This window comes from Tachysurus fulvidraco, chromosome 14 (assembly GCF_022655615.1).
Source record: "Tachysurus fulvidraco isolate hzauxx_2018 chromosome 14, HZAU_PFXX_2.0, whole genome shotgun sequence".
Classification (NCBI taxonomy): domain Eukaryota; kingdom Metazoa; phylum Chordata; class Actinopteri; order Siluriformes; family Bagridae; genus Tachysurus; species Tachysurus fulvidraco.
In genome coordinates this window covers 9,280,134-9,352,222 of record NC_062531.1, presented here as the reverse complement: position 1 = coordinate 9,352,222, position 72,089 = coordinate 9,280,134, and the positions used below count along the sequence as shown (strand labels likewise).

The window sequence follows — 72,089 nt, the reverse complement described above, 5'->3', positions numbered from 1 at the left end:
AGGGGATGTGATTCATTGTACAGGATGAAATCATTTAGTCTCGTCCTGTCCACAACTAGCCAGAGGGCTTCTTGTCTTCTTTTCAGTTTGATAATCTTTCTTCTTTGGCTCTGTTCATCTGGCTGTGTTCATCTCCTTCCTGCACACAGCCTATGTGATAAAGTGAGTCATATCTGATCCAAGACCACCGCAGTCAGATATGAATGATTTAAGTATTGTATTTTTGCACATGAGTGATTAATGGATTTATACTGACTCATCTATTAACTAGATCACTATTTTTCTTATGTGTTTTTAGGATGCTAGGAATGTCTAATATGTGAATTGCAAAAAGAACAGATCTGTTTATTACGGTTAAAATGATGATTAATAAATAGTGATGACTTTCTGGCCACTAGATTTTAACCCAATACAATACAACCATTAAACAGTGCTCTCCACCACAATTATAAATGATCCAGTCTTATGTATTTTTTGCGAGTATGTTATTCATCCCTCCTGTACATTTCCAGAGATTTGTAAAATCTATGCCAAGATGCATTGAGGCTCATCTGGTGGCTGATTGTGACCCATCACCTTACTGAGGCACTTTATGTTGTTTTTTGTTTTTAATTGCTGGCAACCTAGAGCTGGGGTCAGGCAGCAGACAAAATGCTAAACCAACCATCTGCTCAAGCCACATTCTCAAATTCATGTGTATTTTTCAGAATACAATTCCTTCACGTACAGAAATATTACCCAGCTTTATTGAAAATCGTCCCACAGAACTAGCAACACTACAAATGACTACACTTGTAGACTTAGGAGTTTGGAATTAGGAGCGCCGAGTCAAGTTGACCTTGTTTGTTTTGACTGCTTGTAAAAAATGAAGTATATATGATAACCATTGTTTTTTTAGTCTAACTTATATATTATATACTTATATATAAAGGCACAAAAGTTGATGCACAATTACAGGCTGGTATATTTCAAAGCCAGGAGATTGTTTTGAAACCATTTTGACCATTTTTAATGTCAGCAAATAATAAAACCTGTTTTTTCCAGGCCAAATTGTCTTGAATGCTTATAAATAAAAATATACAATTATTACCATTCTGTGTGATCAGCCTTACATTTGTGAACATTTTACTGTGTGTGTGGCATCATTTCGGTAGATCGTATTTTGCCTAGCAGATGTGTGCATTATGTGTGCATTTTTGTGTCTGTAGGTATGTTCATTGCGCTGAAAAGGGTAAAAGTGTGACCTATTTCCCCACTAAATGTGGCGAGGTCAAATTGACCTCGTTGCACAGTGTTTATTGGTACAAATGCATGAATGAAAATAGACAAAATTAATTTTACTTGCAAAGTTCATAATTTTGAACAATCCTGGTAAATTTCAGAAAACCCAAGTTATGACACATTAAGTCTCCAGCAGAGGTCAAAATTGTCCTGAGGAAAACAGGAAGGTTAAGGAAAATTAATGGCTTTATTTACAGTATAGCAGAATAGAGTTGCGTTTCATTAGAGAGAAAATTCAAAGTATGATTTTAAGGTCAGACAATGTAATATTTATTTGTGTAACAGCAAATATAACCAAATCAGTGCAATTGTCATAAACACGGGATACAACAGACCCAAATGCAGAATGGCAAAACAAACAGGATTTAATAACAAATGGACATTTCCGTTTACACACGGTAAACAGTTACACACAGACTAAAGACAGGACAAAGACAACAGTAGATTCCGTGCTGCACAAGGCAACGCGGCACAGTTAAATAAACAGAGTAACGACAATGGGAAACCGGTGTGGAGACAGGGAGGAGCAGACGAAGGCAGGGCAGTCACGTGACGAGGAACGTAAACACATTCACATGGCCAAAGTCCGGGCTGAGTCCTGACAGGAATAGAGTAGACTCCTTTACCCCAATACAATAATTAAAAATTTAAATCATCATAGAGCTGGTGGCTACTTTCTTTCTTTTAATATGCAAACCAATGTTAAAAATGCAAACCAATATGCAAACCAATGTTAAAAATGACTCAAATAACTCTTTTTATCCAGAAAATAGAATTTCTGCCTGTTTTGTTGTGCCCATGTTCAGCACTGAATTTCTGTCTCATGTTACACTCCGTAGTGGTTGTTAATGGCTCAAATGAATTTAGACACTAAGGGCTTTGAAGTTGTAGCATTTTATAAGTATTTTGTTCATAACTAGCCTTGTAGGGGGAATATATTCATAGAAAAAAAGATGATAAATGTTTTTCTCTTCAAAGTAAATGGTGATATCAAACACATTTTAGATCTGCTCTCTGAGACGCCCCAAGTGCTTGTTCATAAAGCAGCTAAACTTTAAAGATGTTATCTTCTTGTATGATTATCTGAACAGATGGAAAAACATCTCAAACTGAAAGCCAACAATAACCTGACAATATTTTTTAGCACACTATTAGTCATTTAATTCTACTAATAATCTACTAAACAACGTTCTTTAAGCATTAAAGTGTGCCCTAAGAGCAAGGGTTTCCAGTCAGTTCCAGGTTCTCATTGCAACCAAGCAAGAATTTTCATCCAAGCTCTGAAAAAATAGCATGTAGAGCACAATGGGGCTCCTGTTAATGAAAATGTATGATTGAACTTACTGAGGCCAACAAAATAAATGTAGACACAGCAAATCTCTATTTCTGGAAATATAACAGAGCTTTATGAGATCCGGCATGTCAGCATGTTGGTTTTTTTTTGCTTGTTTTTTATTGATTTCACCTCATGGGGTCTTGATTCCTGGGGTACTCTTTATGTGTGTGGCTTTAACCTGTCACTATATGACTGTACAATAAATTGCCAGTTTCATTTAAGCACACCCTAAAAATAGAAAAATACTCTTCACACAAATAACAAGCGACAAACCACATGACTGCAGTATATGGGTATAAGTCAGTAAGCCAGACACTTACGATGCTGAAAGGAGTATCATATTTGGCCGAGGTGTCTTCATGGATAAGAACCCAGACCCAAACGCAGTGATAGCTAAAACATGCTTTATTAAATAAAACATTGGGGGAAAACTTGGGGGTAAGTAAAGGAACAAGACAGTGACACAAAACAGAGACCACAGAGACAACATGATGAGGATTCCATGCTGCCAAAGGCAACATGGCAGGGATAAATAGGGAGACAATTACAAACATGAGGAACAGGTGTGCAGAGGTGGGAAGGAATTAAAACTAGGGTGGGGCAGACACGTGAACACAAAACATAAACAAAAACACATGGCAAAGGCAGGAAAAATCCTGTCATCAATAAGTCATAAGCAATTCATTGATCAAAACACAGTCAACTTGAAAGGTACAAATCTAATTCATTATTCAATTACTGATCCTCTAAACATGAGTCATGTGCATTCTGGGAAACTCTGCCACAAGAGTTGACCTGACACACAAAGTGTCTTAGATTTTTCAAAAATACTGATAATTAAACATACAGTATAACTGCAATTTAACTAACACAACTGTGTAATAATCATGAAATCGGTTATGGATATTTAAAGAAATGTTGGGTTCTGCTTTGCACAGTGGCACATTTTGTGCTTTGTGATTGCAGAGCCTAAACAAAAGGAATAATTGAGTGTATCACAGCGACTGATTCTGATTCATTCATCATGGTGACTCCCTTAAAAGATTGAATCATTCCATTTAACATGTCTATTGAGTAGACCATTGGATACACAACACACTGCAAGGAGGTACCTATTAAAATGGCAGTGTCATGCATTTCATACATGTACGGGCTTGTGTATGCAATCTGTCAGCAAAAAAGGCAGTGTTTGCGTGTGTGTGTGTGTGTGTGTGTGTGTGTGTGTGTGTGTGTGTGTGTGTGTGTGTGTGTGTGTGTGTGTGTGTGTGTGTGTGTGTGTGTGTTTCTTTGTCTGTCAGTGTGATGGATACTGAAGTTATGATGGATGTCAGACCTGTCATACATTAAACAGGACTCAAGCAGCGTTGCCGACAGATCTTTTACTGACTGAGGCCTCATCTCTGTCTCTGTTCCCTTTCTTTCTCAGTTCAATGTTTCACATTGCAGAATCTTTCTGATGACAGGCTTTCCACTGCTATGTGTATGTACATAGAGTCTAACTGACTTCAAACCATGTAACTTCTACTGTAACTTCTAACCAGTTCCTTTATCCTCATACACAACATATATCTCCCACAAAACCTACAATCTGATCATCTTATCTGGGTTCCTTTCTGCTTGATTTCTTCAAATCTTCAAGTTTCTAAAAGCTTGATCCTATAAATGTAACATTCCATGCTTTGAAAGATTTACTGAATAGATGAGAGATGAGCTAATTCCACATTTGTTGTAAATAAAACTTCACAATAAAAAAATAAAAAAATCACAATTCAATATTATTGAGTTGTGGTTCTGTACCAAACTCTAGGCGTAAATTAAATTATTTAAATTTTTTGAAGAATTTTAGAAGCAAATTTGAAAGAATGTTGAAGGGGAATTTGTTACTACTACTATTACATTACAGCATTGTACTTTCGTAAAATGTTGTTGTCCATTTCTCTCTTTAGAATAGACTGGCTGAATAAAAGCTATAGTCCAGCCCTGTCTTCTTCTGAGCAAGCCTATAGTTCAGACAAATATTTAAATTTGAGACACTGAGATGTGGAGTTATATCACGTTATTAAATCTAAGGAGATTAAGTAAGGTGAGGTTTGTTACTGGGAATTAATGTTGATGTGATCATGATTTAGTTATTTATAAAAAGGATAAGACTCAGACTCCGCTAAAGTATTGGTTAATTGCTGTGTCATTAATAGTGAACTTAGTTAGTAATTAAGTAATAGAAATAATAGAATTTTACAGGAATATGGGAGGTATAGTGGCTTAAAGTTAAAATGTTTGCCTCAAGGCTGGGGTTAGGTTCCTACTTCCATTCTGTATAAGTGGAGTTTGCATGTTTTCCCAGTGCTTTGGGGTTTATTCAGGGTACTCCAGTTTCCTCCTCCAGTCTAAACACGTCTTGTCAGCTGATTGGTCCCATGTCGGATATGTGATACAGAAAATGGATGGCTGAATAGGTGTTCATTCACTCCTCCATAGTTACCCATGAGTTGTTGACTAGTGTTGTAAATTGTTACCCTCTAAAGTTGTAAACAGAACTTTAAACACTTTCTATACAAAACCCTCTGAACATCCAAAACAAGAACTTAACATTCAAAACTTTTTCCTCGTATACTTTGCTGAATTTATTTTCTATTTTTTCAAAGAGCCATCACTTTGACATGGACTGAATGGTTCGCTCTGTTTACAGACTTTTGATCCTGTGCAGGATGTAAACACCGGAAGAGAACGAATCATGCTTTTCGTCTATGCATACTGCTGATGTTTGTTTGATGCACAACAACCTGTTCACAAATAAAGTGACATAATGTCACTCCTACATGAGTATTCAGTCTGACTACAGCAAGGGAGAGAGAGTGAGGGAGAGAGAGCAAGATTTTGGCACAGTGAAATGCTACGATTAGCATATGAAAGCAGCAGCTGTGCCTTGTTTGTGTGTGTGTGTGTGTGTGTGTGTGTGTGTGTGTGTGTGTGTGTGTGTGTGTGTGTGTGTGTGTGTGTTCCCTGTGTTTAACACTTTAGATTTTCTCCATGTGCATATCTAAAAATTAAGAGAACATGTAAAACATTCAGTACTACTCACTTATGTATGATTACACTGATATATACATTAAATGCACAGAACCAGTAAAAAGTGAACCAGTACTTACACACAGCTATTCAAATAAATGCACATTACATATTTTTTTGTTTGCATGGATACAGGTGAGATTGCTGATGTTGCCAATTTATTTAGTTGTACTTGTAATTCTCACATTAATCACTGACAGTTTGATTTAAGGATAGCTGCATTCAAAATGATGTACTATACGCTATGCACTTGTACTATACACTATCTACTTTATCATCTAGTGTAATTTTGAAGTATAGTGTTGTCAAATAGAAAACACTAACATTTTGTATTTCACTAAGCGGAAATATTAACAATTTCCCTGTTGATGGCAAATGATGTCAAATGCATATAATGCAACACTGCTAGCTTTAGCAGAATAGAGTGCTTTTTAAATATTTAAATGTAATACATTTTTAAAATATAAACATTTTAAAGACATTTGTAGATGTCTCTGCATTTTTCTATCCAGTGACAGCACCTGGTAACCCCTGTCCACTTCTGTTTTATTTATACTTTAAATGCTGTATAAAGATAAGGCATGAAATGCTTTGGTGAAAGCTCACACATGCTCACTCTCAGACACATGTAGTCAGCAAACACTTACTTCACCAGACGATTTGGCATGCAGTTTTCTGTCATGCCTCTCTGGAGCCCCAAAATAATCTTAGCTTTATGCAGCTTTTAAAATTGACTGATTTCATAATGTAAGAAATCATACACAATATTTTAATGGTCCTTATGTTAGAAACTCCTAGTTCTGCCAGTGAAAGCTTTGTTTTTTCTAGAATATTCTAAACTATTTGTGCCATAAAATATAGATGATTTTCTATGTAATGGCTGTTTAGTTAAATAAAATATTAATTATATCGTAGAACTAATTCTGTACAGAGCTTTATGTTGTTCTTATAATCCAAGAAAGAAAAGAGCTGTCCAGTATTAGTGGTGCTGAAATCCACAAGGCTTCCGACATGTTTCAATCTGGGCTTCAATGATTTTTTTTTCCCTGTGACAGATGTCTATGGTAAAAAAGAACATTTTGCAGATCTGAGAACAGAATATTTGATCACAACTCTCTCTCTCCCTATCTATCTATCTATCTATCTATCTATCTATCTATCTATCTATCTATCTATCTATCTATCTATCTATCTATCTATCTATCTATCTATCTATCTATCTATCTATCTATCCTCTTTCTGAATAGAACTACACCATTCACAATCTCATTTTCTACACCAGCTTTTTCAATTTACCCAAGCACAGAGAACGCCTTTTGTTCATTCATCTAGTATTCTCTCTCTCTCTCTCTCTCTCTCTCTCTCTCTCTCTCTCTCTCTCTCTCTCTCTCTCTCTCTCTCTCTCTCTCTCTCTCTCCCTTTTTTTTTCTCTGTCACTTTCTGTTTCTTACACCCACACATGAACATGCTGAGGATAGATCATTGGATCATTGGGGTTCTTGTAGATGAAAAGAAGAAGAAAAGTGGGCTCTGTGTTAGCAAAATGCAGCATTTAAAGATTTTCTCTGTATATAACTAAATCTCCTCTTATTACTTTATGCAGTGAAGCTGTTATAGCAACATCAGACAGGGTAAAAAAAAGTACAAAATTTAATAGTTCCCTATTCTCTAAGCTTTCTCTCTTTTTTGTCTGCACCAGTAGAGCTGATCCTCACACAGACTGCAGAAAAGAGGCTTGGGTATGACGCCTCCCCAAAGAAACAAGCACACGGACACACGGACACACACACACACAAACACACACACACTCACTGCAGAAGAACAGATCAGGAAGCAATGCTCTACAGCTGTGAGTGGAAAGCTGTATGAATGATTGTGATTTCACAATAGATGATGTTACATTTTAACAAACAAAAGTGTTAATATTGCAATCTGATACTTACATAAGAGAACCAGAAGCAAGAACTAATGACTAATTTGCTACTATAGTTGAGTCTATCTGTGCTTGATTCCAAGAAGAAAATGTCTCATTCTCTCACATCTGCTATATATAGCTTTTAACAACTCTGTAGTGTCAGTAGAAACATAAGGCTCCTTTTATTTATGGATCTGGGAAAATTCATAACTGTGTCATCATGGTGTCATGGTGTTGTCATAGATATTATTAAAAATCTGTGGTAATATGAAACTATTTTGACCAAAGATAATATACATTGTTGACATGTAGGTAAACTACACAGTCAGTTGTCATCACATTTTAACATTCAGTTCAAAAACTGTCATAACACAACCAGTAAATATCACTTGATTGGATGTTATATCAAAACATGACAAAGGTGTCTTTATGGCTGCTGGAGCTGTTTGGATTAAACCTCTCAGTGTATATCATTGTAACAGCAGGTCGTAACACTCTCTGTTTAATAAAGTGATCTCTGTATGAAATAGTGATGTCTGTGAATTAGAATAGAGAGAAGCTCACAAAGGCAACTACAACATATGTACACAAGAGTTCCCAAATCTATATCTATATCTGTATAAAGGGCTGTAGATAAAGAGGGATGGAATTGGGACCTTCTCCTTCCCTACGTCCTCTTCGCAGGCCTCTTGAGGACTGTTGAACATGGCCCATGAAGCATGCGAGGAACAGCCCTCCCCCTTCCGGTCCATTATAGGCATTATCCAGGAAATGCAGATGCAATCAATTGTGCGGGCCAATTGTGAAGGAACATACAGCGGAGTCCCAACATGCCCAAAAGTGGGCCTACGATCACCCAGCCCAGCCCTGGGAGTTCCAGCCTGGAGATCAATTGATGCTACTGGCGAATTGGCAGGGCCCGTACCCAGTCCTTGAGCAAAGAAGCCCAGTCAACTACAAGCAGCAGCAGGAGAGTGAGCATGCAGACACGCAACTGTATCATGTCAATATATTGAAGAAATGGATCCCCCCTGTGTCTGTGTTGTCTGCTTATGCCACCATGGACACAGATCCCCAAGAGTGTGCCCTGGTGAGGAGGATAGAAGATCTCACACTGGCCCTACAACAGGACATTACGGAGCTCCTTGACCAATTCTCGGATGTCTTTTCCTCACTGTCCTCACATCATGAAATCATAACCCCTCCTGGGATGATGGTTCGACAGCAGCCGTATCAGGTCCCAGAAACCCACCATCATGCTATAGAGGGACAGTATCATCAAACAATCCAGCAGCCCATGGTCCAGCTACACTGTGGTGGTGCTGTGTGGTGGTGGATGGGAGCACCCACCTCTATGATGACTTTTAGAAGCTTAACCAGATCTCAGAGTTTGACAGCTATTCCCTTCCCCTGAGTGGACCACCTCATGGAGCGCCTGGGGAAGGCCCGGTTCATCACCAGCTCAATCTCACCAAGGGCTATTGGCAAGTTGCTCTTGTTCCGGATGCCAAGCACAAAACGGCCTTTCGTACCGCCAATAGCCACATGCAGCACCAGGTTCTTTCTTTTGGCCTGCATGGGGTGCCGGCTACCTTCCAGCACCTCATGGACTTCGTCCTCATCCCCCACTGATCCTTTGCTGTGGCCTACTTGGACACTGTCATCATCCACTCCTTCACGTGGGTCGATCACTTGTTCCATCTGGGGGAGGTCCTGGGGCCCTCCGGAAGGCTGGGCTGATGACCTACCCCCTCAAATGCCATCTGGGGCTGTCCGAGACCTCAGCTACTGCATTGGTCAGGGTCTACTAAATCCACAGGAGAAAAAAATCGAGGCCATCAAGGACTACCCCCAGCTGACAACAGAAATGCAGGTACGTGTTGTTCACAGAAAATTCATTGCTAACTTCTCCTCTGTAGCTTTCTCCCTCTCAGATCTAACACAGAAGGTGCAATGGATTGACAAAACTGAGCGGGCAGTCCTCCAACTCACGGAAACTCTTATCTCCCGTCCTGTCCTGAGGAACCCCAACTTCGTCCTCCCCATCACCCTGGTCACCGCCAATGCCCCCTGCTATGGATGCCGAAAACAAAAAACAACAATGCCTGAGTAACTTGATGGTTTCTTTCTTCTTAGGACTTTTCGTTCCAGGTCCAGCACAAAGCCAAGAAACAGCATGGAAACGCATACGGTCTCTCTCTGAGCCACACCCTCTGGGGTCAACTGCTGCTAGGCAGCGGCTCAGAGATAAGGGGGTGGGACTGTGACGGCGGAGTATGCACAGCCACCCGAAACAGAGTATAGGACACAGACAAGCCAGAGGCAACGGTGGCAAAGAAAAACTCCCTGAGATGATATGAGGAAGAAACCTTGAGTGGTTCAGAGGTATAAATATAGATTTATTATTAGAGATATATAACTAAATTAAATTACATTTTTTTATTCTGTTTATTTCTAAACTTCTGTAAAACTGCTTTGAGTCTATTTGATTTCTTAAAAGTGCAATACAATTAAACTGAATCGATTTGATTAGTATGTAATGTTTAGCACTGTTTATAACACAATTGTTTCAATTAAAGTATATATAATTGACTAGTGTTTTTACTGTACTTAGCCATGTTTTTGGGATTCAGCAAAAACATATGACTATTTTTTACTGGTAATAAATATCACATGAAGAATAGAAACATTCAGGTTTTCTCAAGGCTTAGTGTTGCTCTTTTAGTTTTATGTAGAGCCCTCAGAGGGACAAACTGAGGAAACCTTTTTATGCACTGCATTCTTGTGAGCGTAGAAGCATAGTGAAAGTATTAATATTAATGAGATGCATACAGAATGTATGCTGCTTTCTAAAACAAATCAGCCCTCCTGTAGTGTTAGCTGAAGTGTTACTATTTATGTATTGAATGAAAGAGTACATCACTACACAGATCCTTGGATAGGATGTTCCTAAAAGTATACAGTCACACTATTTTATTTATTATTTTTTTTAACAAATAGTAATTCCTTTATCTGCAAGATTAAAGCAAATATAGCACAAAATAGGAGGAGGGTGTTTTTCTTTTCCGGTGACATATGGATATTTATATGAACACATCACCACTGGGCTGAATTGATTTTATCACTTCAAAGGTTTAGGTAAAAAACAAAAGCTGCCCAAATTGTAGAGAGGTGGTTATGTCATACTTGTGTATCCTGTTGTCATTATTTCATATTTTTTGATTAAGGAATAGTCCTTTCAAAACCTTCTTTCGAAACAATATTTAGTACCAACTTTAGCAGTCCAACTGTGTAATAAATTCCCCTGCACTTTCATGATCCATCAGTGTGTGCAGTTTACATTTCTCACTCTCGGAACTCTAGAGCCTTACATAAGTACGTTTAAACTTTTAAACACTAAAATAACTTTTACATTTTTGATTTCTAGCTTTTGATTTCAATAAAATGTCATAGCATAGGCTACAACAGAAGACTAGGCACTCCTTTCAGCCAAGAAAAGAAATCTAAGACTATAGTGAATACAGGCTCAATGTAACTAGACAGCTGAAGGAAAAAATAAAAAAAAAATCATCCAGTGTAGCTTTACAGTATGCTGAGGTTCATTTTTCTGTTGCAAGTTAAGACTTAGCCCCAGTCTTGTCTCCGGTAGACAGGAAAATGTTTTTTCAAGGATTATCAAAGGACTTCAAGGACTTTATCTCTATTAGCACAATGCCATTACAATATGTACTCGGGTCATCGCTATATTTTATGCCCCTGTCCTGTAGCATATTGTATTGTTTGCACTGTCTGTCTTGGAGTGTTTGCAGTAGATTGCACAATATGCACTTTACTTTTTAGTCCATAGCTTTGTGTTGTTTTATGTAGCCCCATGGTCCTGAAGGAACGTTGTTTCATTTCACTATGTACTGCCTCAGCTATATGTGGTTGAAATGACAGTAAAAGCTTCTTGGCTTGTCTTTATCGTACTAAAAATACTATAATAAAAAAACTTTATGCCTGTACAGAATTTTATTTGTTTTCATCTTGGTCTTTATCATGCTGTTTAAGTATATTCTCTAACAAACTTTGGTGCCAGAACCAACTTCTGCAAAAGCAACAAGAAACTCAGTGACAAAGCATCAAGCGACATTTAAAATAAGATTTAATTAACTGCATGCAAACTGGCTATGACACAGTTAAGTGACAAATCCAAATGACTCAAATTCCTTGAACCAGTCCTCAAGCTGTCCTCTGAAACCTCTACTCACTTTATTTCGTACTCAACATTTGTCGGTTCCAATATTACAAGCCACAGGACCATGTTTTTCTGGGTTTAACAATTGTAAATTGAAACCGTGACATTTAAATACAGGGGTAGGCAATGTGTATAAAATGCGTATACATTTTATAGTGGATGATACACACAAATTAGGCATAACATTAAAAACATCACTGACAGGTGAAGTGAATAACACTGGTTACCTTGTTACAATGGCACCTGTCAAGGTGTGAGTTTTATTAGGCAGCTAGCAGACAATCGTTCCTCTAAATTGATGTAATGGAGTGAGAAAAATGAGCGAGTATGAGAATCAGACTGACTTTGAGTGACTTTTCATAAATTCATTTCCTACAGATTCATTTTTTTTTTCTTTTAAAATAGGAGGACGATCCACAGAACCCTGCTTTTTAGTTTAGCAATAGAAAATACATTTTAAAGAAAGGTAGTCAATGTGTGTCAATTTTATAGTACACCTTATACAGTATAGTGAATACTATAGATACATCTCAGGTCCACAAACAGCACCATGAGAAGATATAATGGTATAGAGGTCACCACAAGAGCCAAACTGCATTATTAATATAAGCAACTTCTATATCAGAGCATTCTTTCTCCAAACTAATATAAGGCTTCACAAAAAAAAAAATTGATTAAGTCATCCAACTCTGTCAAGTACCATCTAGCCAAGCATCCTGTTCTTTCTGGTCTTCTTATCCTCTCATTGCAAAAGGTTTTTCTCTAATCCTTCTGTTTTTCTTCCCTCCAGTGCCACTGAGCTGCTCTTCTGATGCCCTAGCTCCATAATCCAGGAGAAAAAAAAACAACAGAAATCTGGGATTAAGTTTCCTTGGCCTAGTGAAAGAGAGATATATTGCACAAATCTCTCTCTTTTCTTTTCTCCCTGCTCTGTCTCTTTTACACAAAAGCTGCTTTGGTTCTTACCAGGATCAAATCATGTGAAGACTTTTTGCATTCTATATCTGGAGCTTAGTGAGGGTGTAACATCTCTACAGTCGCATGAAGGAAGCTTTTAGTGAGCAAATGTGTGTGTGTGGGGAGAGAGAGAGAGAGAGAGAGAGAGAGAGAGAGAGAGAGAGAGAGAGAGAGAGAGAGATTTCCATGTTTTGCATTTTGTATGTTATCTAGGGCATGCTCTTCCAAGCAGCTCAAGTAAACACAGACACACACACACACACACACACACACACACACACACACACACACACAGAGAGAGAGAGAGAGAGAGAGAGAGAGAGAGAGAGAGAGAGAGAGAGAGAGAGAGAGAGAGAGAGAGAGAGAGAGAGAGAGAGAGCTATAGGCATATACTGTATTTTTATAATAGTTGATGTCTATAGTGGAACCCGGTGTCTCCAATCCTGCACCTAGGTGCCAGGACAGAGAAGAGACTTAGTGTCCTTTTACCCTTAAAGTAAAGGTAGATGAGCACTATTCTGTTTTTGACTTTATAAGTAAGCTTTGGGTGAGTAAACCAGTAGTGGGGGAGTAGCAATATGTTTATGTGGAAGAATTTGGGGAGGATAAAAACAATTACTGCATTCTGGATTATCTATTCGGATGGTTGGGCCTTTGGGGGCAGACCTGCCAGCAGCCAGTTGCATTAATGTAGTCGCTAAATGATGAGGGACTGAACAAGCTGCTGAATGGCCTGTGTGGATAGAAATGGATGGATCTTCCTGATGTCATAGAGGAAAATTTGGTCTTAGTTTATCTCTGTGAGGTAAGAAGAACAGTCGATTGACAATAATCAAAGTATGTAACAAAGTATGTAACACTAACACTAAACATACAGCTCTTTCATCTGTAATCTGTACTTTGATTGGACAACCTATCTTCTCCCGCTCGATCTATTTCACCTTCAAAGGAATTTTAGGAAAAAGGAAAGATAAAGTAAACAATCCACCTTATTTTTCTAAATTACATTCAGAACTGTATTTCATATATCTGTACACTTTCTACACTGTTAATGATGATGTGTATTACTGATGTGTCATTAAATTTGGTTATAAAAATTAGCTCCAGTGCACAAGAATTCTGTGGTGTTTCACACTTTACAATCATCTGTAATGTCACTGATTGGCTACACAGTCTAGGCTACAAAGAAGTCAGCCCAGGGATGTTTCTCATACCCATTTTTGTTGTACTGTTGGATGTACTTTTGTGTTTGGTTCCACAAAAACTCCAAATAATCCACCTTAAATTATTTGTAAAGAGCCAATAATCTGAACTGCTGAAAATGAAACAGAGGGAGGCTTAGATAGCAGCATTCCCTGCATTCGTCGTGGATTAAAGTTTATGTCAAGAAGGCTTTCCAATGGTAAATATATGGCAGAGAAAATACACGGTTTGAACCTCAGTTGAATGAAAACATTTATGGCACAAGCCTTTTATATCAGAATCTACCCTATACATCCAATAATGTCTGAGTGTAGGTCTCTTTTGTCTCTCAGTCACGCTCCTCTCTCTATCACTCTGGCCATAGAGATCATTAAAATCACAACAGTGCAAACGCCCATCAGTGCAGCACTTGAAATGTTGGCACTCGCATTGTCAATGGTGCTTAAACGTCCAAAAATATCAGCCAGCAGCAGCAAGCCAATCAACAGCATGCTCCTCAGGCGCTCTGTTCTGTCTGCTCGCTCTTCCAGTCCCCACACCTGCGCTTATTAATCACAATTACCACAGTTACACTGTGGATTTTTTCAAACTGGCACATGAAAAGGCAAACATCTGTTCACAGCATCTCCCTCATGCCCCCTTTTTTTGGAACTGTAATCTAATGTGTCCCTTATGTTCCAGGGGACAATATTCAGCACAACACAGCTTATGGCTGGATGATCATCACTTAACAATGGCCAATTATCTTTGATATAACCGGCTGGCCTTTTTTTGAAGGACGTCGAGAAAGTGAAATTGCCTGACAATCGAATAAATGCTCAGACACTTGCCATTGTATCAGGTTTTCAAAGACTACAAAGGGTGTATTTTTCTCATTAATAAAAATAAACCATATGTTATTTGATCCGTATTTAGATCTTGGACTACATTCTTCTGGCTCAGAATTTCATTCAGATCATGAAAAGAATAATAAGAACCTATGACCTAGATTTCACTTTGAAGTAAGAACTCATGCATCCTCTACTGACATTAGATTATTAGACACATTAGATACACAAGCATCTTCTAGGCCACTATGTAATATTTCCTTGTATCGGCTAAGCACCTGCTGTTGACCTACCAAAAGCTTGACCTGCTAACGTAGCCGAGGCATTACGACCAAAATTGCTATTTACCTTTTAGTACAGGACAAACATACTAAATCTCATTTTATGAGTATTTACTAGCAGTTCCATAGTTAAAGCAAAAAAAATAATAATAACAATTCAAGATTTTACAATTTTAGCCTGCTTTATTAGTGCACTTATATGCAGATAAAAACCAGCAAAGAACACGTCAAACCCAATTTCAGTTAACAACAACATACAAGCTATAAATTACATTTCCAGCTTTAGTGCTTTTAAGGCAACACAGTCAACAATAATAAATAAATCATTTCAATAAAATGTGCAAAATAATAGCCATGTGTATCATATAACACTATACACATTCCATACCAGTTCCCGAAATTCACTCATGTGAACGACACTCAAGTGAAGTGTTTCACATCACACAAAATGATATCAAAGTTATAAAATCCCATTAAAATCCCCTACATTTGATAAAGATTTATCTATAAGATTTATTTATAAGAATACTCTTATGATATTTACCACCCAAATAATCAACATTAACGCCTTGTGAGTACATTAGTCAACTAGACAATTAGTCTATACAACCCAAGACCTTACAGCAATATCACTTTGACCCACTTTTACAAACACATAGCTATATAATTTCTATCAATAAAACAACCATCGCCAGAGTTAGTAGAATTTATTATTGTATATGTAGCTCAAAATAGATTTGGAATTTCTTGGTAGGACAGATGGTAGGATGAAGCAATTCTCAGTATTTTAAATGACATCTTCTCAATCCTACATTAGTCACCCAGGAAAGAACAGCACTTAAAATCTGGTATCAAATAAATACTTCAAATGCACTAAGAGGAATAAAAGACTGAAGCGAAGGCAGGCTTCTGAAGGGAGGATACATACTTCCTACACTGATGGATATACTGCACCAGTAAGTATGTGAATTCTCCTCATTTACCAAAACACAAATCTTCCCTTTTCTTGTTTGTTTTTTTTTTTTAATATTTATTTATTTATTTATTTTACAGAATGATGGGTACGATCATGAAAACTTTGTCTCAGTGTCACTTAAGATTAAATACAGGACTTTTACTGTTATACCACAGTGCTGTTGAGTTCACAAATCTGAAGGTGTTTATTCATTTTTTGTAATGGCATGACTCACGGCTGTAATTAAGTTTAGGTTCATTTACTCTTTTATTAGATTATGCACGCTCTATATAATCTAAGCCTAATAGTAAACAAATTAAGACATTATTAATACATTGATATTTAACAAAGAAAATATTGTATGTCTATATTCTATTTTTCATCTTAGATTTTTATATTTTTGAAATATCTTTTTTATTTAAATATTAGATATAATTCGAAATATTATAGATTTTAAAATATCTTAAAAATAGAAAAAAATATTAAAAAAATAGATTTCACAAAAGTCAAAATATAAAATATATGTCTGCATATAAAGCAATAGCAGACAATAGACATTCTAAACTGAATTAAATGAAATTATTGATGGTTTAAAAGCAAAATATATTGTTATTCTTTTTTTTTCTTTTTTTGGTCCAATGTTAAGTCCTGTATCACTTCATGAAAATAGGACAATGACAGATTTGTGGTGACAACAGTAACTTTGCTTTGTGTCCAGCTATGTCTACTACTTTATAGATTGATCACCTACTACTACGTCGTGTATTATTTCCCTATAACATCGTATCCTGCAGGACGAGACGTTAGGCATTAATAAAGATAAAGCAATGCTGAACACTACTGTGATGACATAATGAAAGAAAAGTCCTGCTTGTGCATGTACTGCCACCTTGTGGTGTGCACCTCATAAATATTCATAGCTGAGAGAAAGGGGTTATAGGAATTTGATTTTATTTTATATTTATCCTAAAATACTTTCATATATTATATGATACTAATATTTCAATGTAACAAGTTACATGATTAAGTTTTTTCAAAGATTAATTTAAAAATTAAAATTTCATTGTTAAACACACACACACACACACACACACACACACACACACACACACACACACACACACACACACACACACACACACACAAAACTACACTCTAGAAATGTGCAAAACACTTCCTTTATTTAATTTGCTCCAGTGCTTTTCTCCTGTTTCATTATTCATCAGCACACACTTGCTTGTGTTCTCTCAGGTAATATATACTCATGAATATTAATCTGCTGTAGCGTCTGGCTGAGAGTATCCCATTCATGACAGATGAAACAAAAACCCCACAGCTTTGAGAAGATATGGAGAGAAATCTACAGTGACAAATATCTGTTCACTTAAGTGTGACATTCTCGCCGTATATACTATTTTATTAAGCTGCATAATAAATGCCACTGTAGTTGTTCTCTAAGCCATTTGTCGAGATGTCCAAATCCTGTGAGAAATTCAATGATTTTTATTCAGTAAGTCCCTGCACACATCATGTTATTTTTCATAACCATGACAGTAAATCCCAGGATTCTGGTTAAAAATAACCAGAGATTACCAAATAACCATGGTATTAACCATTCAAAATATGTGTTATACTATCTCAGGCAATAATATCTGTTTTATGAGGTTTGCTTGCTGACAATGGCTGCATTCTGCATGTAGAATAATCAATTAGGCTACATACAGTATAATGTGGCTAACTAACATCTATGCTAATGGCATAAAGACGATTAATTTTGAACTAAGCATGCAGTCCTTTTATACAAAGTTATACAGTAAAAAAAATAAACAAGAAAAACCTGAACAGACGGACATGTCCATAGAAAAATATTCATATAAAATCCATTTTTGAGTCTTTTGACTTCATTTTTTTTTTGGTGAAAGCCAAGACATGTGGCTATGGCCCTCAGTTGTTGTTTACCAACCAGAATTAAATACAGCAATGTATGTAATCAGTTTATCAGGTAAACAACTCAGACGGAAATAAAAATCCTCCATTCTAGCCTCTATAACTCTGTGTCAGTAAGGCTTAGAATCAAGCTGATACTTGTGTCGGAAACTAGAGACTCTCTTCTTTCCAATGAGACCAAGCTCACCTCTGTGTGTCAAAGTATATGGGAGCTGTACCACTTTTTATGTGGGTATGTCATCTAGGCGAAAATCATGAAAATGGGGGGGCGACAGGTAACAGGTTAAGAACCCATGAGCATCATTGCATTTAATGCATCCAAATGCCAAGATATTAGGTATGTGAACATCTTAGTATCTGTATACTGTAGAACCAGTAAAATAATGTTGTAATGTACAACAAAACGACTTTTATAACAACTTCTGCACATGTTGCAGACAAGCAAAGCAATAACATAAACGATTCATAAAGCATTTTTTTTTTTTATAAAACAGGATCTTGGCTTGTCCATGCAAGACAATAGCTACAGTGTTATCATTAAATGCTTCCAAAATCCAGTTGTTTATGCATATATATGTTAAACCATTTAATATCCCATGGTTAAAACCCTCTTTTCCACAAGTCATATATTGTAGGTTATGAAAAATTTAGATTTTATTTGTGTCCCCCAACACTGACAATGTAACAGCACATTCACCCCATTAACTATCTGTTCTATTCCAGAAGTCACATGTTCCACAGTACAGTAAGCTGTATTATTAGTAAATGTTAAAGATTATGAAAAGAAAAAAATGATCATGTTTTCTTTATTTTTTAGTTATATTGAGATTCTGACTGATAATTCCTGTTACCCAATACAATGCAGGGCTGCACCGAACCTGGAGTCCCAAACCTGGAGTCCCACAAGGCAGGGGACACCCTGGACAGGGTGCCAAACCATCGCAGGGCACTATTACACACACACACACTCACACGCCATGGACAATTTAGAGATTCTTGGCAACCTTTGTGTTTATTGTAACTGGTGAGGATATCAGATAACCCAGGAGCAAGGGACGATCATACAAACTCCCTGCATGCAGGGTGGTGCAGGAATGAATCCCCCAACCACAAAGGCAAACTATTAGCCTTTAATTATCCTGTGATTACACTGATTACAGTCTAACTCACATGAGCACAATGTGCACAGATTATGTACTAACAGTGTTGTATGCAGCTTGTTTGCTATTTGGCACAACCCCAATTTTGATCACTGTAATGCATTTGCCTAAAGCTTTCTCCAGCATTAAATAGGCTAGAATATTTATTCAGTAATCAGCTTGTATTCAGTCTTGTATTACCTAGTTAAAGGACATGCAGTAAAGTCAGCTATGATGATTAATCTTTAAAAGAACATTGCTGTGAAAAAAAACTTAATCTGATGATGACATTTACTGCCAAAGACAGCAAAATTAGCAGATGATAAAATAAATGGAGTTGCGATTCCAGTCATCTTTACAATTAACAAACACATTTCACACAATGTTATTTAGATGTAAATTGCTTTTTAGATTAAATATGTAAAGATAATTTTCTCATTTTTTCCCCCTTGAAACCCAAGTCACTATACGTTACCGTCAGTGTGACAAGACAGGAGGTTTATTCACAAAACATCACAAAATAGGAACAGTCAAAATATTGAGAACAGAAAAAAAATGGGAACAAGGGTAGAAGTTGTTGGTGATCAATCTATAAATGTCAGGCAAAGAGCAGGGTCAAACAGTTCCAGGTCACACAGGTGTAACAAGATTCACATAAGAGATGCAAGGTCTGAGTCGAGAACAGGCAAAGTCCAAAAACAGTTAATCAAAATAAGTGTAGGCAGGACTTGGTAACATCATGAACACAAGAACTATCATGAAGGTGTTTATAAAGCATGCTAAAACAGTCACATAATTGGACACAATTGGAAAAACAAACAGGAATATGGTGACTGTGAGAGTGGGAGTCCAGGGTGTTGCTACAGTCGGAGTCCATGGCGTTTCTGTTCATTGGCACGTTGAAACAGTTTGTGACGTTATGTGATTCAACCCAAGATTCCAAGAAGTCCTGATCTTGAGATGTTATACATTCTTCCCATGTCCATGTGAGGTCATGTTGGTTTTCTGGTTTCCTCCAAATTGCCAGAAAAAAAAAAGCAGTTTGAATGTAAATAAGCATTTGAATGTCTGTTGAAATGAATGATATATCTATCAATAATGTCAGTTGACTTGACAATTGGCTGTTGGAGCTTTTCTTCTTCTTCTTCTTCTTCTTCTTCTTCTTCTTCTACATTTGGCTTTTCCCGTTAGGGGTCGCCACAGCGAATCATCAGTTTCCACCTAACTCTATCTGCAGCATCTTCTACTCTCGCACCAATTATCTTCATGTCCTCTAACAACACATCCATACAATATATATCCACTTTGGCCTCCTCTTTGGCCTCTTGACCTATTACCTGACAACTCCATCTCCAACATTTATTATACAGTATGCTATAAATAGATTTTGTATAAAGCATTGTATAAACACTGTATATAAGCACTCAGATGATCTGATGAGAAAAGACACTGCAGATGAGAAGACACTGAATGAATACTGTATATCAGTTACTTAAAGCAAACCTGTTGATAGTAAAACAAAAATCATGCCTTATGGCAGAAAGCATCAAGTCTGTTCCAAGAAGTTGTTTGCAAAGTTCTGACCTTCTGTGTATGTGAATAGAAGCCATTTGCAACTAGGTATTGTTGTGACCAGAGATGTTACGTTGCAAAATACTGTATTAGAGGGTCAGAATGTTCCGGAGAAGAGATGGTGAGACTCACTACTAAGAATCGGCTTAGGCAGACCTTGATAAGGTTATCCTTATCAGAAGCTGATCAGACATTGTTATGTAGCCAATGATTGACAATGTTTTCCTTTCTTTGGTTTGGTGTTCAATCATGATTATAAATACTCAGTGTAATGAATTTTCGGGGCCTTTCCCATGTACCACAAGGAGCTTTGGATCCTCTTGCACAGCAGCACAAATAAATTGTGAACCTTTTTACACTTGCTCTTGCCTGCAGTGTGCTACTTTCTCCAAACATCGATGTGTATGTTTTGTACATTATATATGTTTTTAATTTGTATGTATTGCTCACACAGCATGGAGCATACCATTTTTTTATATGTACCTTTCAAGTCAAAATATTCCACTGTGAAAACCAGCATCCATTACAAACCGACACATTCCCATTCCTGCTTGGACACGGATGAAACCCAGGAGTACTGAGTGAATTTTGTAATACTTTCAGTGCACTCTTTCAATGCATCCGTAATTTGTTGAATTTCTGATACAATGATAATAGTTTATGACAAATCGTTTGCCAAGGATCAGTGCCGACACACTCATTTCTGTATTGAACAGCCACATTACATACTGTAACTTTGAATCAATGCCAGCTGGGTTAGGAGGTGGTGTTGAATTTCATTTACTTGTTTGAAGAGTGTCATGTTGTTTTTTTCATCAGCAAGTGAATGGAAGAAATTACAGTTATAATGACACCCAATAGAAAGAAATAGGAAATTGTTATAAATTCTAACAACTGAACATCCATTCGAGTTTCTACTGTATAAAGCAGGTGAGCAGGTGCAAGATTCTCAGACAAAGCATGATGTGTTCTCAATAAATTGCTAACAAACTCCATTTAAAAAGAAATTCAATTTTTTTAGCAATAACCAAAACTTTATCCAGAAACTTTTGTCTTTATGACAAAAGACAGGAATATATTCATGATGTTTTGCAAATAAAAACATTCAGTTTCAAAAGACTAAATGTGCTGAATGTACAAATATTAGTGCAGACTCTGTCACCATTCTTTATCATTTTCACCCTAAAACACAAGCACAAATGAACAGAGAGAAACTGTATATGGTTACATTGTTCGGGAGGTCCAGTGTGCATTTTATCTAATCCTGGACAGGATGAGACCTACATGAGTTGATTGGTTATTGATATGGGACATTCTTTTGCATTCATTTATTCATGTTCAGTAACCAGAGCCCATCAACTTGCACACACATTCACACACATTCATTCACACCTTAGTTCAACTTAAAGGCAATTTATTGTCCTACCACATAGCGGCAATTTTCTGACAGGAGGAAAAGTTAAATCCAGAAGAACCCACATGAGGAGAACATGCAAAACTCCACATAAACAGTAACCCAAACTTAGGAACAAACATATATCCACATAGTAAAAAACATTCTCCACTGAATCACTATGCTGGCCATTTATTAGATAATCAGTTTTATTAAAATATTAATACTGTAATTCAAAGTAATGCCTTGTTACATAATTTGCTTATTTGTTAAGCTAAATTTAATTAATGCTACTGTTTGGAATTTCAGAACACCAGCCATTTAGAGAGTGAAGTTAAAATAATAATAATAATAATAATAATAATAATAATAATAATAATAATAATAATAATAATAATAATAATAATAATAATAATGTGTTAGGGTTAAAAAATAAATAAATAAATAAAAACAACAACAAAATTGGTTAATGTTTCTAGAGATCTTAGTCAGTGAGATAACGCTCTAAATAATGCATATTTAAACTTTTTTTTCTTTCTGTAAAATATGTTTTGTTAATACAAATCCATATAAATCCAATATTATTCTAAAATGAAAAGGTTTTAAATTTGGGCTCAATTAAATGAAACATAAGCAGAATACTGACTTATTCTTATGCTCGCATGTAAGTAACACAATCATCAAACACAATCAGGAGTGATTCAAATTTGTCCAGAAGATTAATAAATGCTGTGATTTGTTGTTTTTAAAATACCCAACAGATATTATTTAATCTATTGCCTTATTAACAGAGACTTGTACTGTCTAGGACTGACCTCTAGATGACAGTGTGTCCCAAAATCTACAGAGTGAGCGTGGGAATGAAGTGAGGCATTATTGTCCAGAGTGAGAATCTGAAGAAGACATTCCATAGAGCATCACTGCCGAGTCTGCTTTTATCGGCCAGCCAAATGATCACCATGTTTTCTCAAACTTCCACTATCAACACATCAAATATTCATCATTGTAGCTCTCCAGGCGAAGAGAATCAAAGCAGAGGGTTTTTTTTTCCACCATCTAACGAACTGTTCCCACACCAAACCTACGACTCCTCTGATGCGGCTGAAATTATAATCTGAGCTCTCTTGTCTGATTACTCTGTAGGAGACTATAGTAAACCCAAGGCTTTCCACCAGGCTAAAGTGATTCATTAAAATCCAGAGATATGAGTGAGATATTTTAATGTGATGAGGACATAATTCTACTTTAATGGAGGATATTGTTTGCAATGTTCCCAGTGGGACTCTGCTGCAGTGTCCTTCAAATCTTTAATATACTGTACTTTTGTATATAAATGAAGTTGGTACTGAGTGACTGAGTTGTCTGGCACAGCCTAAAATTGTAGAAGCAAATCTACTAAGAATCAGTTAGATGTGGTTGTGATGTAGAACAGGGACGATTGAGACCAAAGGTTTACCTACATTTAGGATTTCATGTCAGTTTTTTTTTTTTTTTTTACATCTGCACACATTTCATGTCACCTTCATTTCTTTTGGCAAGTCAGTTAAGGCCTTTGATTTGTTCACAATTATTTTAGAATTTAAACAGTCTAAAAGATGCCAGAAATTGAAGTATGGCCTTAGTAGCTTCTAATTAAGAGTTAATGTGCAAATATTCATTTAATTCTTTCTTTGGTAAGAAAAACTCGTCCCCAACATCATGAGATTCCTTCGTGGTTGTAAATACAGAGGGTTTCCCACAAGATCACTAGTAACACTCAAGAACAGAAAGGCCAGATTAAACTAAAACATCTTTGAAAAGATTTCACTGGATTAAAATATTCTTTTAATTCTGAAAAGATTCTTTGGACAAATAAAACCAAGATTTACCTGTATCAACATGATAGGAGGAGAAGAGTATGGAGAAGGAAAGGAAAGGTTTATGATCCAAAGTATTCTTAAGGGATGTGGTGGCGTACTGGTTAAGTTAGGTCATGAGTTCGAATACCAGGTCCACCAAACTGCCACTGCTGGGCCCCTGAGCAAAGCCCTTAACCCTCAATTGCTCAGTTGTATAAATTATAAGTCACTCTGGATAAGGGTGTCTGCCAAACATGGTCAGTGTTATAGCATGGCCATACTGTATAGGGCTGCCAATAGAACTGAATCATAGGTGTTAATTTTTGATCAGACTGTCGATAGAAGTGGCAGGACGAATCCTGAAATGTATACAGTAAAGCCGAACGTTCTGCTATGACAGCGCTTCACAGTATAGATGGGTAATAAAACATGTGAATGCAACTCAAATATTTCTAAAGGCAAAGAAATACAATGCTCTCAAATAGCCAAATCAATCACCTGACCTCAATCCAATTGAGCATGGTTTTCATTTTCTGAGGACAAACCTGTAGACAAAAACAATAAAAAATAAGTGGTTTAGTGGTTAGCACGTTCGCCTCACACCTCTAGGGTCGGGGTTCGATTCCCGCCTCCGCCTTGTGTGTGCGGTGTTTGCATGTTCTCCCTGTGCCTTGGAGGTTTCCTTCTGGGTACTCCGGTTTCCTCCCCCAGTCCAAAGACTTGCATGGTAAGTTGTTTGGCATCTCTGGAAAATTGTCCGTAGTGTGTGAATGAGAGTGTGTGCCCTGCCTTGATGCCCGATGACGCCTGAGATAAGCACAGGCTCCCCGTGACCCGTGGTAGTTCGGATAAGCGGTAGAAAATGAGTGAGTGAGTGAGAATTGTTACAGGCACAATGAGTATGATTACGTTAACGTATGCATAGGAACAGCTATAATGCTATAATGGCAATATGTAGCACCTTGTTCATTTCATTTATGTGCTTTATCCTGAAGATAAGGGTCACAGTGGATTTGAAAACCATGTGGTGTATAAAACCAGAATTGCTAGTTCATCACAGACATTTACTTTTATGCAAAATGTTGGTAGTAAAGATTAGAGTAAGATTAGAGTAAAATTGCCAAGGAACCATTTGGGAGTTGAAAGCGCCAACGCTTATTGGTGAGCTAAACTGATTTGCTTTGCTTGAAAAGAGCCAGAATTTCCATTTTTAAAACCTATACTGGAAGACAAAAATGTAACTGCTTCTAGACAGTGTGTTATCACACCTTGCAGATGCCAGCATTCCCACCGATTCCACTTTGGCACAATTAGATTCACCATGGTGATTCATCACCTACTTTGTTAACATGTAGAAACCTGATCAAAGGTTGCTTGTGGTGTTTGTGGCGTAGGCTTGACAATGATACAGGATGAGTCAACTGAGTCATGTATCAAAGCCCCGGTCAACTAATTTTCATAATATTCTATTATCTGTAGCTTGGTATTGTTGGGGATTTCAGCTGTAGCTGTAGATGTAGTAATATAAGATGTAGTTGTGGTAATATTTCTTTTTCATCTTCCACGTGAAAGTTAGGGTGGGTTCTTATCTGGTACATTTGATTGAAAAGCTACCTGAATTAATCTTCTCTCTTCAGTTGACCCTTTAACCTCAACCATAGAAACTAAAGTCTTTCTTTTTTCCTGCTCACTCAACCTTTATGTGTCACAGCATAAGCAAATTGACACTCTATTTTTGTGTTCACATGTGGGAACATTGAAATGCCAAGAAAACTGGCCTCAGTTATCAACCTGGACACAGACGGTTTATGAAGTGAAGAAAAAGAACTCAAGGAGCTTGCAAAGATCCTGATCTCAACCCCACTGGATCAATTGGAATGCTTCCTGCATACAAGGCATTCACATACAGCATCCGTTCCTGACCTCCCTAATGTTCTTGTGGTTGAATGGGCAAATCTCCACAGCTACACTCCAAAATCTAGTAGAAATCCTTCCCAGAGGAGTGGAGATTATTATTACAACAAAGGCGGGAACTACATTTCAACAATACTTTTGATACATACAGTATACAAACAACACCAGCATGCAATGACTAAGCAAAAACACCACTTAGTCAATTTTACAGACTTTTACACTTTTTTTTTTACACACTTTTACACTACTGTCACTCACGATGCAAAACATCAATACTGTATGTCACAGCCACAGAGCAGACCTACGGGGCAGAAAAGAGAACTGTATCTAATCTGATGTCATTTAGACATTTGAAAACAATTTTTTTAACAGGGGATATTAACAGCTGTGGATTTATTTACAGGTTAAGAAAGTCACATGTAAACTAACCAACATGTTGGAACACCAGTCACAAAACTAATATGAAAAATTCAGTGTATAAGAACTTGTGTTTTTAGATATCTATATATAATACATAATGTTAATGTCTTTTTGATTGCTTTTAGCAGTTAATCCCAAAAATGCTCTAATAATTTATAAAGTTACAACATGATGTTAACAGTTTCTACTATAGTAAGACCAAACCTCTAATAGTGATACAAAGTTCTGGCCTTGTTGTTTCCTTGCCCACCAGATTTCCTCTCATTTTCAATGCATTTAAAATATAGAAAATTGCACAAACTCATTAAACCTGTTTACACAATGGTGTAATTACTCCCTGTAATATTCAGTGCAGCTGAAAACACAAAATATATCTTTGTATCTAGGATATGGTCACGCAGTAGCTTATACCAGCCCTCGTCACTATGGCAACTGCCAAATTTGCTGATAGAAAGAAAGAGTACTGCGTGAATTTAAACATGTTTTCAAGTGGATCCCGCCCACATACAGTACTGTATATATCCACATATCCATTGCTCTTTTACCCAGTGATGGGAGTGTTTTTGGGCCATTGCTACTCGGATGACAAATTCTTACTGGTTTTATAAGAACAAGAGCCCTAAGGCCTGGAATCCAGCTGTAACTCTATACTGTATAAAGCAATCTGTATTTTTTTTAAATGCTTCAGCATAAACACTGACATGATTATTTTATACATGCTTGAGTCTTTTTAGCATATTTTTTATATATTATTTTATGTGGTCTATTGTGTTTATGAAAGGCATGGGGATGGGGATAATGAATTATGAAGGTTTACTTACAACGCATTATGTTCAAGCTCAGGAACATGTTGGATACACCGATAATCTAGGCTAGGGTTAGTACTAACAGAAGATCACTAGTACTCAAGAATGAAGAAGATATTAAGAATTAGCTAAGGCACGGTGAGAAACAGGGTAAGAATACAAGATATGTAGTTTCATGACAAAATAAACAATATGTAAGAGATACCATGGGTGTGGTGTTGTAGAAAAATATTCAACAATGGGGTGATATGAATATGGCCCTAAGCAAAGTGGATGCCAAGACGCATTATTATTCAGCAGCATAAACCTAAGTGTTTTATTCCTCTTATAACATGACAATTTGCCACCATTATAATTTTCATATTAACTAGAGAATGATGTCATTAATTATTTCATTTATAATGTTAAAAAATGTGAAAAAAAAATCGTTTCTGTTATAATTTGTGTCAATGGCTATAATTTATGTTCATTCGCTTACTGGACTCTGGTTCTGCCTTTCTTATGATGTGTAGCTCATTACCAATACTATAACTGCTGAACCCTCAGTATTGAAAACTGCTGTGTCATAAAAGTTTAAGTCAGAGTGGCAACTGTACAAAGTGCTGTATATCCTGTACAAAGTGCTGGCACCGAAGACTCCTTCCAAAAATGGCAATAAATAAATAAATAGATAGATAGATAGATAGATAGATAGATAGATAGATAGATAGATAGATAGATAGATAGATAGATAGATAGATAGATAGATAGATAGATAGATAGATAGATAGATAGATACATAAATAATATCAACAGTTACACATTTTTCATCCATTCATGTGGAGCATCTGTGTGAGTTGTTGCTATAGAAACAGTAACATATCACTCATCTGTGTCAATAGATGACTGCTTAGCTGCTAAATCTGCACTTTTTCTAATTACTTTACCTAAATAACATGAAGAATATAAAAAAGTGCACACCCTGTTAAAATCGCAGTTTTTTCTTTCGTAATAAAGTATATATATATATATATATATATATATATATATATATATATATATATATATATATATATATATATATATATATATATATATAAAGATAAATCATGTAATTACTTTCTTACACCCTGAATCTGAAATAATAGTTACTTGAAATAATGTAATAAATAAAAGATTATAAAATAATATAAAAAAGTAAATGAAACATTTTAGGGGAAAATTTGAAAAAATAAGATTTTATTAAACCTGGTTGCATAAGTGTGCCCATTCTTTTATAATTGGGCTATAATGTGGCTTATCATACAGCTGTCATTAATGAAATTATTCTGATTAAACCCCAAATAAAGATCAGCTGTTTCTGTACGATATTACAGGATCACATCTTCTTGGTTTCGTTGGTCCTCAAAGAGCTTACAAAGCATGCATGGTATCTGAATTGTTGAAAGATATAGATCCAGAGAGGGGTGTAAAAAAATTCTAAAACTCGATAGTATCATGAAACACTGTAAAGGCTATCACTGACAACAGAGAAAATGACGCACCACAGTGACATCAACAAGAACAGGACGTCTCTCCAAAATTAATTAAGGTAATTTGGTACTGAATTTGTTAATTACAAAAACTTAGCAGGAAGGCTGCCAAGTAACATACAGTACAGCGAAATGAAAAGAGCTGCATGAACTTCTGACAAGCACAGTTTACTCTCTGCATGTGACTAAATCCTTAGCTCCGACTTTGTTTTATGTAGCAGGTCCTAGAGAAACTTCTTCTTCCATTTCACTCATTGCAACAGCTATATATGGTTAAAATGACAAAAAAAAAACCTTCTTGACTTGACTTGACAATAATATACATCTAATCACATATAATGTTCTTCTCCTTCCCCCTCATCTTCTTATATATAATTTATTTATTGCATATCTACAGAGTACCTGACTCCTGAGTACCTGATCTACAGAGTACCTGTGCATGCATTTCAATGTACAAATGTCCTTGAAATTGTGTACACATGACAAATAAACCAGAAACATAAATATTAGAAAACGCATCTTAATAAAACGCTTGTTGTAAACTTGGTGGTCCAGTTCAATGAAATGAACCATTCAACAGTGTTGATGTATAAAGCATTTCAAATGTGCATGAGTACTGTTTCTTCCAGAAAGGAACTCACTTGATTCCACAGCCAGCAGAAGTCTCACTACACCATTAAGTGTTAATGCAATAAAGAGTATTGGTGCTTGCCTTTCCTTTAACTTTAAAGGCAGCTGACATCTTGCAGCTTGTTTATGAGCTTTGTGCTCAACGAATGATGCAGGATCTGGCTATCAGTTTTAGGCACAAATTTAGCCTTGCAGGTAAGCATCTGGGTTTTAAATCAAATGCAAGAAGTTAGAGGACACCACTGAAGGAGAACACAACAGTGAGTTGACATGAGTCAATTCAAAAGACTGATCACAAGATGAACAGGGGGTGTTCTGAGACCACCCAGGAGCAAGGAGCAGTTACAAGGTCTTGAGATGATGAGGGACTGAACAAACACTTGTTGAATCATTCAAGCATTCATACATTTTAGGAAGGAGCCTTGAGAGAGAATTTCCAGGAATGTACATAAGTTCAGTACGACTTGGATTGCCATTCAGCCAAGTCAGGCCAAAGCATCTCACCTTATATAACTGTCCCTTCAGATAGGAAGTAAACCACTACTGTGGTGAGCAGGGATTCCAAGGCTGGTAATGATGGATGAGAGAATACTGTATCTAATTGTCTCAGAATCTGCTGAGAGGTCCAGGAGGATCAGGACTGGCAGCATGAATCTCCTCAGTCATTCTACAAATCAGATTTTTATAGAGGCTATCGGTTTGAAGCTAGATTGTTTGAGGATAGTTCTGAGAGAGAAAGTGGAACAACTGAAGAAAAGAGAAATACCAGTCAGTAGTTACTAAAGTCACAGTGGTCTACCATATGTGTCTTCAGAATAAGTCTCGTACTGTACATACAAATTATTTCTGAACCTAAGGAGGCCCTAAGCAACATCCTTTTTGGGACACTTACAGGTACAAAACAACTACAAGCTCATTATCTCTTGTATAAGACAGTAGATACAAGATATTATTACTATAAAAAAATTCAATCCTTTCGGAAAGTACTGGAACCATTGAAAGTTTCAAGCTATTAAAATCCTTCCCAATTCAAGAATCTGTTATTTACATGTAGATTACAGCCAGACAAAAACGACCAACTAATAACATTTTATCAAATTTACTTGACTTGCTTTAAGGTTTTTTTTTTTTGTTTGTTTTTTTTTTGCATTTTTACATTATCAGAATCTACATTAAAGCTGGAATGAGTTTGCTGTGTTTCTGTAAGTCAGTACTTCTGACTTTTAAGCTGCATTTCTTTATAATGGTCATTAGGTTGTCTAAAAATATTTCTGTTAAAAATTCATTATATGATTATTTTAGGAGACCCAGCAGAGAGAAGTTGCCCTGTGCACAGTGTGGCTCAATATATGAAAGCATATTTCTATTGTTTGTACAGTGTTTTTCATGTTATTTTCTAGCTCATAGATGCAATGTTTTGGTTGGGCTCAAACCAAATATCTCCTGTGACTATCAAGATTTTGTTTTCCCTATTATTTATTTATTTTTATTTTAAATGACTGCAAATCAGATATATGCACCAATGTTAACTCATGTATTTAATCTCAAAAAGACATAAAATACATCTCTATTTCTCTATATGAATTAAAATTTAGAGCTAGATTCAAGTCTTCTTGTGCATTTTTTAGATGTATTTGGGGGTAAGAAACTTTCTGAAACCTGGACATCCATCCCCACAAACTTCAGTGAGCCGCTCTTCAAAGTTCCACATGAAAGAAAAAACTCTTACTTGTGTGACTTTTTCAGTTTCATCCTGAGGGATCCCAGTCCCTTAAGCTGGCGAGTAAAAAGTATAACTAAAAAACAAAATAATCCTCCTATTGTTGAGACACACTATTTGTTCAATCCAAAAAAATGTCAAGTCGAGTTTAACCATTTACAGAATTTAATCACGGTACAGTTCACAGTGAGACAAAATAATGTTCCTCAATGACAATGGTGCTACATAAAGACATCACAGCACTATGTGAGACTACACAGAACTAACTAAGACTATATACAGATTAGGGCTGGGCGATTTGGCCTAAAATCAAAATCTCGATTAATTGTGCATTTTAACTCGATTACGATTAATGAACGATTATTTTATTTATTTATTTTTTTGCCCTCATAGTTCACTGGGCATAGTTACCTTTGGGCATCGAAACTGTTTTTCTACAGTGTCTACATCTGACTTAATTTTGTTCAATGTCATCCTTACTGAAGCCAAAATGTGTCCAAACGACGGAGACTGCGTTTTTCTTTGGTACAAGCTGCTCTCATTGCTCAGTTGCCTGAGTGTTTAAGCTCTAAATGCTTGACAGGTCGGCGGAATAACGTAACGTAACGTGGGGTCACGTGACTCCACACGTGGTAGTGTTTTTAATGGGAAGGTAATCGAAATAATCGATCTGGAAAAATTTGATCGATTATAGGTTCAGAATTTCGATTTCGATTACTTTTAGATTAATTGCCCAGCCCTAATACAGATCTACACAGGACTACATATGTGCACCTCTGGAAACAGCCAAGACAAGTGCATATTTATTAATATCTTTATATTTGGTTGTATATCTATAATATATACTGTATGTCCTACATTTTTGTCTCTACATTCTCATGGTGGATAAAGTGACAGCTTTAACTGGTTTTACCTAGAAAATAACTGTCCTGAATATATATCCTTCACATGACACTCACACACACACACACACACACACACACACACACACACACACACACACACACACACACACACACACACACACACACACACACACACCATTCTACTGTATATAGAATAAAATCCTTGAAACTTACGTCTCCCTTGGAACAAAAGCCTGGTTATCAACTTAGTATTTTGGCAATCTTGGTGTCTTTAATTTTGTCATAAGGTTGCAGTTGTACTGTAAACTGGTGTTGATATGTAATAAAATGCTAATAAAATATTTAATATGGAGGGGTTGAGCATTACCACACTTTACCATAGCAACCAGGTTAGGATCATGAGTTTGTCTGTGCCATCACCTGTTTATGTTGTTGCAATTGCCATTACACAGATCAGTGGAATTGTGATTAGGGATGTATTTATTCTATAGTCATTTACTGTAATTAATAAGGGCCCTAGATCTGCACCCATCAGAAGCTTTACTGCAGTTGACACACACATTTGTCTTACAATGAATATGAAGATAATGACATAATTATTAATGCAGTAAATAAGTAGATATACCACATCAGCCCCATGTCCTTCTGTCATGTCTACTTCCACTTTAAACAGTTTAAATGCTGCTATTTACTGATTGCAGTGACTGTAATCAGTGACAGTCACTGTATAAGTTATAGACTTATGTCTATATAAGACCCACAATCTGCTCCAATTAGAGACGTTATCGAATATTAACTATTCACACACACACACACACACACACACACACACACACACACACACACACACACACACACACACACACACACACACACACACACACACCATTCCACGCTCGCTACAATTTCTGTGCCAATGATGTCATTCTGCTCTAACAGTAGAGGGGCGTGTCTCTGAGGGATTCGAAAGAAGGCTCTGCCCTCTCAACCAATAGGAATCTGGAGCGAGCAGCTCGAGGCGTCTCCGCTCGGTATGTGGGCGCGGACAAACCTCAGCCTTCAGCTCCTTAAGCGCAGCGTACACATTTAAACCCACTGCGCCAAAGCTTGCCTGGGCAGAACGGTGGGAAAATTAAGGAACTCCGCTTTAAGAAACGACTTTAGAAAGAGGTAAGACGAATGTGAATGACAATCGTCTTATTTGTTTGCTTGTGGCGTTTACATTTGCGCGTGGCTTTGTGGAGCAGAGCTCACACTTTGCCAAGGGGAAAAGTAGGTGGTGGCTTTTTGCATTCTGCGTCTTGTTTGTACAGCAACTTGACTGTTCCTTTACCGACCTGCGTGCCTCTCACATTAGGTAACACACTGGCTTCATTTATAACGCAGAACTGAAACACAGAGACAGCAGACGCGGAGTTGAGGCGTGTTTGAATAAACCACCTGTTTTCAGTTCATAAGACTCTGGGTTACGCTCGTGCGCGCGCGCGCGCGCCGTTTCCTTTACCGTCTTCAGTGCGACTTGTTGAAAAGAAAAAAGGAAAAACACCACATTGCTTCGAGGACACAATAATTCACTCCATACTCGGATCCCCTAACCTTATAATCGTATGGCAACTCTAGCAGTAATAGTTGTAGCAGGCTACGTTGTGATCTGCCATCCAGAAGTTGCAGTTAAAGTGGTGTAGCTTGACATAAACGTGTTGAACAACTTTAGATTACATGAAGTTTGACGCATGCGCATTAGTGTGTAAATATTAAATAGTTATTACCTGTAGAGCAGGTATCCGGGACACGGGCTACATGTGAACATTTAAAATGCTTCATTTGAGAAGTTGTTCGACTGATCTGAGATGATGTTTGGATGAAGTTTACACTGACCTCTAGAACCGGTTCCTGTGCTGTAGGAATGCAGAAGCTCGGGTTTGTTTAGTTTTCTTCTTCTTGTTTCCCCCCACATCATATCGGTAAGGCAGCGTGGCCTAAATTACTGTCAGAAAAAATCACAGCAGTATCATTGTATACACGCGCGCGCACACACACACACACACACACACACACACACACACACACACACACACACACACACACACACACACACGCATATATACACCCTTGTAAGAACCTTTCTATGACAATTATTAATGTTAGTCTAGGTCCAACCCTGATATTTTAACCTTAGCAACCAAAAGAAAACATTATTTTCTTTTTTTTTTGTATAAAAGATTTTCCTCATGGGAACCAGCCATAAGTCCTTACAAGGTCAAAGCACGAGCTATTTCTTTACCTTGGGTAAAACATATTTGGGTGTAAAACACATCACACACACAGTAGGCAGATTTGGGAAACTGTATATAATTAGCCAAATCATACTCTCTAATATTATTTGCCTTTGTGCCTTATAATATAATAACATAATATAATGTTAATTTGTAAATCCCACAAAGATTGTGTAAAACTGCTCAGGACAGCTTTATTTAGCAGGGAGAAATCTGCAGGGGTAATTTCGCATTAACCAACATAAATGTTAAAACAATGATTTATGATGTAAATATGTCATTTTGTATAATGATGATAATAAAAATAAATAAATGTATTATTTGGTTCTTTTACTTGGTTGGTTATTTATTTATCTATCTATTTATTTAAATAGATAGATAAATAGATAAATAGATAAATAAATAATGTTTGTGATGCTTTAAAAAAGTTTTTCATAAGCTGCCATAAAACAATTAAAAAAAAAAAAAGATTTACAATGGAATGTGGTTAAATAAGATGAGAAATGTCCATTGAACAGGAAATATGTCACGAATCATTTTCCTTATTCCTCATCCAGGTCTAAACTAACAGAAAATGACCTGAATTAAACTACACTTGACTTGTAGCATATCACATGGGGGGAACAAAACCTTTTTTTTTTTTTTAAAGAACTAGTTACATGACCGCTTGAGATGTGGTATAGGTTTACTGGTCCCTGTTTAAAAAGAAAAAAGAAACTTACATTACAGTGTTTGTGCTATAGCTGATATTGTACTAATCAACATGCTTTACAGTATCTGATTTCTTTTTGTGATCTCTGTAATTTTATTGGCCTGCCCACACACTCGTGAAGTAAATCAAATCAAATGCGGATGAAATTTCATCTCTGGCCAGGCAAACAGGCTTGCATCTTTTTTTCGTATTGAACTGCGGAGTTCTGACTCAGCTATATATCCCGTGTTAAGCTCATCAGTATTGGCACTAGTGGAAGTGGAGCTTGCACGTGAGCGACCGAAAGACTATCTACTGACCTAAATGTCCTTCAAAACTTTTTCATCACTTCCAATGAATATAACTTTTCATTTAGCACAGAACACTCACACCGTTGTCAAGAGGTTTTATTCTTCTCTGGTTTCTTCTTGTTTTGTTTTGTTGGTTAAAGGCTAGACAATCGTGTTCCAATCCAAGATTTATTGTTCATGTAGTCGTGTTTTGATAATTGGACGAATTGTATTGTCTTTGTCTCACAGCTCCTAGCTCATAGTTTTCCTCCTAGGAAGTTGCACATAAACGACACCTTGAATCGTAATTATGATCCGGAAACTCCAAGATAATTTTAGAATTCCAGTATCCTCAGCAAGCTTGCTAACTGAGTAGTGTGTTACAGTGTTAAAATAAAAAGAGGAAAGACGCGTATAAATGTACCTGGTGTCATTCACGTTCCGTATGCTTTCCAAAAACAAAGCATGTGAACAGGATAAATATTAATTACCACTTCAGAAGTGGGAAGTAGGATCATTTACATAGCATGTGAATCCTGCCCATTTAGCTGGAATACCGGATGTTAATCAAAGTTCATCTCTTTTGAGGAAATCGCATTGTTTTTATCTCTTTATCTGTCAGTTAATGTCTGTGAAACAGGTCAGTGGGGAAGCACAGCAAGTCATCTCTTGTCCACAGGCTGCGACTGGCTCCACTATCACTTGTTTATAGAGGAATAAATTCTCTGAAAAATAGGGCATTGCAGCACTCAGTGCTACTTTTACTGAAACCTAGTTACAAAGCTCACCCACATGCAGTTTTTTTTTCTCCGTGAAGCTGGCACCAGATGAGGAATTGGAGGAATTGAGCTTGCGTCAGCGCTATAACAAGGTATTTTTATTTTATTATTATTTTTAGTTGGAGTAGTGTTAAATGTAAATATGTGACATGTAAATTAGTACAACGTTAGAATCAGTGATGGGTTTTAAGTTGTAGAGTGGTACAATTATGTGGGAAGTAGAAAACAGGAGTGTAACTTTACCATTTCATTTCTGAAACATTTGATGGACTCACACTGTGGACGAAGCCAACAGCAGCTCAAAGCCTCCCACTCCATGACTCTACTGAGGGCTACTGAGAGATTAGCACCTGATTATCCCCAAGGCTCGCAAAAATCCCTCGACGCCCTCGTGACCCAAACAATCTGTCATAATCACTGTAACTTTTTTGCTAAACTATCTTCAGGACCTTAAGGTAACCTTTTGAAGAAATAGACTCATTCTGAATATATTAATAACTCTCTGGTCTTGCTAGCTGTGCACAGAGGGTAGGGAAAGCCTTCAGGAAATAAAATCAGTGCCAGTTGCTTGCCCTGAGAACTCCTGTTTTGGCCCAATTCCTATTCAGAAAATTGAAAGGCTCCATCAGTTCCCTCAGCTGCTTGCTTTGGGAAAATTAAGCTTGCATGTGTGAGGCATTTGTCACTTCAGAAAGAAATTTTGATCAGGCATGTTGTTTTAGGAAAGAAGTGAAGGACTGAATTATTTGATGTGTCCTATATCAGCATGTCCTGTTGGGTTTTATTTCTCTTTCCACACAATTTGCTATTACATTTTATTAATTAAACTCCAATGTGTACTTTTTATCTGTTTAGAGATTCCTTTAATGTTGTGGAACTTCAATAAATAAACTGTGTTGTAATAATGTCAGTCCTGTTTGTCGATCCATCACAAGCTTTTCTGATCTCTCTCTCTCACTCTCTTAGTTAAAACAATTAACCAACAAGTCTTTTGTCTTAAAGACTTTCCAAAGAAACTTTGCCATAAACTAGAAAGCTTGACCATGTCAGCAATCATCTTTATTTATTAAATTACTGTATGGTTTTTAATCTGTTTACTAGTCATAAATTATGTGTAATTCCATATAATGCATTGAAAGCAACATTGGTACAAAGTGAAAGCTTTAGTACTTTTTAGTGCACCGTGTTTTGACTGGAGAAGATTGGATAGTTATTAGAAACATCTTATTATATATGAATTAGCCTGCATAGTTCTCCTATCAAGTGCCTAAAGTCTTCGGTCCATTACCCCCCTGCTGGCATGTTTATCATGTGGAGGAGGGGAGGAAACAGGCCCTGGGACAAAGTAGGTGGGTAATTGGGTCTCTCTCCTTGTCTTTTGCTTCTCTCTAAGAACCTCGATCTATTCAAGTAGGTCAGATACTGCTTCAGAATTCTTTTAATTTCTTTCGATTTATTTCGGGCGAGGTGGAACTTATGAATTCCGTTGTGTTGCTATGGCATCAGACCGCTCATTGGCCGATCATCCGTATATTTTAGTCTCTGCTAAATCTGGGCAGAGGAGGTGGTGATTTCATTCTCCTTCCCTCACTTTGGCTTGTTAAAGCCTGTGGGAACCGTGGTGAAGAGGCCAGAGCTGAGATTTCAAAATTTCTACTGACCTCGGGGCATCTTCAGACGGCTTAAAAATGGTTTTAATCTAGATGTTGGTTTCAGTGCTTAGACTCTGCAGTGTAGATCTTGGGCTTTATGCAGACGACGACCGGCTGACTGATCTGTGATCGATATGAAGGAGCAAACAGATGTCATGCGTGCGTGTGTACGGTGCATGCTTCATTGCATACCATTTATTTCATGGCTTTGTCTATGTCCTGAATCTTATTTGTAAAAGGAAATGAGAAGGATAGGAATAAACGTCTTTGTTTATGTACTTCCGAGAGCTCCTGTATCACTACGGTTTATGTTCTGTTTGCTGCCACGGGATCCCTTCTTCCTGTATTCATGGAAATTGTCATGAATGTTTAATAGCGCCACCTGTAGTACTGGAGCACTTGTATTAATATACCCCTGCCAGTACAGCACCACAGAACGTACAAAAGCTTATGTTTGCGAGGGTGGTTTCATCCTCGCACAACCCTAAAAGTCGTCATCTCTGGATGAACGCTGGAACTAGGGCAGTCAATCCTATGAGTGTCAAATCAGCATGGTTGCTCTCAGCATGAACCGTAAACAAAATAGCAAATTATTACATTTTTAAATGAGTTTTACTACTGTATCAACAAATAATTACTTCAGTGTAATCAACATAGATCCATTCCACCCATGTACTTTCTGCAGAGCTTATTCTATCCTACATAGGGTTGCGGCGAACCTGAAGTCTATCCCAGTGGACTCTGGGCACAAGGTGGGAAACACTTCAGATGGGGGGGACAAATTATTGCAGGGAACATTCTCACACACGCTCACACCATGGACAGTTTAGAGTATTATTTTTGTTAAGCCAACAAGAGCTGTAAATATAAATCGGTCTTCAGTCAACTGATTCACATTGCTAACCAAAGACAAACATGAAGGTTCCCCTCCCGTCTTTCCAACTTCCAAGGAAAGTCAAATACAGCGTCAGTATGCTGGTGTCAGGAGTGGGGGTGTTGTGTTTACTCCATCTCTTATGGAGACCTATTGGCTTGAGCAGATAACACGAGGACCTTGTTTAGTCACATTAGTGCATGCTTATCTCAAATCCTCTGTATGCAGATGATTAGTAGATTGTGGTGTTTTGGTATTTCAGAATCCCTTCACCGTGAGTTACTATTGTGTTTATTTAGAAGCAAGAAAGAAAACTAGTGCAAAATCTTCAAGTGTGTGGGCATTTTAAGTGCACTGTTCAGTTTTAATGTTATTTATTTATATACAGTGTGTGTGTGTATGTGTAATATATATATATACAGTCATATGCAAAAGTTTAGGAACCCCTGACAATTTCCATGATTTTCATTTATAAATATTTGGGTGTTTTGGATCAGCAATTTCATTTTAATCTATCAAATAACTGAAGGACACAGTAATATTTCAGTGATGTGAAAGAAGCCTTTTCTGCAAACACGCCACAAACGGAGTAGCTTGAGGTACGCAAATGCACATTTGGACAAGCCAGCTTCATTTTGGAATACGGTGCTGTGGAGTGATGAAACAAAGATTGAGTTATTTGGTCATAAGGGGCAAGAAAAACACTTTTTCCAAGAAAAACACTTGCTACGCACAGTAAAATATGGTGGAGGTTTCATCATGCTGTGGGGCTGTGTGGCCAGTGCCGGTACTGGGAATCTGGTTAAAGTTGAGGGTCTCATGGATTCCACTCAATATCAGCAGATTTTTAAGAATAATGTTGAGGAATCAGTCACAAAAGTTGAAGTTACACCGGGGCTATATATTTCAACAAGACAACGACCCAAAACACTGCTCAAAATCTATTTGGGCATTTATGCAAAGGAACAAGTACAATGTCCTGGAATGGCCATCCCGGTCCCCAGACCTGAATATCATTGAACATCTGTGGGGTGATTTGAAGCAGGCTGTCCATGCTCGGCAATCATCAAACCGATGAACTGAACTGGAGATGTTTTGTAAGGAGGAATGGTCCAAAATACATTCATCCAGAATCCAGACACTCTTTACAGGCTATTGGAAGTGTCTAGAGGCTGTAATTTCTGCTAAAGGAGTCTCTACTAAATATTGCTGTGATTTTTCTGTTGGGGTGCTTGAATTTATGCACCTTTCTAATTTCTTTTTGATGCATATTGCACATTTTCTGTTAGTCCAATAAACCTCGTTTCACTAGAGAAATATTACTGTGTCCTTCAGTTATGTGATAGATCAAAAATGAATTTGCCGATCCAAACACCCAAATATTTATAAATGAAAATCATGGAAATTGTCAGGGGTTCCTAAAATTTTGCATACGACTGTATATATATATATATATATATATATATATATATATATATATATATATATATATATATATATATATTTATTGTGTATAAAATGTACTATTCACATGTGGATAGTCACATGACAGCTTTTAACTAAATCTCACTGATATTCTGTCATTTATTTCGTAGAGATTTATACAAAATTGAGCTTTTAGTGAATCACGTACATTTGGCTGTTCTTCCCATTAGAACTAATTAATATGGCCTGAAGTTGTTTACACGCTGTAGATGTATTACAGTAGTTATTGTCACATTTATTTATTGTTTTAATTACTATTTTAATAAGTATTTGCATACATCGTACATACATTATAGACAATATACCATAGAGTTTAAGGCCACAGTGCTGGCGAGAATGAGAAGAATGACAAAGTTCGTCTTAATCGCAAACAAGATGAAGGCTCCCGATCCAAACTGTGTTTTCCTGTAACATACTCATTGATTTGATTTATTTTAAAGCATTAGTATTGGTCCAAAAGCTACTTTGCATTTTTTTTCCTCAGAGAAAATCTCTCTTTATCTATCCATTTCCATGTTTGTGTCTTTTCGAAAGAAACCCTTGGCTGTCTAATTAGAGTATTTCTGGCTTGACTATACAGCGTGGAGAATCTTCACCTAGTTCTGATTTTCTGCTTCCTTACACTCCTGAGATTAAGCATCATGAGGGCTCCCTGTAGATTTGGATTTAGATATCTCCTGCAGTGTGACTTTCTGTAAGCTTTTGGCGAATGGCGGTTGTTTTTCCTCTTCGTTAGAGCTGCAACTATTTTTCATATAAACCACACAGTCATGGTTCGAATAATCACAGATACACCAAGAGCTACACTTAATTGTACTTCTCTGTACACTTCCCTGAATGGGAAAGGACTGAGGCTGTGGAAATGTACTGTTCTTTACTAGTCACACCGTACTCTCGCTTTGCTGCTTTTATTGTTACTTGGCACACAGTTAGCTGGCTATAATTTATCCATTTATTCTCAAAATTCATCCTTGAATCTTAAAGTTTAAGTTAAAGGTTATGTACAAATTTTATCAACTTCAACAAATTGGAGCTCCATTATAAAGATGCAGAGCAATAAATCAGAGACTTAAATGTTAATGTTTAATTTGTGATATGCTAAATGATTGTAATTGAGCTTATATTTGTATTAGAGTACATACAAAAAATAAACAAAGCTATTTTCGCGAGGGCAAGATAGAACATTTTTGGAGGTTAAGGATTTAGCAATTTTGAATTTAGTTATCAAGCAAAAGTTCAGGATTCTTTAGTTTAATCAACATTTGTAACCAAACATTAAAATTGGACTCTGCTTTCTAGAATTTTCCAGCAATATGGTTTCAGATTTTGAGTGAGCTCATTCACACATTTTTGGTTTGTCCGAATTCATCAAGACTGTGTTTTTTTTTTTTCCAGCATTCCTAAGCTCTCGAAGGTTTAAAATGAAACCGTTCCTAATGAGATCTCCATTAGGAACGGTTACATTTTAAACACACAATAGTCACACATAATGTATTGCGATAATCTACATGCATTTACTGCATTGCATTTGAGAATCAGCTGCTCAGGTAGCGTTTGTGGCCCAGATGTAAACGATGTCTGGCTTCGATACCATTCTTTTTGTCCATTTCAAAGTATTTTGATTTTGAACATGTGCGATTAGAAGATGATGAGATGAGAAATTGAGGGATTAAGAGACGTATAGAGACATCGCGGGAGACCAAAACATGCTTGGATATGGAGAGAAACCCGGAGAGAGATACACTGACCTATTGCGGGAGACCAACACCGAGACTTACTGAGAATTTGAAAGACACTTTGGTAAGAGTGGAAACTTTGAATGAGAAAGGAAATCGTGCTTAGATACGGAGTATGACAGAGAGAGTCAGATAGGAAGAGATCTACCGAGGAAGGGAGGGAGGGAACAAATATGCATGCGCGCACACACACACACAGATAGACAGAACTCTCCTTGTACCTCCACAACCTTATGTAATTGTGTGTCTGCTCTGTGTATCTTAATTACTTTACATTCCTCCTGCTCATAATGTTAACCATGTCATAAGGAGATCAAAGTAGAGGGAAATGAGAAGTATGTGTGTATATCTGAGCTGTGTGTGGATTTCCGTGGTGGGTTGTGGTGAGCTGCTGCAGGCAAACATTCCTTTCATCTTACAATTACCTCCCCATCCCCCCGACCACATGACCTCCGTGTAAATGTCACTCTAACCGAACGTTCTTGCAAGTATTTTCTGACGTTGAATTCCATGTCTCTGACATCTTCAAACATACCTAAGCTCCGTGAGAGAACTCAAGTCAAGACTCGCACAAATACAGACACGTTGTGTCTGTGTGTTCAATGGATGTTCTGCAGATCTTCAGCAACATACAGAAACTGGCCACAGTTTCACTTTAACAAATTCTCCATGCTTAACTGAACCACACGACAGGCATGACGCACCCATCCTTACTGCGTGTACAGGAATTACAGCAGGAATAAAGCATTGTGGACTTGCCCAGAATCATGGCGTTCTCACCTATCTTCTCATCAGTAGCCTGAAAACATTCCTCCGCATTCGGTTACGCAAACCACCCCCATCTCATGCAGCTATGGAGGTGTGTGTACTATGATCGCCATCAGCTCTGCAGCACAGATTTATTTGGTGATTAGTGTTGAACCGGGACTGGTGTCCCATCCAGACACAATGACAATCCCAGGATATCAGTGTGTGTACCCACCGTGTGCTCATTGTTCCCAGTAGAGACTCAGGATATAGAAGAGATCCTGACCGGCGTAAGAACTTACTATAGATTAATAAATGTAATTTAGTTTCTTGGTTTATACTCAGTTTTGGTGGATATTTGCCCAAACAGTTAACAGTACAGGACAATGTTTACAGAGAAGCAGAGGTCTTGTGCCATATTTATATAGTTTTAACAAAGAAACCTAATCTTTTCCAGTCTTCAACTGTCCATCTTGTGACCACTGATTCATGTTCTTGGCTTACTCTTGATGTGATCCTCTGCTGTTGTATTCAGTCCCAATCAGGGTTTGACGCGGGACACTTTTCGATCATTATGACATGCTACAGCCTCCTGTTGTCCAGCTTTTCCACTGTGAGTACTGGTAAGTATACAGTGTAAGCATTTTCCATGGGGTTTTTAGACAAGAAACTATTAATGCCTGTTGTAAATGAAATACATTTACACAGATTGTGATCTAATGGCAATGAGTAATAGAGAAAACAGATCAGGTCACAGTTTATGTCTTGTCCCAGGCCCGTGGGATGTGAATAGCCATGGGTAGTTTTTCTCCTCAGAGCACTTGCCCATGTGGACTGTGAAATATTGCCCCTTTTTTCTAAGCTTCAGCGTTTTTCAGGATTGCTTATCAGTTCTACATGCTAATTACTAATGAAATAGCTGAAATCAGCCAGATTCAAATCCGCAGCATCTGTCCAGTAGGTAGTTTATCTATTGAATGGGACCGTGTGAAAGATTATCTTCATGCCAACATGCACAAATAGCAGCCTGCAGACCTGCCCAGCTTTTTTTTATTTACTATAAATCATATTTCCCAACTTTATGGCTATGCTGTAAACAGCACCACTGCAGGGCTGAGATTTGTCACTTAATGATTATGAGCCCGTACCCATGTTCTCGCCATTGGAGTCCATTTATATGCCTGTTATTTACGTTCTTAAGGCAAGATGATCTGTAAACTGGTGTCCTTACACATTTGTTTTTATTTTATTTATTAGAACCTTTTTAAAAATGTAAAATGTAAATAAGTCCTCACTTATTTAAATACGAATACATTTGTATGCTTTATAAAATCTCAAATCTAGACTTTTGATGTTGGAGTAAAAATGTTTCTTTAACTTTTAAAACTCTCTCAAGACGGTTAATAATTAGAGAATAATTTCTGTATTGTTTAATCAAGAAATTACCGCACACTTTTATTTAAATGAATGAATGAATATAGAAGGTAGAAGGACAGAAACTGAATAGAAGATTATGTAAATGAGCCGGAGCAAATAAAAATGTTAAAATGCATTGTGGGTAAAATGCTTTGTTAAAATAGGATTTTAATGTTAATCGTAATATTTGTTAAATACCAAAATATTTGTAGGTAACTTGCTATCAAAACATATGCCTTGCAAATGTAATTTTGCTGTAATATATAAAGAATATATAATGTATATTATTGTTGAGGTGTAGGGGGGCACGGTGGCTTAGTGGTTAGCACATTCGCCTCACACCTCCAGGGTTGGGGGTTCGATTCCCGCCTCCGCCTTGTGTGTGTGGAGTTTGCATGTTCTCCCCGTGCCTCGTGGGTTTCCTCCGGGTACTCCGGTTTCCTCCCCCGGTCCAAAGAAATGCATGGTAGGTTGATTGCCATCTCTAGAAAATTGTCCGTAGTGTGTGATTGCGTGAGTGTATGAGAGTGTGTGTGCCCTGCAGTGGGTTGGCACTCCGTCCAGGGTGTATCCTGCCTTGATGCCCAATGACGCCTGAGCACAGGCTACCTGTGGCCCGAGGTAGCTCGGATAAGCGGTAGAAAATGAATGAATGAATGAAAGTTGAGGGGTGTGTGTGTGTGTGTGTGTGTGTGTGTGTGTGCTCTCTCAGTATTCCTCTATTTGCATGCAAGACATGGTGAATTCTCCGCTCATCACATGCTAAACATAATCAATTCTGTCTTCAGTTAACTGTGATGTGACTGAAATTTAAGTGTAGTGCGGCTGAATTTGGAAGCATGGACTATAGTTACAGCAATGAGATGTCACCACTGTTAAGTGCATCATGTTTCGGTGAAAAACTTTGAGGAAGTCCGTTACGGGTTTTTTTTTCTCTTTTGGAAGTCAAACCAGCTTACATTATGGGGAATCACATAATAAAAAAATTAATAGCCTAAATATGAAAACTGCTTGTCTCTGTTTTATTCTTGGTCTAAACAAATTCATTACGGCTTTGTAAATATAGGAAAATGAATCTAAAAGATTTCTAGAATCCAAGGGTAAAATTTGTAGTCTTTGATCGCTGGTTTGACATGGTCACCGACAGCCGATTCACTATGGTGAGAATATGAGCAGACAGAGGCTGTGTGATGCTCTGAGCAATGTTCTGCTGGGAAAACCTTGGTCTGCAGTAAGGTTTAGCTCGGCCAGGACCCAAGTACACCACTTCATGGCAACCGAATTCTCACCCTGCCGCATTGCACATTGTTCATGAATGGCTTGATTACGCATGTTCAAGAGTTAATGGTGACTTAATAATACTTAACAGCTGTTAAAGGAAGCATGTGTTTAGTTTTTATTCGAGCAAACAGGAAGGGAGTATGTTAACGTTGTCAAGCAGGAATTGTAACACGATAACGTTTTGTGTAGATCGGTTTCCTTTTCGTTGAAGACTGCAGGAGACTGAACAGGGTGTGAAGAACACGTTTTAGCATTGCTTGCGTGATTAGACTACAATTATATAACCTTCCACCTCATTTCATATCAGTTTGTTATTCAGCTTGGGGCAAAGGAGTTCAGTTACCCACAAGCGGATGTCACTGTCCCTTAATGCCTTCTCACCTACTTGAACTTCTTGAACATATTTACTTATTCTCTCCGGATGGATGGTTCTCAAACATTGTGCGGTGAGTTACACCTGGGAAGAAAACGAGTACTCGAAAAAGACACACACTTTTTTTTTTCCTGTCACCATGACAAGCTTTTATTTTTTTTAAGTGAAGCTTGGGTTTTGTCTGGGAATTCAATGTTTTGACTGACATGCCCTCATGTGAAGGAGCTTGCACAGTCACACACACAAACCATTTAAAGAACACAGTAGAGCATACCGGAAAACTTGTTTTACTTGTTTGCCACCCAACAAAGAGACACATCAGTTGACTGAAACTATCTTGCTGTAAACACAAACTATATATATCATGCTCATGTTAGTCCCCTTAATCACAATACAGTCTCAAGTTTTCTCCCTGATGTTTATAGGGAATTTGGGGAACAAATAAAGCTGAATTCAGCTAGCGTTTTTAAAACTTTATCCAGAAATCTAAAGCCAAAAATAATGTACAGACCGTAAATCTGCTGTCCATCGTTAGTTCTTTTCGTCCTAGATACATTTGACTATTTATTTATATATATATTTAATTTTTTTTTCTCCCAATCTGTGACACTTGTAGGTTAGTCAGGAATTGTGAAACAGAAGGAAGACTTGGCACAGCTCTTCATTTATCTGCTTGTCTCTCCTTGTCGATCACTGAAACACAAAACACTTAATAATAAAATCCCCCACAGGAGTAAGTCTTTACCTCACACTTTTCCTGGCTCCTCCCTCTATTCCCAAAATTGCACTAGACCATGCCCCGTCCTCCACACCTTCATTTTTATTTCTCATTTATTTTACATATGGTGATAACATCTTCGAAAAGAAATGCATTAGAACACACCATCAGTACGACATTCGCCTTCTTTTGTGGATGTCTGTAGCTCCTTTACTGGGTAGAATGTTCAATAAGTGGGACATGATGTTATTGAGCTGGACTTAAATTACTGTTTGAAGTATGCGGTGATTTATTTATTTTTGGGTCAGGGATTAGGCATTGACTCTTTTTCCCACAGATCTTGCCAGATTCATGTTACTGTCTACTTTGTCTTTTCAAAATATAACCAAACTTGGTAAAGTGTAGAATATTACGGTCTTCACACAGTTAATCTTGGAGTGATGAAGCTTGATCAATATCAGCTCATCGGCAGACGGGTGTGATCAGATCAGTCCTCATCTGTGACTGGGTACAACTATATTCTGCCTAGTCGTCCACAGATCTGTTTTTCTAATTATTTTTTTGCAAGGATGCTCTGGGAAATTCCTAAAATGTAAACATAGTTGCCTGACTTAAACCACTGCGACCCAGCGGTTAAACAAACTGCCACGTTACTGAACTTTCGTTTAAAAGTAAAAAGCGCTGCCTTAATTTTATTTGTTGCTGAAGCTTTCAGTTCCTCAGTTCCAATGTAACCACCAAGCATTCAAACGAAGAGCAAAATGAATAGTGTTCCCACACGTGTGCACATTTGTATTCGGTCACATGCCTATTTTCCAAAGTTTTATTAAATTTTCAAATGTTTAGTCTCTACCTACGAGTCATGTGAAACATCTCGGCCCTCTGGGGAGGTGCTGCCCATACCTCCAAGCTCAGCAACATACAAGCACTTGCTTATTTTTAAAGTACGCAAACATGCACCATGTGACTGTTAATGGGGCTGCTGCGATGTACAAGAATCCTCTTTTCCTTATCAACACAGGGGAGCTGGAGTTGTCCTCCCACAACAAGAAACAAAAGACACAATACTCCTATTGGCGTCTAAAATACTAACTCCGACATCGCCTTCTGAAGTTGCTGTCAGGAACTGTGAGCTAAACTGATTTAAGTTAGACAGTAAACTGAAATTTTATTGCACACCCCTTTACTCAGAAGATCTCGTTTCTACCCTGTGAGGGGGAAAAGCTCGCTTCATGCAAGGTGACACATTAAGAGCAACGAGCACAGCCATGAAGCTGTCAAGAATATCCCCAAAGAAGCATTTGTCCTGGTTAAATTTAGTTTATTATATAGTGCAACATCATTGCCTAGCAGTTTTTCAATAGCCTATGCCCTGATTAAATCAAGCTGGGAAAATAAACACTCTCTGCAGTGCTGTCCTCATTCTGTTCTGTTTCCTGGTTCCGGTTCATATCGAGAATGGTGGTAAATATGATGCATTTAACCGTACAGTACAGATGAGATCTCAAGTTTGCTGAAGCTTTCATTCGAACAGTTGTAACTAAGCATCATGGCTGTATGTTCTCATCCATCGGAGAGGCAGAGAACCTCGTGTGCGGCTCCCTGATGAGCTCTGAATCATTACCTCAGCTGAGCTCAAACATTAGCGCAATATTGATGGGGTAGCGTCTCCTCATTAGATACGTTTTTATAGCTCATTAAATACTTTAGATTCCTTCCAGTAGGTTAGTTGAAATTGATGTCAGTTTCTGTGTGAGAAAGATGCAACTTTCCATATAGAGTTCGGAAACCATGTAAAACCGTGTATCTCTGTCTCGTTCTGTGTGTGTGTCTGTCTGTCTGTCTGTCTGTCTGTCTGTGCCAGTCTTTTAATTAGTTATTTTGTCCTGAAGCTAAAAGGAAAGTTAGGAAGGTGTGCAGCCTTGCAATTACTTTTTTACATTTTCTGACCTCTAGCTTCAGCATATGTAAAGTTGCAATGAGATTTCACTGCACGTGCATTGACTCTGAATGCTGAACATTGAAAAGTTCTTAAACCGTTTCATGTGAATCACTGATTAAACAAGATCTCCCTCAAATCAGGATCTATCCCATGAGACAGCCCTTTACCCCATGCCTGGTGAACTCCTCCTGAAAAGCATAGTTCACTTCGTTTCTTCAGCAGTCTAAACGCTGCATCTAGCTACATCATTTTGCAACTGGAAGGATTTGGGCATGTAATGATTTGGCAGCACTGTCAGACCCCTGCATGTTCTACTCCCCGTCAGTAAGCACTGGACTTCATACTGACATCAGACTTTTTACATTGTGTTTTCAGAGCCTGCAGCAGACTGACTCTCAGGAGCATCTATGGCATACCTATTGCCCCAGGGTATATGGTGAAGATTTCAGCTCCTCGTTTGAGTTGCATGGGCTAGATTAGGTTATGGATTAGATTGTATCATATAATTGGGGGCAGTCGTGGCCTAATGGTTAGAGAGTCTGACTCGTAACCCAAAGGTTGTGGGTTCGAGTCTCGGGCCGGCCACGACTGAGGTGACCTTGAGGTACCTTGAGCAAGGCACCGAACCCCCCAACTGCTCCCCGGGCACCGCAGCATAAATGGCTGCCCACTGCTCCGGGTGTGTGTTCACGGTGTGTTTGTGTTCACTGCTGTGTGTGTGCACTTTGGATGGGTTAAATGCAGAGAACAAATTCTGAGTATGGGTCACCGTACTTAGCCGTATGTCCCGTCACGTAATAAACTCAAACCAGTTATTATTGTTTTAATGGAGAAATCAGCTAAAGCTTTAAACCATAAATCATCTCCATTGCTTTCTCTACCAGCTGTTCCATCACACCATCCTTTTTTTGTTCTTTAAACCCCTGCAGTTGACTTTGAAGAACACTATGAGGGACACTCCGGTAACCTTCCCCTTTGGCAAGAGGAACTTGTGCATCCCTTTTGGTTGAACCTCTGCTGACCAGAAAAGATCTGGGAGATCTTTGACATGCAACTATCAAATCCCCTTGTTAACAGAATTGAAATTCCATTCTTTCCTATAATGTAGTTTGAGATAGATTAACAGCTGTAATGAAACATCCTCTTTCTCGCTCATGTCTTATGGCTTTCAAATGATGCCTGGCTGTACTTCTCGCAGGAGAATCTCTGGGATCTGTGGCAGTTGGATCTCTAGGTTTTTGGCTGAAAACTGAGCTGTGTGTTTTGGAAGAGTCCCACCCTTCTGTTATTTTCAGTGTGGAAGCCCTAGCATGAAAGCACACTGCCAAGCACCACTCCCAGGATCAGGAAGTGTGTTGTTTTGCCTTCACAGGAGGAAACCAGAAGCCTGCGCTTGTGCTGAATGTACTGTTTAATGGCACCATCCCAAGCACCTTAGTCTACACACACACACACACCAGACTCTGACCAGCCTTCATAGCTCTTGCATAAACCGCTAAAACTAATAGACGGATACTCTGAGTGGACGAGAGTATTTGCTCTTGAGCACAGGGAGCTTTAATCCATGTTATACAATACAAACCTTTTAACAACACTAAACAAACACTAAACGTTATGGCTAAAAAAAAAAAAAGCTTGCTCAATTTTCCCCAACTGGTAGCTGGGTTTATCCTCAAGACTTGTTCTCAAAGCAATACAAGCCTCAAAAAGATAAGGACTGAAACTGGTTATTGGCTGCATGCACTGCATTCCTTGCGTCAAGTAACTGTCAATTTGCATTAAAAAAATCTGTTGAAGCTTAAACACAAGTCACAGCCTATAGCTTACTGTCCAACTCTCTCTCTCTCAACTTTCTTTTCGACAGTAACGTTCATTTCCAGCATTTGGCAGACACACTTATCCAGAGTGATTTACATTATCTCATTTTTATACAACTGAGCAATTGAGGGTGAAGGGCCTTGCTCAAGGACCCAACAGTGACAGCTTGGTGGACCTGGGATTGAACTCACAACCTTCCGATTGGTAGCCCAACACCTTTACCACTAGGCTACCACATGCCCGTTCACTGACTCCAGTCAGCTTACAGAACACTTGAGATATGACAAACTTAGCCAAGATCATGACAAGCTGCATGAATTTCCAATCTTCCTGCAATGTCACACATCAGTTCTGTATGTATGAAAGGTTGAACTTTTAAAAGCCTGGTCTGTAATATTTCATTCTTGGCCAAGTACTAGAATTTAATGTGTTCAGAATAAAATGGGAATTTTATTTATGCTTTCAAAAATGGTACCGGAGGGGGGGAACAAACACGACGGATTACGTTAATCATTGTGGATGGCATTTTATTGCCCCAAAAAGAAAGTTCGTATAGAACCTGATTAAAAGTGCATCACATGTCTTTAAGCACAGTAATCTTGCTTGATGAGTCTATTCTCAAACTATTTATAGAACGTAAAAACATCTCTACTTCTGGTGGCTCCTTTACTTCTGCGATGGATGGATGGAAGGATTGATGGATGGAAACTGTAGATGGTCTGTCGATCTGTCTATGTATGAGAGTGATTGTGTAGGCAGCGTCCAGCATTTTACACTTTATTGTTGAATCTCATTGGACTGACCAACACAAACACAATATTTGCCCAGGTTTGCAGTTTTTCTGGCTGTAACCTGTCCCTCTGGCCTCAGCATGCAGTTCATCATAATGACAGCATGTTTGTGAAATCCCCTTTCAGGTCCGTCTTTCTATTTTGTTATTGTGTACTGGGAAACCGTCAGACATTTTGGCTCATTCGGGGCATTTTCCTGTTAGTGTAGAGGTCCTTTTCATGATGTTGTTTCCTGCCTTATGATTCTTCATAAACGGGGCCATTTTTTCTCCTGACAGAACGATACGTGCTGTGGGTCCGGTCTGGACCAGCGGTCTACTCTGATCAAGCCTGCTCACTTTTTTTGGCACGCTGCATGCTGAAGAAACAACCTGCATCACTCTGTATGTGTGGGAATGGGTTGTAAAATGTCCAATGGGGGATTCTGAATTACTGAAGTGCTGAAGCTGTTAAAAGAGGATTTGGTCCATGTACAGATCCACGTCGACATACTGTTTCACTTTTTACAGTAGTTCAGGACCTGCTTCTGAGTGGTGCAACAGGAAAACATTCACCCTGCAATTGTTACGGTCTAAAATCTGTGAGTTGATGTAATTGGAAGAGGGCAGTTTGTGCTTTACATGTGGTAAGCTGTCCTGTGATATAATATGCTTGTCTTCACCTTTTGACTGCTAGCTCTTCTTATTGGAGTCGCAATCGGCACGTGACAAAATGTAAAGAAACGTGTAATTTAGTAAGCAGCAATTACCCCTGACTTGTGTCTTACTGTTTTAGAAAGAAATTTCAACAAATACGATAAGGAAATTTCAAGGTCCTCTTGTTAGTAATGTTAGTCGCCTTTGTTCTAATGACTCATTCTGACCTTTCGTTGGCTGCAGGAAGGGAGTGTTCAGCACAGGAAGTGAGCTCAGCGCTTCCCATTCTGTTGTTTTGCCTCTCTTGAGCTTAAACACGGAGCTTAAAGAGCAACCGGAGTGTCATTGTGTGCTGGTGCTGATAGATACATGACTAAATGTAACCACTACTATACCTTGTGTAGCTCGCGCCCCCCCCCAATCTTGTGTGTGTGTGTGTGTGTGTGTGTGTGTGTGTGTGTGTGTGTGTGTGAGAGAGAGAGAGAGAGAGTCTGGGTTGTTTTTGTTTGTTAGTGTTATATTCGGGGGGAAAATAAAACTTTTTTTTTTTTTTTTTTTGCACGTTTAATTGCGTCTTGTAATTTGCTTCTTGGTGTTTGTGTGACCTGCAATTAACAGAACAACTTTTTACTCCATCTCTAAACCACATCACTATGAATGTGTGGGTTGGGAGAAAAAACCTATTAAGCAGTAATATCATGTCATGATTCAGCTCCATCTTTCCCACCACCCCCACCTTTCACCAGGAAAAACGCTGAGTTCACTCGCACTCCTATCTGAACACCCACTTCTCCACAGTCCAGTTAAATCCTACTGCATACAGACAACACTTACCGCTTTCCTTTTTAACACACTCGTACGTATATAACGCATAGATGGTGTGAAATGAAAATCCCCATCACATCAGGTTGTATTAGTAATTCGTGTGGTAGTGCATTTGTGTATGAATTGTACCCCACACTGAACAAGTAGGAGGGTAGAAGGGTTGTTAAGCATGCACAGTATGACCTTTCTGGCTTTTTCCTTTTTCTTTTTTTTTTCTGCATGCTGTAGTGGAGAACAAGGTCAAGCAGAAAAGGACGAGGCTTTTTATGAGGCGCTTGTTTCTCATTTACGTTGCAGCAATTGTGAGGAGACGGTTTGTGTCCAATCTGCAGTAAAGCTCCGCTGGTGGTTTAAAAGTCACCGGTGCGCGGTAGCAAGCAGAGCCGGCCATAATTTAAGACTTTCTGCACGAGAGTGACAGTGTGATGAATGTGCGTGTGTGAAACTGGGACGCTATCACCAGGAACATTCGCGGGCTCTCTCAAACACACACTCTCTCCGAATGAGAGAGAGAGAAAGCTGTGACCTGTTTTAGGTCATTTCTACACATTTTATTTCTCTTTGAGCCAATGGTTTTGCAAACCACCATCTATTCCTTTTTTTTTTTTTTTTTTTTTTTCTCGTAGTGCCTGTTTTTGGATCTAACGATTTAGTAGTTGATCATTTTGAAAGATATCAACCAGTGATGATGCCTGTAGGGTTCTGCTTTCATCTTTTTTTCCCCCTCCTGCATTCGTTAATTTTTCATTTTAATATTTGACTACACTAGAGCGTGAGCATTAATGTATGACCAAGCCTGAACCTTTTGCATAGACACAGCTGTAAGAAATGTCTAATGATCTTTTCTTCACACAGAGTTTGATGAGTAAACATGTTTCATCTGTTTAAAAGGCGGCGATTACAAGAGCGCTCGTTACTCGGTGTTTTTAAGAGCTGAGCTTGAGCCGAACACCCAAGAAACTGGAAAACATCTGGATCCAGTTGTTAATGCAATTTTACTGTAATAGCACCTTTTATTATTTGCATAGATTGTAGTTATTTGTACTTTGCTGTGTCTGTGTGTTTAAAAACTCTAAAATAATTCATGCTTAACAGTATTGAAATCCAGCCCCATTACAAAAGTGAACTCTACCATATAAACCAGACGGTAACATTGCTTTGATTGCTTTATAACCAATATGCAACAGGAGACCGAGAGATTTATTTATTTATTTGTTTGTTTTTTTGTTTGTTTATTTATGCCTTTGTGGCTGATACATTTGTCCATCCTCTTGCTAAAATGGATTAGATATTGCAGAAGATGGATAAAGCAATTACACTACAAGTTTTTGATCTAAAATGTCACTAAAGTCTTACAGTGCTTGTGTTCACTGGCTGCTGTGATCATTATTAATGTTTTCCAGACCATCAGAAAGGCATCTTGTGCTTGCGGGTTCCTGGTTGCTTGACCATCTACTGTGTGGATATAATGCACTGTAGGATTTGATCCTATTTTAAACCCTGTCACACAATCAAACTATTTTGGTCAGGTGTGTGTCTGTGTCTCTGTCTGTGTCTCTGTGTGTGTCTCTGTGTGTGTCTGTGTCTCTGTGTGTCTCTGTGTGTGTGTCAGTGTCTCTGTGTGTGTGTCTGTGTCTCTGTGTCTGTGTGAGCTGCATCCTGAACAGATTTCCCACAATGCAGGCGTGTAGCAATGACTTTAGGATGGCACAAATGGTGCGTACAGTTTCTCTGAGCTCTGAAAACAAGCATATCCAGGAACAGGAAAATCATTTGCTGCCACTGCTTGACTAAGTTGAGCCGTGTAGGAGGAATGCTATCTGGGCAGGACTCTGGCATTCAGCAAAAACAAAAACGTAAGAATGCATGGAATTTCTCAGCAGACACAGTTCAGTGCTTTCCATGTCATGTACTGTGGGCGGTATCTCTGCCTGAGCTTATACACAGTAACATCTTGTCCTAGAGCATTTGCAGTTCAAACACGCAACATGAACAGTGTCTATCGTCACCAACTAAGATTTCTGATAGAGTGGTTAATGGTCTGGGCTGTTGATCAGAAGATCCGAGTTCAAGCCCCAGCACCACCGAGCTGCCACTGTTGCTCCAGGGTTGTTGTATCATAGCTGCCCCGATGAAAACCTTCACTGACTTGTGCTTGTTCATTTCAGCACGGGATCGGTTTTCATTTGTTTATTTTAGATCCTGCTGCATGGCATTTCCTTTTCCTCACTGTGTTGCAGTAGTGGAACACTGAAATGTAATCACTGTCCAATCACAGCCCTTAGAATTAGAGAATCTGAATCTGTCATTTAATAGATGTGCTGCTTCTATATTTAATAGGTGTTGCTTTTAGTTTCCTCTTTGTTTACCTTTTATTGTTAAATCCTTAATCTTTTAATCACCACTCGATCAGAAGTGTTAATGAATAGCTTTAGTAGTTATTCTGTTTTTCAGCAACAAAGGCTTGGCTTTTCTTTGTGATCCATGAGAAACAGTACTGTTTGTGTATTGTATAGTACATGTGACTTTGCTTTGGCATGGAATCTCTTTTTCTATTTTCCTCCACTTGGGGAACATCTATTAACATTAGAAAGGCACTACAGAGCTGCTGCCCTTTAACTTGGCCGCCACCAGAAGCATTCACAATCAGTGTTCCTGACCCTTTTTTCTGTGTCAGCATGCAGCTTTTAGAGCTGAGGTGAACAGTATGAACAGGTAGTGTGTGTGTGTGTGTGTGTGTGTGAGACTGCATTATCCCGGAGGTACCGTATACACTCAAACTTGGATACCTGCTTGCGGTGGATCTATTTAAGGGTGTGTGTGTTTCTATGCTCTGGATGAGATGTTTTCAGGCCATCGTGTCCTTGATTTCCACAAGTTCTCACTCCAAGAAAAGATTAGAGAAAAAAGGGCAGGGAAAAAGGGCAGAAAATCACCAACCGATTATTTATTTGTTTGTTTGTTTGTTTGTTTATTTATTTATTTCCCCACTTTAGTGTCTGTGGAACTAGGTCCAGCTCTGACCCTCTCTGTCTCCCTCTTTATTTTTTTAAGTAAATGTTGCCATGCGGTAACTAAGCTCCTGCCAAAGGAAAGCCAGGCTCAGAGTTTGAAATAGCTACCATCGAGCAAAGCCAGTAGCTCTTACAGAATATCTTTCCCCTCGTTATACTTTATTTTGCTTTCTATTCTTACACGCTCCAAAACCAATAGTGTGTCGGCCATTTCGAAAAGTGACATCTCGACGTTATTTTAACAACCGTTGTTTCTTTGTTCAATCTACAGCAATGGCAGCTATCCGTAAGAAGCTGGTGATCGTAGGAGACGGAGCGTGCGGGAAGACGTGTCTTCTCATCGTTTTCAGTAAGGACCAGTTCCCTGAGGTCTACGTACCTACTGTATTTGAAAACTACATCGCAGACATCGAAGTGGATGGCAAACAGGTGAGTGAAAAGTAGCTATTGGTTATTTTTTTAGTAGGTAGATTTTTTGCATTTGAGTAGACTTGCATAGTTCACAGCCTGCTATGTTCCAGGATCAAGTTTATATTTATGTGGAATTGCCTTCATGTATTCATTCATTTCAGTAATACTTAATAAATGTACTAATAAAACTGCAATAAATCAAATCAAATCAAATTTTATTTGACACACACATACAGGGTACGACATGCAGTGAAATGCTTTTTGCATATGTCCGGTATATAAGCATAAAAAAAAAAGAAAAAGGAATGCAATTTAGGATAAAAAACAAAACCAAAAGGAGATAGATAAATAAAAAAGTATAAACTATATAAAAAAAACTATATATAAAATATGAAAATATAGTGGAAAAATAATGTATATACATAAATGTGTATGGTTTTTAAAGATTGTCCTTAAAGTGTCCATGTGCAGTATGGTGTGTAAATAGTGTATAAAGTGGCAAGTCCAGCGTTGAAGTGACAGTCTAATAAATGTGTATCCTTGGTTATGGGAAGTGCAAAATTCTGATTGGAATCAGACATCTCATACGGTGCGTCACTGAGTGTCCAGTGCAGCGTGTTGATCAGATACTGGTTGTTGATCAGATGCAGTGTCTCAGCCCAGTTTAGCACATCGATCAGATTGGTCATTCTACATAATGTGCCAGAGTGTCGTCCTTGTAGCGTTTCTGATATCGGTAGAATAAACCATATCAGGATGTCATATCATGTCATCGTAGTACAGAGTGTCCGTCTGATATTGAGCGTCCATATCAGACCAACATTTACCTTACATGTTGGATCGGTATTAATCGAATGGATTGGCTCGTCATACTTTTCTACATTTGTCACAAACGCCTGTAAACTTAATAAAAAACATCCCCAGTATTCCCAGCACCACCAAATAATGCCAAATAATATATATATAATTTTTTTTTATATATATAGATTGGTGTCCGTTTCAGGTGTGTTCGGGTGATTGATTTGATATTGATATATTGATTGATTTTATATATATATATATATATAGTTGTTTGCATTGGTGTGTGTATATATAAAGTGAACTGTGCTCTGTAATACCGTCAATACTAACAGTAGCTCATGCTGTCTGTGCAGATCCATTAGATTAATGTATTTTAATACCCACGGTGTTTTGAACAGGTTTGTTCAGCTGTGCTTCAGTGTTTCACTAACACAAGACCATACAGAATGTTCACCATTAGTCCCATTATAAACCACATCTAATGCGTTAAAAAAAGGTCTAAATTCCAGTCAGTGCCACGCTGTTAATGGCAGCGTGTAGAACCGGGATAAGCTGTGTTTTGCACTCTGAGTACTACTTAACGACTCTTGCTCACTCAGACAGAACAACTATGTTGAGTTAATTCTATGCTGTGATATTGTACGACGTCTCCAGGTGTCGTGCAAGGTCACACAATGAGACCACTCGATTTAATGCTTAGTATCAAAGGGAATGTTTTATTAAAGACATAAAATGGATACAACGTCAACTCAGGTGTTCAAGTACACTCTTGGTAAAGGATGTCTGCTTGTTTAAAGAACCCGTTATTTCCAACTGACAGGATATACAGGATATTGCCAGCCTCATTGCTGCTAGCTGACGTAATGGAATTTTTGCCCCTTGGGATTGATCAGCGTGACCGCCTTTTTGTTTGTATGTATTCTGGAAGTAGTTCTGAATCGATACAGCTTGGGTTTATGAATACGTCATTATACCAGAGTGCAGCTGAATTCTCAATTTTGATGGAGGTTTTCTTTATGATGAAGTGCAACATTGGCCCCGTGTCAGCAGCAGGTGCATGTTACGCTCAGGCTCAGGCATGTTACGAGCTTGCACTGATGCCCTTTGTCAGTTCCCATGCTTGGTTATTTGTTTACCACCAGAACAGGTCGGTTTGAGACCTTGTATATAGAACATGGAAATAGCAATGAAGTGCGTCAGATGGCCAGTGGGCTAGCAGACTGGGTGAAGATCGCACCAGGGCAGTGTGTGCAAATCTCTACTATAACTTTTTGTAGAGCATCATCATCATCATCATCACCATTTTGTACCGTAATGTGCTATAGACAGAATCCAGATGTACTTCATGTAAAAGTCATTAAAGTTTATATGGTTTTAGGGTAGGGAGTTCTACTTTACAGAACTAAATAGTGTTCAACATTACATTTTGATTATATACTGTGTCTTGGTGTTTGTGTGGAATAGTGGCACAGCAGGTAACATTGCTGCATCACAGCTCCAAGGTCCCTGTTTAGTTCCTGAGCTCTTTATAAAAAAAAAAAAAAAAAAAAAAAAGCCTCACTGGGTGATTTGGCCAAGATACATTTTTTAAATAAGTGTGAATTGCTGTGTGCACGTGGTGTGCCGGACTTGCATCCCATCCTGGGTGTATTCTCTCCTCCAACCATCCCAGACAGCACGTGATCGGATCCGTTGCACCCTGTTTAATATAAAGCTAAACTTGAATTTCTTCATAAAACGTCTCGAATCTCGCGTGCTGTAGACCTGTAAATCTTCATATAAGCTCTCTAACATACACCACATTAATCATGCACAGTACAAATATAATAGTCAATACTTACAGATTATACAAATAAGTGTCTTTATATGTAAATATGTCCACTTCCAAATCCAATCTCATTCTTTTCCATTTGATTCAGGATCAGAATTCATTCTCAAAGATTTCTTTAATATCCAAACCACCATTTTTGGGTGGATGTAGTTATTATTGTATTATTCACCATGTTCTTCACTTTATAGCATGTTTTTGTTTATATCGTGCAGCTGTTCCTTTTAATTGACCTGTTCAACTAAATATTCCGTCATGTTGCATGAGATACTCCAAATATAATTCCCCAACTTTGTTCCATTTATATTCTCCTTGAGTCCTTGCTGGAAAGTCAGCAATATTCAGTACATCAGATGACTTTCTGATGTAAGTGATCTACAATAACTGCTTATTGCTTTTGATTCATTTTCAAACTTTCCATTTGGAGACGATGACCTAGTGGACAATCAGAGCTATGTGCTGTGCACCGAAACTGAAATGGGTGACAGTGATGTGAGACAGAGCACAGGAATGTTAAGAGGAAGGGTGCTGCGGTAATTCGCAGGGCCGCTGTGTATCTATAAGATCTACAAGATCATTTCCACCCTGTGGTTTTGAGGGTTCTGACCAGTTTTTCAGAAGCAATAAAGACAGTGAGACTAGCTGCGGTATGATCTTAGACCTGTGGTAGACCTCCCATTTCTCGATCAGACGGCATGCACGTGTCATTCTAGAAACTAGACATGAGTATCTCCCACTTCCTTAATTAAGGCTCTGTATACAACTGTGTCTGTGTGTGTCTCTCTCTCTCTTTCTCTGTGTGTGCGTGTGTGTGTGTGTCTGTGAGTGCCCCCCCTCTGTCTGTCTGTCTCTCTCTTTCTCTGTGTCTGTTTGTGTGCATGTGTCTGTGTGCTTGTCTGTGTCTGTGTGTGTGTGCTTGTCTGTCTGTGCGCCTCTGTGTGTGTGTGTGTCTCTCTCTCTCTCTCTGTGTGTGTGTGTGTGTGTTGACTTGCATTTCCACCAGTTCGAGAGTGAAACGTTACATAATTCATTGTGGGAGTTTCTCATGGCAGAATTCTTTAAAATATAATTAAATGAATTGCTACTTTACTACAATCACATTACTACTACTATTGCCATTGCAGATCCTGTGTTTACGGTACAAATGCACTGTTGAAGCACTTTATTAGAAACATCTGTACATTTACTCATTCATGCAATTATCTAATTGCATGGCAGCAGTCCAAATGCACAGAATCATGGCGATACGGGTCCGAAGCTTCCAGCAGTGTTCACAACAACCATCAGAATGGGGGAATGAGATGCATGTGATGTCAGAGATATAGATGGTATGATGCTTAGTGTCAGTTGGGCTGGTTTGAGTATTTCAATAACTGCTGATCTCTTGATATTCATGCATAAGTATGCAGAAGCTCTGGATTTTACTCACAATGGTGCAATATAGAAAAAACATCTTGCATCCGCACATGGAAAGGCCTTGTTGATGAAAGAGACTGACAGAGAAGAGACTGGCTGCAGCTGATAGAAAGTAGAACAGCTTTGGGTTGTGCTGGAAAAAGAGATGCGCAGAACCACCTGAAAGTTTTTGCAGGAACTGTGTGACGCAATCCTGTCAACAGCATCTGGACAAGCATCTCAAAGGAAAGTTTCCAACATTTTCCATGCCACGAAAGAAGATGCTGTTTTGGGAGAAAGGACGAGTCTAATCATCATTAGTGTTTCTAATAACGTGCTCACTGACTGTATATCCTTCTAAACCGTGATTACATGCAATATGAGAGATGTTCCGCAGCTCCTACCACACAAATACTAATACCAGGGCTTATGATGTGTATCCTAACATTTGCAGTTTAGCTTCATGTTAATGGCTCTCACTGATTCACATGGAATTTAATTTCATGTCTTTTTACAGCTACTTTTAATGTTATTCATGAGAACATGTGAAATTCGGTGCTGGAATCAAACTGATTTCTTCAGCCCAGAAATCTGTCAGCTCTTTAGTGATTGAACTGCATGGAACAGTTGTAGATCAGGGAGTGAAGAAGGTCTGCTGTGTACTTGGGTGGGTGGAGAAAAAAGTGATATGATGAGGATAATACATATTTCATATTAATTTCTGAAGTCATTGTCTTTCTCTTTCGCTTTCTCTCTTGTTTTCTCTTTCTTTCTCTCTCTCTGTCTCTGTCGCATTCTCTCTCAGGTTGAGCTGGCTTTATGGGACACAGCAGGACAGGAGGACTATGATCGGTTGAGGCCGTTGTCCTATCCAGACACAGACGTCATCCTCATGTGTTTCTCCATAGACAGTCCTGACAGTTTAGGTACTTCACACCATCACGTCACACCAGGGGTCATCAGTTATATTCAGCAGTGGGCCAAATGTTCACAAAGCAAAAGAAAATACAAACATAATGACACAATGCAGACCATAAGAACTTATTAAGAACTGTGTTTGCTAGAATTGTGCAGCTATAACACCACTAGATTCATACAGACACAATGTGAACAAACACTTAATAAACTTTTTAACTTGGTTTCATGGACAAAGCTTACTTATTTATTTTATTTTTTTTAACAAAGTTGCATTCGTTATTCTCTTTTTTTCGCGTTTTGTTTTGGTATACACGACACTGCCCCCTAGTGAACATACTTGCGTTGCATGAGTTATAAGGTATGCTTGCAAATTATTCGTTCATTCATTAATTTTCTATTGCTTATCCGAACTACCTCGGGTCACGGGGAGCCTGTGCCTATCTCAGGCGTCATCGGGCATCAAGGCAGGATACACCCTGGACGGAGTGCTAACCCATCACAGGGCACACACACACTCTCATTCACTCACACACTCACACACTACGGACAATTTTCCAGAGATGCCAATCAACCTACCATGCATGTCTTTGGACTGGGGGAGGAAACCGGAGTACCCGGAGGAAACCCCCGAGGCACGGGGAGAACAACATGCAAACTCCACACACACACAAGGCGGAGGTGGGAATCGAACACCCAACCCTGGAGGTGTGAGGCGAATGTGCTAATCACTAAGCCATGGTTCTCTCTCCCCCCACCCACCCCGCTTGCAAATTAATTGTTGAAAAATATACCTCTTAATATTTCAGTTCCACTTACTTATTTCTCTTTCCCCCTTCATTTCATAATACTACTCTGGGGATGTATCCACATGCACATACTAGCCTAAAGCCTGATTATTGCCGTATCGAGTATCGTCTTGACGGAACAACACTCTTTCTGCCAATATAATATCCTAGTGTTGCTTGCTCCGTGTTCTGTCTGTATGCTATGTGTAAGGTCTTAGGTAGAGCCTGTGAGTGCCGGCATTAACAGTGTGTTGTGCACCCACGCAGAGAACATTCCTGAGAAGTGGACACCAGAGGTGAAGCATTTCTGTCCTAATGTTCCCATCATCTTGGTGGGGAACAAGAAAGACCTGCGCAATGATGAACACACTCGCAGAGAGCTGGCCAAGATGAAGCAGGTACATTTTGTGTGTGTGTTTGTGTGTGTGCGCGCATGTTCTCATGGCAATAATGACTAGAAATCTCTGAACAATGATGGCAGATTGTCTTAAATTGGGATGGAGACAAAGCACTTCCTGTCTACAGTGCTCATCTTAGGAAAAGAAAATGCAGCTGTTTCCTGTTTACACGTATCCTCTAGGGAGTTGTATTATGCTTCATATGTGATCGTCTGTGTGCACACATACATTTAGAATGGGATGTAGAATATTTATTCACAAATTGCTGAATTTTCAAACTAAAGCTTCTATTATTATGTGCAGCCTGGTTAGTATGTAAGCCTTGCACGTGGAATATTTGCACGATTATATTATATTATATATATATACACACTATATTATATACTATTATACTATACACTATGCGTCTGCTGTGTAATCCCCTTCTAGCTAAATCAAGTCTCTGTTTAAATGTTGACTACTTAGGACAGATCCTTTTTATTTATTTATTTATTTGCTTGAGAATATAGGACATTACCCCAAAGTTGATTATTTTCCCGAAACAGCACATCCTGAAGCATTTTCTTCTTCTTACTGTACATCACAACAATTGACGAACGATTATGTTTTCTTATTATGTGTGTTTTCAGGAGCCAGTGAAGCCTGAGGAAGGCAGAGATATGGCTAACAGGATCAGTGCGTTTGGTTATCTGGAGTGCTCTGCTAAAACTAAAGAGGGTGTGCGGGAGGTGTTCGAGATGGCCACCAGGGCAGCCCTGCAGGTCCGCAAGCGCAAGAAGAGAAGCGGCTGTCTGCTGTTATGAGTCCCAACACACACACACACACTTGCCAAGTGCTCAAGGAACAACGTTAACAGACGTCATCGCTGTACTGTATTCTGCATTTCATGCACCTGTGACAGAGACTGACGAGTGAGAAAGCACCCACCTGTGCTCTTAAACTTTGTGTATGCACACAGATCTCTCCTTCCATCTCTGACTTTCCTTTTCCTCTAGCAGTATGTCCTCCTGTGTCCAGGAGAAAGATGGAGCGATTTGATTTTGTACTGTATGACTTTGTACAGAAATCTTAGTCTCTTCTTTCTCTGTCCTCATTCCATGTTGTATTCAGACATTGCTTCGTTATGTATTGTTCAATTATTTGGAGTGGCCCAATTTTTCCTGACATTTGGAAAATGATTCAAGAATACATACATTGTTCCATCAAATATGTTGTGTCCTCTTTTTTTTATTTTTATTTTAGTAGCCCGACGTAAAGGAGCACCAAGCACAGGGTTTAATACATTTAAAGTGAAGTACAGTAAGACTAATAGAGGTGTAACGGGATTTGAGTACAGTATCCAAAATGACTAGTTACAAATACACATAGTAGGTAGTGCAAAAGTGCTTTGAAGTCTCTATCAGTGAATACATTAACACTGTGTTACTACGCTACAGACTTAAGATACCATCAACCTAAAACTCTGTTCAGGGTTTTTATCTAATATACACATATAACAAACAGGGAAAATAATGCCCCCTTATCACCAGAAAGAACAGGCTGCTGGTTCCACTGGCGATCCTTCTAAGAACCGGTTTGCTAACCTACATTGGCATCCAAACACGGCAAATCCTGATTTAAAATGATTTAAAAATGGCGCTAAAGGCGTTCTCTTTTGTCTTGTTGGTCACAGTAACCCAGCCCCTGACGCAAGCGTTTTTTAGTCTAGACCTTTCTACTAAAGAACCACTTTTCCTGGTTCAGAGCCGGTGTTTTGGGTGTCGAAAAAGAAAGAACTGATTTTAAATTGTGGGGGCACGGTGGCTTTGTGGTTAGCATGTTTGCTTCACACCTCCAGGGTTGGGGGCTCGTTTCCCGCCTCTGCATTGTGTGTGTGGAGTTTGCATGTTCTCCCAGTGCCCAGGTTTCCTCCGGGTACTCCGGTTTCCTCCCCCGGTCCAAAGACATGCATGGTAGGTTGATTTGGCATCTCTGGAAAATTGTCCGTAGTGAATGAGTGTGTGTGTGCCCTGCGATGGGTTGGCACTCCGTCCAGGGTGTATCCTGCCTTGATGCCCGATGACGCCTGAGATAGGCACAGGTTCCCTGTGACCCGAGGTAGTTCGGATAAAGCGGTAGAAAATGAATGAATGAATGATTTTAAATTAGGCTCTGGCTCTGAACCAGCACTCAAACTGCCTTGGTGGAAAAGGGGCATAAGTGCTAGTTTACGTGTTTCAGAAAGAGGTAGGTCTTCACACATCATTTGTTAGCCGTTTGTATATCTATGGAAAGTTCATTGAGTTGTGATGTATACCAGGGTTGCAGCTACAATTTTATTTATATTCTGGTAAAGAACCAAATTCCTTTAGAAAATATGGTAGCCAGGGGGACACAGAAATAACTGTGTGGCATGAAACGTACAGTCGGTCTCTAGTTGAGACCTTCTGTAACTCAAGTAATGTAGCAAGCTTGCACAACTATCCGCTCGAGCCTTCAGACCAGGCTGACTGCTGGTATTGTACCAGTGCCAGAGACCTACTGCTCAGAAGACTGAGAGTTTGAAGATACCAGAGGTAGAGAGCTATAACCTATGATCAAGACCCTCAAGAAAAAAAACATCAAGTAAATGGACAATTCTACTTTAACCCCCAGGTGTTTCTAGTGGAATAGTGGTTGGATTCATATTTAACTTTGCTAGACTAAAAAATTGTGGCATTGTGTTGCATCACCAAAAGTAACCAATAACAGTAACCAGTAACACGTCCCAAGTCTCAATACAGTTGAACACTTAACACTTTTTATTCTTTATTTATTTATTTGTAAAATGCCTTTCAGAATTCCCGATTGCGATCATTCACATGGCTGTATCAGGAAGCTTTTGCAAGGTGGAGATGAACTTTAACAGCAAACATGGCAACACATCACTCCTGAAATTGTCTCTCACCTGATGGAGATGTGTGTGCGTGTGTGTGTGTCTATTAAGAAATGCCAATCATGTAGAGGCTGTTTGATTTGATTTAGCAAAATGTAACTCAACCAAAGTGTTCATTTTCCCTTATGTACGTAGATGTTTGTGGCGCAATGGTGGAGTTTGTATCGTCCGTCTGCAAGGAAGAGGTTCACATGATAGAATGATGGGTGTGCTCAGGGAGAGGTCCTATCTGTAAAGATGTGTTCACTGATAGATGACATAAAATGATTAAGTCTTTGCTTGCAATCCATTTGTGTTTACTCACGGCCTGTGCTGCTGTAGCAGACAGTGATGGAATGCTTTGGATGATGGATGAATAGAGCTGTATAATTTCCCTGGATGTATGTTAATGTAGTTACAGTGATTGTCAGAGCCTGGATGTGTAGTCTGATGCCGATCTGATTTGGCTTCCTTAATGTCCCTACATGTTCCTTGAATTGGGATTAAACAGAATTTTTAAAAAATACAATCCAATTATATCCCACTGGCTCTTCTCTTAAAGGAATACTCTACCTTAAAAAAACTCTTTCCTGCAATGCTTGAAGTATAACTATTTCATTAAAAAAAAAAAACTTTATTCAAGTTTTAATTAAATTGTGTGTAAAGGTTTGTGTAAGCCAACCAAAAGAATTCACTGAAATTTACAAAAATGATAAAATGCTGTTTTGCTTCATAGTATTTTGCTGAATGCCAATCAACTATAAATTAATACATTACCATTTGTGGGTTTGCCACAGCTGGTGATTCTCACACATCTCCATAAAAGGCAAAGTTCATAAAGCTAGTTTGTCTCAGAGGTAGAAGTGTATGTAGGCTCATGTCTATATTAATAAAAATGATATAGTATTATTATAAAGTAGCAGCAGCCAAATGGTTTTAGCTACAAAGTATATGGCAGTAGTATATCAGCTGTACCAGGAGGGTTACTTGTCAGTGCTGAGTAGGATACGAACATTTTTCCAATCGTACAGGATTTTCATGGACAATTTTCTTGTGTAAATGCTCTCATTAGTTATTTATGAATAATATATTCAGCTTGATAAATAAACAGGTTAAGCTTTGACTAGTGAACAGTCTGAAATGTTTGGTGTGATAATCTTGTTTGTCTCCTATTCGGCCCTTTCACACTGGCATAACAATGGAGGCATCATCCTTTACTCTGTGTGTGTGTGTGTGTGTGTGTGTGTGTGTGTGTGTGTGTGTGTGTGTGTGTGTGTGTGTGTGTGTGTGTTCGCTGTGTCACCAGGCAATGGCAGGTGAAATAATACTTGTTCAAATAATAGAAATCCAGTTACGTTGTTCATTGCAGTATGACTTGAGGTCACTGGAGAGAGCAGATAATAAAGACGACAAAGAGTAGAGGTAAGAGAAAAGCAGAGTGACTGGCAGACTTGAGGCTTGTGCAGCTCTCTTTGTTATTCTGTTCAAATACAGTATATACTCTGACGTTAATCTTGGATGGAAGGCAGCGTCTATTTCAGACGATTCAGATCTGATCCTGCCACACACTACTCTGGTATCATGCGTCCTCAAACACACATCTGTACAGCAGCATTACCGATACCTAAACACACTAATGTCTAATGCTGCCAAGGTGAGTTCTTACCCTAGTTAATGGTATCTCTCCAGCAGTTGCCAAAAAAGTTAGCATAAGGTGTTCTTGTAAGGTATAACTACTAAAACTATCCTTCTAAAAGTCTACATAGATTGGTAAGGGAAATTCAGACTTTATTAACAAAACTTCCTCTTCTTCTTCTCTAACAATGTTGTCTCCCAGTTTGACAGCAGTGTTGTGTGTGATGTTCTTGCCATGTGTCCTGTTGTTTCCATCGCAACCTTGCGACGACTTCCTGACACACCAATGAGACCAATTTCAATCCGCTCTTCTCTCATCATTTTCTAAGGCTAGTTGAAAACAAATATTTAATATAAATGAAGTATGAAAGATTTTTGAAGACATGTATGCATACCTATGGGACACCTTTTAGGTAAAGATTCCCTGCCTTCAAAATTCATTAAAGATTTTCTCTGTGGTGGGGAAAATCTCATTGCTGCATTTTAATCTCTAGGGGCAGTATAAATAGTAAAAAGTACAGTAAATCCACCCAGCCACAGGATCACTTGGAAGCTAGAGTCTATATTAGAGAACTCGGGTACAAGGCGAGGAAAACTCTGGACAGGATGCCAACCCATTATAATGAACTACTGCACACACTCTTTGAACTGGGGAAGGAAACCTAAAGCATGAAGAGAAGATCCCATCTCCGCAGAGGCAGGAATCAAACCCCCATCCCTTAAGGTGCAAGTCAAACATGTTGAGCTATAAGCCACCACAGATTCCACTGTTGGGCCCTTGAGTAAGGCTCCAAGACCTCACTGATTTAGTGGTGCTGTATTATGGCTCACTTCTCCAAAGTTGGGATATGCGAAGAAAGAATTTTACTGTACTGTAAAGTGTGACAAAAGAGTATGCTTGATTAAAAAAAAAAACATATTCTGAACCAATTGCTAGACTTGTCCAAATGTAAACAAAAACCTAAGGCATAATTAAAAGTGGCCAATAAATTTAAAAGGAAAAAAAAAACGTGTGCACTCTCCAATGCTACTCAGAAGTTGTTGGTTCCATTTTGATTCTGGTTCCTCTCAGTTTCTTCTTTATATTGTTTCAGAGAGTTTCTGTTTCAAGAGGTCTGTTTCAAGAGCGAACACTAAAGAGCTGACTATAGTGCCTGGGCTTATATTCAGAAAGATTCTTAGTGATATAAATTCTTAGAAATGTGGGCGTTTCCCCTTAAAATTGAAGAGAAAATCCTGTTAAAGATAAAAGTTATTCATAAAGCATCTTAACCCTTAAAAGAGCTCATAAGGTCAAAAAGTCTTAGGAGTAGAGAAGAGGACTTTTAAAGAGCCCGATGAGTTTGTTTAGCAGAGGAGAAAATGGACAAAAGGTGAAGAGGGAGAAGAAATGTGTTGCATACAATATTTAATACTTTACTCTTAAGCTAAGATTTCCAGTTAGGAATTTTAAAGCTATCTTAAGATATTTTTCTTAATCTTTATGAACTAATGTCTATCACTTAAGACTAATGTATCACTCAAAATCTCTTTTCAGTCACTAGATGTCTCCACATCTCTTTAGCTCAGCCATTTGCCTTTTGTTATCTAAAGGAAACAAGGCCACGGATCAGGATGACATAGGAGAGGTCTCGACTTATCTTCTTCTATTGATATTTGATACCCACACTTCCTACATGTATACTGTGAGTTTAGCTTGTTAATCCCTCGAGCATTTTACCTCTCCCCAATCCTATACAGGTCCTCTGTAGAGCTTTGTACAAACTAAATTGTGGGAGCTCAATGGTAAATTCAGCGCCACTCTGCGGTGGACTATTGCACAGGTCATGAGTTCAAATTCCAGTGGTGGGTCTTTAGCAAGGCCCTTAACCCCCAACTGCCCAAGTGTATAAAATGTTAGAAAGTCTGGATGCAGTGTCTTTGTTCTCCTCCACTTCTGAAAGTCACATGCATGCTCCTATGAATTAAAGCTTTCAATAACAATGAACTTATCTTTCTCACGTCAACTTGCCTTTTGCACTTAAGTTCCTCAATTCGTAAACATAAATATATTTTCTAGTATATATAAAGTTTGTTTATATATATATATATATATATATATATATATATACAGTATATATGAAACCCTTTCCTGGCTGTAGAGTGAGACTCTGTGTTTTGGATAATCAAGGAACAAAGGAACAAAATATCATTTGGCAGGTTTTCAAACGTGCTTTAATTACGACACAGAAAAGAGATAAGCAACGAATCTAAGGCACACAGGATTAGGAGACGGATGTGATAAAGTGAGTCACTCCATTACCTTTTACCAAGAAAATGTTGATAATGTGATGTGAAGGAAGAAGTCATTTTTTTCTTCCAATCTGCTGCATTTTACATGAATTACTTTAAGCACAGAATGACATTCAAAGGTCCAGTATTGTCATATTATTTTTTTTATATTACATATCTGCATTCCTGTAAGACTCCAGACCTCTAAAGACCCACAAGAACATTCCTGTAAGACTCCAGCTGGAGCTGGCACGATCTCTAGATGCCTCAGGTTGGGTATCTAGAGATCGTGCCAGCTCCAGCTGTGTTCAGCTTCATGAAGATTTCAGACCTGTAGTAAGTAGAGGCATCAACCACATGAGGATCCTGAGCCACCAAGAGATTTATCGGTTGGATTCCGCTTCATGAAGATTGCAGGCGGACATTCAAAAGAAAAGATGCCAAGTATATGTGGTCTTTGGGGACAACAGCCTCCTCATCAATACACAACTGTCGGACTATATATGACTGTAGAAAAACATTATTTCTAATAATACTCTTCGGTGTCGATAACAGTTTATAATCACACCCTCCGATGACACCCAAATGACAATGAGGTTTCTTTTTGAGTCTGGTTCCTCTCAAGGTTTCTTCCTCTTCCATCTAAGGGAGTTTTCCCGTGTCACAGTCGCCTCAGTCACCTCATGCTTGTTCATTGGGGATAAATACAAGTTATCTTGAATCATTTTGATTATATTTCTTATGTTCTGTAAAGCTGCTTTGAGACAATATCCACTGTTAAAAGCGCTGTACAAATAATACTGAATTGTATTGATTAACAGAATTAAAGCCTGATTCATACATTCAGAGTCAACTGACTAGCTGATTACTATTTATTGATATTTACTTTATAAGAAGCCACTGTATCAGTGTGAGAGTCAGAGATGAGGAGAAAATGAAAGCAAACAGCTTGAGAAATGTGACATTATACACACACACACACAAACATTTTAACACTGCGAGTGATATAAAATTCGTCAGGACACTTGGCTTTCAGTGTGAGATGTTTTTCAGTTTTTTTCCTCAGAATTCTAGCGGTTGAAGATAACATCTTCACATTTTAGACGGTTATGAACAAGAATTTGGGGCATCTCAAAAAGTAGAGATGGGACTGATATCACCAGTTAATTTTTGTGTTTTTGACTCAACAAAACAGGCAGAAATTCCATTTTTTAAAAAGAGTTAAGGAGGAAACCAGAATCTGTGAATGGGGAGCAGTGATTACTATGTGGAAAATGTGTTCTAATCTAAGTAACTAAATGTATCTATAACCATCTTTTTCAATATTAAAACTGGTCCAAGCAAATTCACACAACTAATAAACATTTTATTATTCTTTATTAATGATTCCATCTCTTAAAGATACAATGTCCAGATAAATTTAAAATGTACTTCAAGCATTTCAGACACATTAAAAAAAAATTCACGATTAATAAAATCTCTGCATAGATTTATATAATTTATACTTTCCAGCTTTCATTCCTACACTAACTTTATGACAAAATATCTTACTGATGGCACTGATGGCAGATCAAGGCTCCACATGATTTCAACCAATTTCAAGTATTTTAATATTTCAGTCATGTTTGGATAATTCTAAATGATTTATTGAAGAGAAGTATTACGTATTGTTAATTCATAATAGATTCTGTCTGTGCAGCTTGTGTGAACCTACACTAAAAGTGGACAACATGCACATTTCATGCAACTCTGTATGAAGCATGCTGACCAAGTGGTAACGTGTGTGTGTGTGTGTGTGTGTGTGTGTGATGACAGACGTTCCTGATTTCTTAAAGGTTTGTTTGTGTAAAAATACAAAAATTTGCAACTTAATTTACTCACGTTTAAAAGACATTTTTCCAATGAAGGTTCTTATTAATAAATATATTAATATTATATAAAGTCATTTCATAAATAATGCAAGTCGATATATATTCAAGGAGCAAGAATTAAATTTGTGAAAACCAATTAAATAAAATTTGAATTAAATGAGTAAAAACCAGCATTTTGATTTCATAAAATTTCAGCAAAAATGATTGAGAAAGCTTACTTAATATTTGTGACTTGTTCACTCTCTGTAAACATTTCTTTAATATCTTTAATATAACATAAGACATTCATGTGTGCAGTTATTTTGCATTTTTGTTGTATTGTTTTGTCTCATTCACAGTTAGCAGTCTTTAATCTGTGTTATACTTTAAATGTACATTCCACTTAATATGGTTTTCTTCTACTGTTTTGCATGTGACAACATCGATTCTACGTATTAACTCACCGTCAGATTACATAATACAGATTACAAAATTACACATACACAGATGTGGTAGTAGCTACTGTACTTTTACCTTTTAGTTCACTTTAACGCAAAATGAAAGTTTAAAAACGAGCAAATCTAGCATCAGCTAGGGCTTGGGGTGATTGAGACGAATGATTTTAATGAACAGAAACGCTGTATGACTGTAAGCACGAGGCATTATGCTTGTTCATAAGGTCCTGGTTTCCCTGATAAGGAAGTGCACACGGCTAACTGCTCAGCACTTTATGGCTACTGATTATTTATCGAAAAACACATAGGCGCATTCAGCATAGCAACGCACCATGTCATAAGTTATGTATCAATAAATCAAGGAATGTTCTTTGCTTAAAATTGAATAGAAATGAATAGTGCAAATCCCTGCAAAGTCCCTAAATCTTTTAAAACATATTTGAAATGCAGTGGAGACTGTTGTTTGGAGCAAGACTCCAACATTTGGAATTTGTGCTGTTCTAAAGTCCAAAAGAGATGTAATGCATTTTAATTTTAGAAACTAGCAACTCAGCATAAACAGAGAGAGAGAGAGAGAGAGAGAGAGAGAGAGAGAGATTCGCAGGGTTACTGTTCATTCCTCCACTCGGGGTTTTCGTACTGCTGGACGGAACTCTCCTCAGTTTCCCCTAGAGGGCGTATAAGAAACACAGAGAAAGAAAATAAACATGAAGCATTTCTTAAACCATTCGCTTCTTAAATTGTTCATTTAGAACTTTGATCTACAGTATAGAGGAAAATTAGGAATGGATTCAGGCTCATGTGATATTCCATCAACAGTCCAGTACTGACCTTCAGCCTCTGTATGGATCCTGAGAGCCATGAGCCGAGTCACCACTTCTTCTGTGCCCTCTACAGAGACGCGATTAAAACCAATGCAGCCTCCTTCTTCAGTGCAGTAATCGATAAACCTTAACACACACACATACACACACACACACACACACACACACACACACACACACACACACACTCAGTATGAATAAATTAATAAAAAAAATTCTTCCACCTAAGCATGTGTGACTTGTTGCAACTTACTACAAACTACATTCAGGATTCACATTCAAAACTGATCTAAAATGCTCTTGAGGTAGCAGAAGGAATAAAACACATATGGAGATGTGATTACGGTACAGGAATGTTGAATGGAGTTTATCTTCAAAAAACAAGTTGCAAAGACACTGTGTAACCTTGGTGCTGAGACACTGAGATACATGTGTTTTTTTTATTTAGCTGTCTGCTTAAAGCTG

The 72,089-nt window shown here is 38.1% G+C and overlaps 2 protein-coding genes across 3 annotated transcripts in view; one reads left to right on the top strand and one right to left on the bottom strand.

Annotated features, from left to right (window-relative positions):
• The first annotated feature begins 32,833 nt into the window (after positions 1–32,833).
• Positions 32,834–62,903, top strand: rhocb (ras homolog family member Cb). 2 transcript variants are annotated; one of them, XM_027166519.2, is made up of 6 exons: positions 32,902–32,987; positions 35,892–35,945; positions 55,432–55,589; positions 60,401–60,521; positions 61,566–61,696; positions 62,326–62,903. In XM_027166519.2, exons 3-6 carry the CDS (start codon positions 55,434–55,436, stop codon positions 62,497–62,499), a joined length of 582 nt encoding a protein of 193 aa, XP_027022320.1. In that variant the 5' UTR covers positions 32,902–32,987; positions 35,892–35,945; positions 55,432–55,433; the 3' UTR covers positions 62,500–62,903. The 2 variants fall into 2 exon arrangements, with proteins under 2 accessions (XP_027022319.1, XP_027022320.1); XM_027166518.2 differs by lacking the exon at positions 35,892–35,945 and having other exon boundaries at positions 32,834–32,987.
• A 6,952-nt stretch (positions 62,904–69,855) lies between these two features.
• LOC113655765 (putative helicase mov-10-B.1) overlaps positions 69,856–72,089 on the bottom strand; it is an 18,527-nt gene continuing 16,293 nt past the window's right edge. The window contains exons 21-22 of the mRNA XM_027166491.2: positions 71,632–71,750; positions 69,856–71,468 (exon numbers count right to left, since the gene is read on the bottom strand). Of these exons, the coding sequence (XP_027022292.2) occupies positions 71,407–71,468; positions 71,632–71,750 (181 nt within the window). The 3' untranslated portion in view covers positions 69,856–71,406. The remainder of the gene's footprint in view (positions 71,469–71,631; positions 71,751–72,089) is intronic.

Coding starts and splice junctions, on each gene's coding strand:
- rhocb (XM_027166518.2), top strand. CDS start 55,434: ATGGCAGCTATCCGTAAGAAGCTGGTGATCGTAGGAGACGGAGCGTGC. Junction 55,590..60,400: donor TCGAAGTGGATGGCAAACAG/GTGAGTGAAAAG, acceptor ATTCTCTCTCAG/GTTGAGCTGGCTTTATGGGA. Junction 61,697..62,325: donor AGCTGGCCAAGATGAAGCAG/GTACATTTTGTG, acceptor GTGTGTTTTCAG/GAGCCAGTGAAGCCTGAGGA.